The following is a 72089-nucleotide window of genomic DNA, read 5'->3' on the forward strand; positions in this document are numbered from 1 at the left end:
CGTAGTGTTTCGAAACCGAATGTTTCGGAAATGATTTACGAATATTAGCCACATGTTCATTGAGTCTAACATTCATAGGACGCTTGGTTCTGCCTATGTATTGATAGCCACATGGGCATTGGAGCAAATAAACGACTCCTTTGGTGGTACATGAAATGAAAGGCTCAATGTCATGTGACTTCCCAGTACTATGTGAGGTGAAAGATTTAGTGTTCCGTTTCTTTAAAGAGTTTAAAGTACATATCTGGCACCTATTACATTTGTAGTAGCCCGTGAGCTGGTCCAGGAAGGTACTCCTGGGTTTAGGGGGTTCCAGCACATTGGGGGCCAAACTGTGTCTTAAAGATAATGCACCCTTGAAAACAACTCTAGGTTTTTCAGGTAAAGTTGTGCTCAGGACAGGGTCATTATTTAGAATATGCCAGTGACGGCGTATTAGATTTTTAATGACCATGTGCTGACTAGAAAATGAAGTAATAAAGGGTGCATCAGGCACATTGGAAACAGTATTGGTGTTATCTGCCTCCCGTGGTTTCAAGAGTGAAGCTCGATCTTTTTGCTGCATCTCCAAGAGTGTTTTTTGGAGGAATTCATTATCGTATCCCTTCTCAAGAAATCTCTTGGTCAGGACCTCCGACTGAGAGAGAAAATCTTGATGATTAGAGCAATTTCTCCTGATCCGGAGGTACTGTCCCTTTGGTACAGCCTTTAACCAGGGGTCATGGTGGCAGCTATCGACGGGGATGTATGAGTTTCTATCCGTCGATTTAAAATAGGTGGAAGTAATGAAACTATTATCCCTCACAGTTATGGTTATGTCAAGAAAGTTAATAGTAGATTGACTACTCTCATAATTAAGCTGAATACCTCTTGAGTTAGAATTCAACATCTCCATAAAGGCTATTAGGTCACGGTGATGATCATCCCAGAGGAGGAGGACATCATCTATGTACCTAGCCCACAACCTCAACTGAGGCCTGTGGTGGGCATAGATGACGTCCTCCTCCCACTGTGCCATAAAAAGGTTGGCAAGGGAGGGGGCATATTTTGCCCCCATAGCCACACCTGTCGTCTGGCGATAAAACCTCCCATCAAACCAAAAGTAGTTGTGATGGGTGGCAAATTCCAGAAGTCTCATGATGAGTGAAATCTGTTGGTCTGGTATCGTGGAATCCCTGTCGAGAAACATTCCCACCGCATTTAAACTCAAATGGTGTGGTATAACAGTGTACAATGAGGACACATCTGCTGTTACCATACATAGGTTGGCGGTGGGAGTCAGTCCAGACAGTAAATTAAGGACATGTGTCATGTCCTTAATATATGATGGGGTCTTCTGGACCAGGGGCTACAGATAAGAGTCAATGTACTTCCCCACCCGGGACATCACAGAGTCTATGCCACTGACAATGGGGCGACCCGGGGGGGAAGTCAGACTCTTATGCAGTTTGGGGAGGCAGTAAATCACCGGAGTCCGAGGACATCTCGGGATAAGATAAGCCTTCTCCTTTTTGTTAAGTATCCCTTGTTGGTAACCATCCTCTACAATGTTCTCCAACACCCTTTTATACTTGATCTTAGGGTCAGAGGGCAGTGTGACATAAGTCTGGCCATCACTTAGTAATCTGTGCATTTCTGCCATATAGTCGTCCCTATCAAGGACCGCTATCCCACCACCCTTGTCAGCGGGCCTGATCACCAGATTTTTGTTATTACATAGGGAATCTAATCCGGTCTGTAAGTGAGTAGGTAGAGAGGTTTTATGTACTTGGATGCGATCCAGGTCTCTAAGCACCACATCCCTAAATACCTTCAGAGATGGTGCTAGGGATCCTGGCGGGTTGAACAAAGATGCATTTGATAACCCGGAATGTTGATATTGCCGGGGTACATTAGTTTGTTGGCTGATTGGATTGCTCATCATATATCGTTTTACACTCATTTTCCTCACAAACTTATGTACATCCGATGTAAGTTTGGAATTTGTTAAGGCGTTGTGGGGGTGCGAACTTAAGGCCTTTATCCAAAATTTGAATCTCAGCACTATTTAAGGTGACCTTGCTGAGATTAAAAATACCAGCACCCTCTACGTTTTGGATTTTTTTAGATTTGACGCACCTGCCTCCCCGACATCCTCTTGTGGTTCGGCAGGGCGCTTGACGCCTTGATTGGCCTTGGGAAAACCCCAACCAGGATAACTTTGACCGGCTAAGGTCTCAGAGTTAGGGTTCTCCAAGGCCACATCTCTTACTGCATGAGTGCTGCTATGTGGTTGAGATGTTTCCACATCATCAGGGACCTCATTGTCCTTAAGAGGATAAAATCGGTTATTCACCGGTACATTGTACTGTAACCCTCTTGTCTAGGAGGAGGAGGATCTCTTCTAAAGCTCTGAGGCTCCCTTACAGGCCCTGATGGACGATTATAACCTGGATCATACCAGTAAGGTTGAGATCTAGGGGGACTATAATACTGTTGCCAGTGTGGAGATCTATAATGATCTGGTTCTGGACCCGGGGGATTGGAATAATAATATCCTGGATCTACATAGTTGTCTGGTCCTCTCCTCCATTGGGGAGTATGGGGATAATTGGAATAACCATATCCTCCATGTTGATTGCGGTCTCTGCCGTGTTGCCAGTCACCTTGTTGGCCCTGTCCAGAAAAGTTGTTATTAGATTTGGATTGATTCCCATTAGGTTTGTTATTGACCACATTGGGGCCGCTATGGGGTGACTTATAAGAAAGACGTCGACCGTTAGGTCGAGGTCCCTTTTTGTTTGTTTTGGGGCCATTATTGGTTTGAGGTGGGCCATTAAAAGCAACTCTTGGAGGATTGGTGGAGACTTCCATTGCATCCTCGGGTGGTTCTTGATCGCCCAACAATTTCTTTTGCCACTCAAAGACCGCACTTGACTAGTAATCTTGTAAGTCACGATTGAACTTTTTGCGTTTTTTAATTTTTTGCTCTCTCTCCTCCTTTTCGAGATGCTTCAATAGATCCGCCGAGGCAGCCTTGTAGGCCTCACTGGTCATGTGGGGGACTAGTTTTTCTTTTACCGTCTTAATTTCTCCATCCAGCCTAGTTAGTTTGGCATTTTTACGGGATATGAGAAATCTCAAAAAACTGACCCTGCCTCGTTAAAATATCTATGCCATTCTTCCAGCTCACCCTCATCAGATTGGGGACATACCTCCCATCTTAAGCTCCTGGGGACCATGGTTCTCTTGACATAGGTTTCAAGGAAAGCTATGTCCCACTGGGTGTGTATTTCAGATACCATTAAATTTTTTAGCCTCATGAACAGACCACTCGTGTCAGTATCATCAGAGGTAAATGATTCGAATACCCCATCGGTGTTGACCACCTTAGAGGCCCTATAGTCAAATATATCCATGAATAAGCAGCAATTGAAAGTCAACAAAAATAGAATATAAGAAAAAACAACTGCGCTAATTCAAAACAGAAGCAGCAACTTCAAGTGCGACCAACACCCCAAAAGTAAAAATATAAAAAACAAGCTGCGCTAGAAATTGAAACAGTCCATATGAATGTCCATAAATGTAAATGTAAAGTGATGACACTTGTGCAGGTACCGCTTACCAGATTCCTAACAATAAAGAGCCAAATGGGTGAAGGCAGGTATCTTCAAAAGTGAGACGCAGTAAACTTCAAAGGACTCCAATATGGTTCTCCTCAGTGAAACATTGATGAAAAAAAGAAAAAAACACCATAGTGTAAACCGATAATAGAATGAGGAGTAGATGCACCAAATAGGTTATAACCTGTGCAGGTACCGCTTACCAGAAGTGACAGATTTTGTAGCCAAAATGTAGTATGATGACTCCACCAGGTCTCAAAGAATGAACAGCAAGCGTGCACTCTTGTGATGCAAATCTCCAGAAATGGGTATTATATAAAAAAGAAAAAAAGGGCAAACGCTATAGCGTAAAACCAAAAACAATAGGTAATGACACCCGAAATGTGTGAAACTGGAATTCCAGTGCTGAATGTGGTAATTAAATAGTGAAAGCGTGACAACCACCACCAAACTGAGTAGATACCCCTTACCAGATATAGCAAGAGGAAATTCAGATAGTCTCCCCAGTGTGATTGTCCGCTTACCAGATGGACTAATATATAAGCATGTAGAGATAAGGGGTCCCGATCATGCAACCAAGAGGGCACCAATAAGGATGGGTACTCTTACCGACTCCAGGTGGTATATGAGCGGGGGTTCAGAGTAACATCGGGCTAAAACTCCAATAGGACTCCTCCAACCAAGGCTCAGGAAGTAGTGCAGGTTAACCGAGGAATAAGGAGGAGAGAGCCATAGCATAAAATCCAACCAACTGCTTACCAACCAAATTAACCTGTCTCACAGTATACGTTAAAACAGGGGTTTGGTTGCACACATTTGAAAATACATACATAAGCAGCAGAGCCACTTCATGGCACCCCAGTATTATCTGGAATGGCATGTGCCTTTAAGGAGGGATGGGCTACCTCCAGGCTCACCTGCCCTCTATCTATCTATTAGAATGCATTTGCTTCTGCTGTGGAGACTCTCATAAGTTTACAAGAGTTAGGACTGCAGATAATACTGGGGGGCCGTGAAGTGGCTCTACAGCTTACACATGTATTTGCAAATGTGTTCTAACTAAACCCCTGTTTTTATACTGTTAGACAGGTTAATTTAATTGGCAAGTAGACTGATTGGTGAGTTAAACTAGTAATTTGGTTTGCATGTGCTGCCCTTCTATGTGCTCCTTGCTGTGAAGGCCATTAATAGGTGGGGGCAGGGGATTTGTTTGTTTCTGATATAAATTATGAAAAGGCATTTACTTCCACCTCAAAGTGTCATTAAACTCACACATTATTAAAAACTATTAATAAATGTTGTATTACATGCTGTTTATTCTCACATAATCAGTATGAGATTAATTTCTTGGTTAATGCTGCTGTTCTCTATCTCCCCCTTCTCTCCATGTCCCCACTACATTTGGAGAGTTTGCAGGGGAGTGTTGACAGCTAGTGCACATGCTCAGTTTTTTGTGTATTTTCTACCATGAGCATTTCCTCCCTATCACATCAGGGCAGCCCATGTGACCATAGAGTCCCACACGTGGGCATATACACAGGAGTAAATGACAGCCAAGCCTTTGAAATAAAAAGTAGAATTTATATAATAAATACTAGTCATACATGTAATTTCTTTTAAAATCATTCAAAGAGAACATATTACTTAAATGAAAATGAAATAGGTATGAAATGCACCTAAAGCAGCAGCCTCCCAAGCCTCCTGTCATGGTTAAATCTCATGTGGTGCTGACAAACAAAGCTCCAACATGACCTGCACTGGTCATTGGGACCATGGGCTCATTGTAGGGTTGCCACCTCATCCCTTTAAACCAGGACACGCATTAATTACACAGGTTCTGTGGCTGATTAAGAGGGTAATTAAACTCACCTGGTGCCTTATGTGCATTATATTAGCCTCAGAACCTGTGTAATTATTATCTGTCCTGGATTAAAAGCAATGAGGTGGCAACCCTAGGCTCATGATGTTTTGTTGGTAGTATATGGACACACACTATAGGGAACATGCTTTATTTCAGAGATCCAAAAGTCATGATAAACTTTTAAAACTTGTGGCATAGGAAAGACTTACTACCACATAATGTAGAAGACTGTTTGACTTGCAATACTGACATTGTTCTTTCTAGCCTGATATCTGGTAAGCAGAGGATAAGGGTAGATTCATTGACACAGATTGCAGATGATTACACTTGTAGTATTTAAACTACAGCCATGTATTTCTTTTTAGTTTTTGTAAAAGGGTTTTTGTTGAAGGATTTAAATAAATGTACTTTATCAATTAATTATTACTAATTACTAATAAATAAAAATATATCTTGATAAAATAATGCAGTTATCTCTACAGAATTCAAGACAACACTATACCTTAACTTAGTAACTACTAAATTAGCTTCTGTTTAAATGTCATGGTACCTGTTTTTAATTGGCTTAATACATATAAAATACTTGATGGGTTCAATTCTAAAAAAAATTGTTGAATGGATGTGACAAGCATTCATCCAGCTCTGATGTATTTTAACCATATCTTCCTTAAAATGGCCATGTGATCGTAAGTGGTGATCTAGTGGCTATGCTGTATTTTTTTCCAATTTAGATTTTTCAGATAAAATTCCACTTTCTGCCACTAGATGGAGCTGACAATTGACAGTAATGGAAAATAATTATTTTTTTATGAATAGACGCCATAAAGTGTGAGGTGGCGGCGCAGATGTTGTTCCAAACAAAACAAAAAGGGAGGAAAGGGGCGGAGCTTATGCTCCTCCCAGTTCTTCAAACCATGCACTACACCATTTTTTTAAAGCAGTATTAAAGTGGATGAAAACCCCATTCATGAAATCTGACTTGGGCACATATATCTGTAGTGTTTACTAATCTCTCTCCAAAGTCCTAAGTCCCATGTTTTCTGCTGCTCCGCTCCTCTGTTATCAGCATGATAACTTTTGACAAGCTCTCTGACAGAGGAGATAAAAGCAGCTGAAAAATTGTGTCGGGGAAGGGATTTAGAGACAGATAAGCAGAGAGCATGTCTATTCACAACACAGCTCTGCATGTTTTTTTGTTCCTCTGCCTATGTGGAGGAGGGGGGGGATATAAATGTCCTTCAGTCACCTGTTACAAAGTGTATGCCCAGACTCCCCTCCCACTGCTGAAACAGGAAGAAACATTTTTAACACAATTTGCACTTTCTAAAGAATATAGAAAGCTGAAGACAGCAGATATACATGTAAAACTTATGTAGGGAGATTTTTCTCATCTCTTTTTATCATCTGAGGCTGTTCACTACACTGGGTATTGGAGAGGGTTTACATCCACTTTAAAGTCAAATCTACAAAAAAATGCTGACAGGCATAGTTTTTTATAATAGTATATTACAGCATAAACCAGCAGGACTTCCTTTTTAAAAAAAAAAATTTTTTCTGCACTTTAACATTACACTAGTAAAACATAAAAGAGCAGTATAGTGCAAATATTACTATTCAGCATATTAAGGAAAGCAAAAATGCATATTTTAATCTACACTACAATTCTGCCATTTTTACCCTGCTTTAGCTTTATTAATAACAATAACATAACAGCCTGCTTTGAAATCTGGCACAAAGTGCAGGAGATCCACAGGTAAAAATGACAGTATTTTTAAAGGCAGAATAAATTCTTAAAGCGGAGTTCCACGCACATTTTGAACTTTGCGACCAGTTCGTTATCGATTTACCACTCTGCATTGGGCATTTTTTTTCTGTAGTTTATTTATCTTATTTGCACAGGGGAATGCTCCTCTTCCAGTGTACCTCGCAGCGGCGAGGTATGTAATTTCCACCCGCGCATTAGTTTCATCAATCCCAGGAGTCAATGGCCATCCTCTGCTGGTAGCGTCACTGGTAGCATCATGCAAACAGGAAATGATGCAATGCAAGGCAACAATGAGTGCACCATGCTTTGTAGTTTATACGCATGCATGGGATCAGGAGGTGCATGCTGGGTAGCCAGCGGGGCCGTATGCTGGAAGGAGATACCAGTGGGCTTCACATGCCCACATTGAAGATGGAAGCGCACTCGGAGGGGATATCAAGGTCAGTTTCCAAAAAAAAAAAATAAACATTTAGAAAACCTACATTAACCGCTTGCCGCCCGCCCGCCGTCATATGACGGCGGAGCGGTGCGACCATTATCCTGGGCCGCCGTCATATGACGGCGGCACTTTAAGCAGGGCAGGCGCGCGATCGCGGGCGCGCCGCCCTGCACTGCCGGTGTCGGGATGTCCCCGGGACACCCCCCGTCACCGGCAGGGGGGAAACAGCCAATGGGCGCGGCTGTTTCCCACGTGATCGGCTGTGTTCCAATGACACAGCCGATCACAATGAAGGCGCCCACTAGATGACCGCGCATGCGCGATCGGGAGCGCGCAGCGCGGTCATGTCGGTGGCACTGTGTTCCGTAGGAACACAGCTGTCACCGGCGGTAGTAAACAGTCACTGATAGTGACTGTTTACTATGTGATCGGCTGTGAATCCATTCACAGCCGATCAGAAAATGTAAACAAAGAGCAGTAACTCAGTGTTACTAGCTCTTCTCCCCTCATACAGCTTCCAGTATGAGGGGAGAAGAGCTAGAAATAGTGAGTTACTGCTCTGTACACATGTCACAAAGTAAAAATCACACAAATAAAGGTCCCCACACAGTCCTCAGCCCCCCCCAATGTCACTTGTCACCCAACAGTCACCTCATCAGTGCCCAGAAATTGACACCCATAACGTTCACATGTGAGCGCAGCGATCGCAGGCAGAATCACTGCGATTCTGCCCGCGATCCGGAAATCATTGCATATCGCGGGACGCCTGTGCGTTGCCCCTGATTTGCAATAGCACCCCAAACGCTGTGCGATGTTGCCGCCATTTCCGCCTGCCGAATCGCGGTAACATCGCGCAAACATCGCATGACGCCCAAAAAAGGTACAAGAGTTTCTTTGGGGCGTCATGCGTTGTTTGCGCGATGTTACCGCGATTCGGCAGGCGGAAATGGCAGCAACATCGCACAGCGTTTGGGGTGCTATTGCAAATCACGGGCAACGCACAGGCGCCCCGCAATTTGCAATGATTTCTGGATCACGGGCAGAATCGCAGTGATTCTGACCGTGATCGCTACGCTCACATGTGAACATAGCCTAAAGTTCACCGGTCACCAGAGACTGCCATCAGTACCGCCGTGCACCATCGCCCGTCACCTGTCACCCATCAGTGACCATCGCCCGTCACCTGTCACCCCATCAATCACCGTCACCTGTCACCCCATCAGTCATCGTCACTTGACACCCCATCAGTCATCGTCACTTGTCACCCCATCAATCATCATCACATGTCACCCCGTCAGTGACTGTCATCTGTCACCCCATCAATCATCGTCATCTGTCACCCCATCAATCATCATCACCTGTCACCTCATCAATCATCGTCACCTGTCACCTCATCAATCATCATCACCTGTCACCTCATCAATCATCGTCACCTGTCACCCCATCAGTCATCGTCACCTGTCACCCCGTCAGTCATCGTCACCTGTCACCCCGTCAGTCATCGTCACCTGTCACCCCGTCAGTCATCGTCACCTGTTTGCCATATACATGCAATCACTTACTGACCGCCTAACGACTATATGCGTCGGCCATTAAAAGCTAAATACTGGGGTTATGGCAGCAGATAGCCCCCATAACCCCGGTATTTTTTGAAACGGCGGGCGGTCGGCTTTCAGATAAGGGTGGTCCCAGTGGCGGATTCGCCGCGGAATTACCCTTACGGTGCAGGGGAAGAGGTGCCCCCCCCCCTCCTGCCGCGTCCCAGACGTTTTCCCAGCTTACCGGACCCGCCGGCAGCGGGGAAAACTATCCGTTCCCGGATCCTCAGAGACAGGAAGTCGAGTGAGGGCAAGATGGCCCTCACTCAACTCTATGGTCTTGGAGGACCGGAGCTACGTCAAAAGACGTTGCCTAGCAACCGGTTTAAAGGTCCGCTTTTTTTTTTTGCTTTTTTTTTTTCCCTCTTTCAACAATTTTTTTTTTTTTTTTCTTTTTTAGTGTAGTTGTGAGGTGTGAGGTCTTTTTGACCCCAGATCTCACAATAAAGAGGACCTGTCATGCCAATTTCTATTACAAGGGATGTTTACATTCCTTGTAATAGGAATAAAAATGATCAAAACATTTTTTTTTTTTAAACTGTGTAAAAATAAAAAAATAATAAATAAAATAAATAGGAAAAAAAAAAAAAAAAAAAAATTAAAGCGCCCTGTCCCCGTTAGCTCGCGCGCAGAAGCAAACGCATACGCAAGTCCCGCCCACATATGTAAACGGTGTTCAAACCATACATGTGAGGTATCGCCGCGATCGTTAGAGCGAGTGCAATAATTTGAGCCCTAGACCTCCTCTGTAACTCTAAGCTAGTAACCTGCAGAAATTTTTAAAATGTTGCCTATGGGGATTTTTAAGTACCAATGTTTGGCGCCATTCTGTGAGCATGCGCAATTTTGAAGCATGACATGTTGGGTATCTAATTACTCGGCGTAACATTATCTTTTATATTATGGAAAAAAATTGGGCTAAATTTACTGTTTTCTTATTTTTTAGTTCAAAAAAGTGAATTTTTTTCAAAAAAATCGCATTTGGAAGACTGCTGCGCAAATATGGTGTGATAAAAAATATTGCAACGATCTCCATTTTATTCTCTAGGGTCTCTGCTAAAAAAAAATATATAATGTTTGGGGGTTCAAAGTAGTTTTCTAGCAAAAAAAATTATTTTAGCTTGTAAACACCAAGTGTCAAAAATAGGCCCAGTCTTAAAGTGGATAAATGGACAACTTTGTGTAAAGCGCTACTTGGATGTGAGGCCTATGTATGTGGCCAGGCTGTGAAAAAGTGTTACACATGTGGTATCGCCATACTCAGGAGGAATAGCAGAATGTATTTTGGGGTGCAAGTTTTGCTATGTACATGCGATGTGTTAGAAATATTGCATAAATGGACAGCTTTGTGTAAAAAAAATGTGTTTTCATTTTCTTTCCACATTTTCCAAAAACTTGTGGAAAAAAATGACATATTCAAAAGACTCATTATGCCTCAAAAATTATACGTTGGGCTGTTTGCTTTCCAAAATGGGGTCATTTTATGGGGGTTTCCATTGTCCTGGTGCTCCAGGGCCTTCAAAAGTGCGATAGGTTGTCAGGAAATGATATGTGTAATTTGTGCTCCTAGAATGCCGGACGCTGCTACTCGGATGTTAGGCCTCTGTATGTGGCCAGGCTGTGAAAAAGTCTCACACATGTGGTATCGCCATACTCAGGCGGAGTAGTAGAATGTGTTTTGGGGTGTAGTTGCAAGTATACATGTGCTGTGTGAGAGAAATAACCTGTTAATACGGCAATTTGTAAAAAAAAAAAAAATAAAAAAAAAAAAATCTTCATTTTGCAAAGCATTGTGGGAAAAAATTACAACTTCAAAAAACTCATCATGCCCCTTATTAAATACCTTGGAATGTCTACTTTCCAAAAAGGGGTCATTTGGGGGGTATTTGTACTTTCCTGACCTTTTAGTGTCTCAAGAAATGAGATAGGCCTTCAGTACATCAGGTGTGATCAAGTGTGATCAATTTTCAATGAATAGCACCATAACTTGTGGACTCTATAACTTTCACAAAGACCAAATAATATACACTTATTTGGGTTTTTTTTACCAAAGATAAGTAGCAGTATAAATTTTGGCCAAAATTTGTGAAGAAAAATGACTAATTTGCAAAATTTTATGACAGAAACAAAGAAAAATGCGTTTTTTCACGATATTTTCAGTCTTTTTTTATTTATAGCACAAAAAATAAAAAACCCAGTATTGATCAAATACCATCAAAAGAAAGCTCTATTTGTGTGAAAAAAAGGACACAATTTTTGTATGGGTACAGTGTTGCATGACTGAGTAATTCTCAGTCAAAGTGTGAGAGCGCTGAAAGCTGAAAATCGGTCTGGGCAGGAAGGGGGTGAAAGTGCACTGTAGGCAAGTGGTTAAAGACTAATACTGTGTATTGCATTAGGTTCAAACATCACGGGTGTAAAACCCAGCTGGAACTCTAAAGACAGTACAGGGACCTTGAGTGTCCAAATTCTGTGTTTGCAGCTAAGCTGTAGCTAATCTAAGCTCTGTTTTTTATTGTTTTCTGTGTTTGATTGGTTTTCCCCTAAGCACAGCACAGTGGGTAGGGTGAGAAGATTCAATGTCGCAGGTTATGAATATTTATTTTACCTTGGCCCATCACTAGATGATCCATAGAGAAAAATAGCAGTGGCAAATAAATGAAACTTAAAGTAAAGAAAGTACAGGGACCTTGAGTGTTCCTGGTCCAATTTTCTGTTTGCAGCTAAGCTGTAGCCAATCTAAGCTCTGATTGGTATGTTTTTTTTTTTTTTATTTGTGTTTGATGGGTTTTCCCTAAGCACAGCACAGTGGGTAGAGTGAGAAGATACAATGTTGTAGGAGATACAATACCCCTAGACTTGGAAGTTTACCTAGGTTAGAGAACTGCAGTAAGGTGTCAACTAATGGGGAGTATTTTGGGTGGCACAGTGGGTGTAGTGGTTAGCATTTTCACCTAGCAGCAAGAGGGTCACTGGTTCAAATCCCAACCATGACACTACCTGCCTGGAGTTTGCATGTTCTCCCTGTGCTTGCGTGGGTTTCCTCCAGCTACTCCGGTTTCCTTCCACACTCCAAAGACATGCTGGTAGGTTAGTTGGATCCTGTATAAAATTGGCCCTACTATGTATGTATGAATGTGAGTTAGGGACCTTAGATTGTAAGCTCCTTGAGGGCAGGGACTGATGTGAATGTGCAAAGTATATGTAAAGTGCTGTGTAAATTGACAGCGCTATTTAAGAACCTGAAATAAATAAAAAAATATATATATTTTTTCATAAGAGCTCAGCTCATTGCTAGTTTCGGAATAAGGGTTCATTTTGACCAATTGACAATCTTGGCTTAAAGTTCAATTACTAGCCTGTGAGAGGAAATATTCAAGGTAGCTGCTTGCCTGGCCTCTCCTGGCCTACTCAGTTCTGCATTAGCTTGTGGAAGAAGAAAAATTATTACTGTGAGAGATTTTTGCTGCTGCTTCTCTACTCAACTCCCCATCTTCCCTGAATACTGTGCCAATACATTTTTCTAAAGAAGATTGATGGTGTGAATGTTTGTCATTGAGTTGCTGCTGGTGGGTCAGTGAAAGACTAGGAGAACCCATTAAATCCAGAAGCTCATTTAAGGGAGCTGCAGCAGCAATTATTATATTATTGCATGTGTAGCACCCTCCTAGGTAGGTGCTAGGTGGATAAAAGCTTAGCAGCTCCATCTGCTTATCAGGAGAGCCTGATTATTAGTTTTGCCTGTTGTATGTGTCCATGTGTGATTCATCTTGTCCTAGGGAGTGTCCCCACTGTATCCAATAGGGGAGCCTGTTGGAGAGTGGAGGAAACCCAGCCAGTGATACACAGGCTTTTGACTATCCCAGTGGGTTGGCACAACAGTGGTGCATCCTGGGATATGTTATAAAGGCCATGGGCACATGTGACAGGGTGTCTTTGGGCGGAAAGCCTGGTCCCAGGAGGAGGGTGATGGCTGTCTCTCCTCCTGTTGCTGAGGAAGGTGGTCACACAGGCAGTCGGTCTTGTGGACCAGAAGTGTGAAGCTGAGCCAGGAGGTCCAGTGGATGCTGACAAGGGAGTTGGAGGCAGAGCGACCCAGGGAAAAACAGTGTCCGTGAGTACCGAGAAGCTTGCCGGGGATCTGCCCAGGAAGGGGACCACTCCAGTAGAGTGTCAGTGGACAGGAGGTCAGCACACACAGCAAGTGAGAAATGGGGTGCCAAGTTAGACCCTAAAGAGTAATCTAAACAAGAGTTCACATTCTTCATCTTCACTTCAGTGGCAATGTGAAGCAGCAGCCTTGCCGCACACACTGCAGTTATTTGTCCTCAGGATTGTGCATAGTTCAAGTTGGAGTGTCCCACTCATCCCTTCTCCCATCCCAGTTCTAAAATAAAACACAAAAACCAACATCCCTTGGACTGTTTATTGACTGAGCCAAGGACTTAAAATGCTATTTTTCTGCTATCGGTTGTTAGGGGTAACCCAGGGGAATTTAGAAGGTGCAGTTCTCAGCAGCTCCCTAGGGGGTAGTGCTACATTTGGGGGCTCATCCGGGATATCACCTTGGGTTACCGGAATGGTTGCTAATGGCAACAGCCGTGGAAAAAATTCCAAAAATGTAATTTTTTTCTCAAGGACTGTGTTTTAATTCTCAAGAGAAGTGCGAGGCCTGCTCTACAGGAGATAGGGTGAGTGGGATGAAGAATCACATGCACAGCGATGGTTGCCAATGGCAACGGAAGAGCATTTGTTTGAACTGTGAATTGCCTGCTTAAGTAATGTGCTGGAGAGTGGGAGCAATGCATCTTATTGTGAAAATGGACTGCTTAACAGTAAATGGTGCAAGTGTGGACGGAGAAAATGGCGGCCCAGGGCACATGGATTGGTGTGCTGGGGGCCATGTATGTGCTAGAGCTATGTAGGAAAATGTTGACCGTGCATCCAATGACAGTGGGACATTTTTCCAACATAGTGGCAAAGTGGATGCTGTAAAGAAAACTGTTGACCATGCATTCAATGACAGTGGGACATTTTTCAAATACAGTATGGCGAGTCTTGCTTGTACAAGTGCTAAGAAGAGAAATGTTGGCTGTGCATTTGACAGCGGAACAATTCTACTGAATAGCAAAGAGGGTAAACTGGCTCAGAGTGATGGAGGCACAGTTGGAGCTCTGGTACAAGCAAGGATGACGGATGCGTGCAAGCTGAGAGGCACTGTCCCCTTTACAGTAACTTCCATGCAGGCTGAGCTGAGATGAAGCAGCATCGGAAGGGTTACTGTACCACGCAGAAAATCGCACGCTGGAAAGTTCTGCCTAGTAGGAGGAGCCACCGCCAATCTGGAGATGTAGGCGAAGAAAGCCGCTCAGCCAATCTGGAACAGGAAATCACTTCCACCTCCAGGTGGGACTGAGAGAGAGACATGTGTGTGAAGGAGCAAGATGGAGAGTGAGCCAGAGCGCAGAGGCTATCCCACGTGTAGGCGGAGAACCTGCGGAGCAGACCGGAGAGCGAACACATCCACCCTGTGGGATACAGGGGTGAAAATGGCGCCCAACAGGAGACTGGCATTGTGCACCAGAGGAGATGTGGAGCATTTGGGCCTGCTATGTCCTCAGTGTCTGAATGTGACCATGCGTATGCAGGTGTAGGGCCAGTGCGGGCATTGTGGTAATCTACTGCTGCGGGCGGAAGAGAGTGCAGGTCGGCCCAGAAGATTGAATGTGTCTTGGGAGACTGGGGTCACTCACGCTCTGTCGGCTGTGGAGTCAGGGCCTTTCTTGAGTGCTGTGTTTCATGATGCAGTTTGAGTCCATGCAGTCTGTCAGTGGTCCAGAGTGGAAATGGAGAGAGACCCGAATGTCCGAGCCGGGGTGCATGCAGGTAGTGCGGGCCGGGGAGCTGCCACCTGGTGCATCAAATGCTGCAGTGGCAGAGAAAAAATCTGCTCCCATACAGGCAGGGGGGCTACTAGTACGAGTTTTAGCAGCGAGGAAGAGGCCGGGGTCACTGATGTGACGTCTCCCAGCTTCCAGAATCGGTTCAGATCCTTGGTGGAGGGATTGGATGTTTGGAAGTCAGAGGAAGAGACTGAATGGTACTGGGGGTCCGAGGATCGGAGCAGTCCAGCCAGTCTTGGCCCACCTGAACCTAATGAGGAGGTTAGGGATTCCATGGTGCGAGGACAGTGTGCCAGGAATTTGGGGTTCTGCGAGGCCTAAGCTAATTGGGTCCCAGACTTATCCCCACCTAGAAACTATGTCTGGGCTCGGGATCAAAATGAGGCCTACGCCTCCCTCATCAAAAGAGGAGACCCCATATTCCCCAGCTGGGAGAGGTAATTGGAAGACCCTGCCCAGATTTTCCAGGATGCAGAGGTGGATACAGAGGAAGGTAGCCTTAGAGCATGGATATGACTATCCCTATGCTTCACGGGAGGTCATGCTGGAGATAGAGGTCAAAAGAGAGTCCTGGTGTGATGAAGCTATATGGGACTTCCTCTTTGTCCCCAAGTCATATCGCAACCAGTCCAGGATGGACTTTTGGAAGACTTTTCTATCAGTAAAAGCACAGTGGAACCATGGGCTGGCGATCTACTTGGACCGGGTAGAGGTCCACCACCCAGATAGATCTGGTCAGGCCTGGTCGATGCAAATCCAGGAAAAGGAGGGGAAGATTGTGCAGATCCCCCATCCTGATTTCTATTGTTAAGGAGAACATACAGAGTTCAATTGAGGATGGCTAGCCTATGTCTGCTGACTGAAAAATAAAAACAGAGACACAGTGGATGAAAATTCAAGTCCAGTGTTGTTGGGGCTTATGCCCTCTTTCCATTACCCTCTCCCCTTCCTATCCTTGCAGAAGGAGTTGAGGAAACCACCAGATGCCACTGACTAAGTGGACTTATACCAGAGGGCCGACCCTCTCAGGAGAAATTAACCACTTGCCGACCGCCGCCCGACTATTTACTGCGGCGGTGAGCCCCTCCCAGGCAAAGTGACGTACTGGTACGTCACTAGCCTGTGAGCCAACAGGGGGCGAGCGCGTGCCGCCAGAGGCGCACTCCCGCCCCCGCTTATTCCCTAAGCAGCCCGCCGGTCACTCGCGATCGTCGGATACAGCGGGAGAAAGGCAGGCGGCTAATGTAAACACAGCCGCCTGTCATTCTCCCCTGTGTAACAGCAGAGATCTAACAGTCCTGCTATGTAGGACCGTTGATCTCTGCTGTTACACATACAGCCACATTCAATCACAGTTAGAAGCACGCCCCTAGGGACACACTTAACCCCTCCCTCTCCAATAAAGTTAACCCCTTCCCTCCCAGTGTAATTTTTACAGTAACAGTGCATATGTATAGCACTGATTACTGTAGTAATGTCACTGGTACCCCCAAAAGTGTCAAAAATGTCAGTCAAGGGTCTGATCTGTCCTCCGCAATGTCGCAGTCCCGCAAATAAAATCGCAGATCGCCGCCATTACTCGTTTAAAAAAAAAACAATAAAAATGACAAAAATCTTTCCCTTAGTTAGTAAACGCAACAACTTTTGCGCAAACCAATCAAAATACGCTTTTTGCGATTTTTTTTTTTTTTTTTTTTTTTACCAAACATATGTAGCAGAAAACAAATTGGCCTAAAATGTTAAAAAATTTTGATTTTTACATTTTTGGGGGGGGGGGGGATTTCATATAAAAAAATTTGAAAAATATTGTTATTTTTGCAAAATTGTCGCTCTTTTTTTGTTTATAGCGCATGATCAAAAAATCGCACAGGAGATCAAATACCACCAAAAGAAACTCTGTTTGTGGGAAAAAAAAGGACGTCAATTTCATTTGGGTGCAGGACCGCACAATTGTCCGTTAAAGTCGCGCAGTGCCGAATCGCAAAATAGGCCCTGGTCAGGAAGGGGGTAAAAATCTTCCTGGGCTTAAGTGGTTAAGCACTGTTATCGGCTATTCTGGAGATCCTTTGGGCCATCGGGCCAGGATCACGGATTACAATCTGTTCAGAGTTCTAAGGAAACTATCTTTGGGCCATCGGGCCAATAGTGGAACTTCAAAAGTGAACGCCTGACAGAAGTAGGTGGCATTTCTTTTCGTGGGGGGTGCTCTGGTGCCAGGGGCCCCTGAAAAAGTTACTGCCAGCCCTTACAAGATTGGTGGTTGTCCAGGCTCCGGAAACAAAGTCTTTGTAGGAGAAAAAATTGGGTGGCGAATACTGTGATGGAGAGGACATTACAGACACCCTTTTTGTGGAATGATAACTAGATAGTCAGTGACAGGGTTTAGCATCGCCTTTGAGGAGTGGTACTGAGCAGCGTGTCAAGACTGATGATCCAATGCCTGGCTGCTCAGTGAGGGATGCTGGATAAGAAGGCTGTCCTCGCAGGGAGGGTCTTCTTACCAGACAAATGAGCTAGACATATATTGTTTGAATGTGTGTGATGGACTCCGGACACCCCGACTGGGTATCTCCGCCAAGAAGCTGCTTCCTAAGCTCTGGAACACGAGACCTGTGAATCTGGCTATAGTTACCCAAGAACTCAACAGTCCAATTTTGGAGTCAACCAGAATGAACAGTTTTTTGAAACAGAGGCATAAAGAGATATACACTGTGGGATAATCCCCCTCCCCCTTAGCAGCCAATCCACATACACATATACATCCCATAATAAGTTGATCTTAAGGCAGACAGAAACAACAGAACAATGGGATACAGGTACTTAACAATAACAAACCCCACCACACCTCACTATCTAGCAAGGGTCTATGAGACACTCCTGCAATATTCTAGCAATCTGAAAAGTCAAACCATTCATCTTCATATATTTCCTGAGGGACACTGTTCAGAAATAATATTGTCCCAAGTAAAGAGCCCTTCACTCTTTCAAAACAAACCACACATCTAGAACCCAGGATAACTGGGGTAACACGAAAGGCTGATTCCAGTGTGGTTGTACAGCGCATCTGATTAGTGCAGACCCAACTGGGGTTCTTGGTCACCCTGTGCCCCTAATAGACACAGGGTGACTTACACATAAGAGGGGCCAGGGAAGCTGTACAAGGAGTTTCCCAACCTCTCTAAAGTAATCTGGGTTCCACAAGCCCCCCAACCAAAGTGACTCACGTCACAATGTGTATATGCAAAAGTGCCCAACCTTTTCTCTTTTTCCTTTTTCAGGATGTCTAAAGTACTGTAGATAGTTAATTAGGATGCTGTGGTTAACTACCAGAGCGATGTTTGCTTGGTGGGGGGGGGTGCATTGATCCAAATGCACCCCAAAATTGTATCATATTTTTATAAACAACGTGTCTATATTTTTATATGTAAATTATTCTTGTACATTCGTTTTTCCCTTTTTCCCCTTTTCCAGGTTTGTAGGATACTCCCTGAAAATTTTGTAGAATTTTTATAGGGGGCAGCTGCCCCAGAGCCGATGGGGACACGGCTCATTTTTGGTGGGGGGTGGATGTAGCACCCTCCTAGGTAGGTGCTAGGTGGATAAAAGCTTAGCAGCTCTATCTGCTTATCAGGGGAGCTTGATTGTTAGTTTTGCCTGTTACATGTGTCCATGTGTGATTCATCTGGTCTGAGGGAGTGTCCCCACTGTATCCAATAGGGGAGCCTGTTGGACTGTGGAGGAAACCCAGCCAGTGACACACAGGCTTTTATTTTTTCCAAGAAAATAAAATTTTATTGAGCTTAAGAATCTGGCAGTACAAACAGTATAAAAGATAAAAAATATGGCAGTAACATGGTGTGCAACACAGTGCATTACAAGTCAAGATATAAAAATTCACATACAATTATAACATATTCAGAGGAAAGTGCAACTGTATGGGTTTATAAGTTGTTCAGATACCAGAGCTCAAACACAGTGTAATGATTCAGGAAGTCAAAGCTATCCTAACAAAGGGAAGAAGAACCAAAAATAAATAAAGAAGGGGGAGTGGGAAAGGGGAAACAATTCCACTGGAATACACATATAGAAACACGATTTAGTATTGTAAGACCAAGTAGCGTCTAGCCCATCAAGAGCCTATCCATCACCAGCTGAGGTGGTGCCAGGGACGGGTCATCCAACCATGGTTGCCAAAGGGAATAAAACTTTGTGTGTGCCTTACGATGTTGATAAGTCACTTTTTCTATAATTAGTGAGTTATTAACTTGTCCAATCCATTGTGCAACCGTTGGTACACGGGAGGTTATCCAGTATCTAGCTATCAATTTGCGGGCCAAATACAGCAGTCGAAGGACCGCTGTATGGGCATGTGGTGTCAAACTCTCTTCCTCCAATGCACCAAACAGACACACAACCGGATCCCTCGGTAATCTAAAATTATAAACCCTGGATACAGAGTCAATGACCTCGTTCCAGTAACGGAACAACTTGGGGCATCTCCAAATCATATGAACAAGGGTGCCCTGATCCCTGTTACATTTAGGACACACATCGGTCTCCCTACGCCCCCATTTAAACAACTGAACCGGAGTTCGGTAAGCTCTATGGAAGAGAAATAGGTGGGAGATTTTCTGCAATGCTGACACCGAGACCAATGGTATGGAGGAAAGACATTATTCCCAGGTTTCTCCATCAATAGGACCCAAGTCCCTCTCCCAGCCAACCCGGGCCAGAAGAGAGGCCGGGTCCTGCAAAGCAGCCAACAGAGTAACACACACAGGCTTTTGTGACAATCGCAGTGGGTTGGCACAACAGTGGTGCATCCTGGGATATGCTATAAAGGCCACGGGCACATGTGACAGGGTGTCTTTGAGGGTGATGGCTGTTTCTCCTCCTGTTGCTGAGGAGGGTGGTGTTGAGCTAGGGGGTCCAGTGGATGCTGACAAGGGAGTTGGAGGCAGAGGGACCCAGGGAAAAACAGTGTCCATGAGTACCGGGAAGCTTGCCAGGGGTCTGCCCAGGAAGGGGACCACTCTAATAGAATGTCAGTGGACAGGAGGTCAGCACACACAGCAAGTGAGAAAGGGGGTGCCAAGTTAGACCCTGAAGAGTAATCTAAATATCTAAATAACATTTAATATACTTTGTCTTCACTTCAGTGGCAAGGTGAAGCAACGGCCTTGCTGCACACACTGCAGTTAGTTGTCCTCAGGATTGTGCATAGTTCAAGTTGGAGTGTCCCACTCATCCCTTCTCCCATCCCAGTTCTAAAATAAAACACAAAAACCAACATCCCCTGGACTGTTTATTGACTGAGCCAAGGACTTAAAATGCTATTTGTCTGCTATCGGTTGCTAGGGGTTATCCAGGGGAATCCAGAAGGTGCAGTTCTCAGCAGCTCCCTAGGGGGCAGTGCTACACATGTTAGTAATGGGCCAAACACCTCCCCGTTCGTTTTTCACCAGAACATCTTGAACAGGGAAAAAATTCTAACAAGCATTCTAACTCTATTAAAGTCCATGGAACACGAACATGAAAAATCAAAGTTCACATTTTAAAGGCTAATATGGAAGTTTTTGCCAAAAAAAAAAAAAAAAGTGTATGGGGACCTGGGTACTGCCCTGGGGGATATGTATCAATGCAACTCTTTTTTTTTTTTTTTTTTTTTAAATAATCCTTTTTTACAGGACCAATGATTTTAATAATGCTTAAAGTGAAACAATAAAAAAGAAAAATTATTTTAAATATAGTGTATGGGGGGGTCCCCTTAATGTGCCTGTAAAGTGGTGCATCTGTACCATGTTTGTAGCCTGTTGCAGCGATACTGACATTTCTAAAGGAAAAAGTGTAATTTAAACTTGCTTGCGGCTGTAATGTTTTGTCGGCTCCCGGCAATACAGATAAAAAAATGAGAAAACAGCACCAAAATGTTAAAAAAAATGACTAGACCCTTATCCGAGCGTGCATCCTGGCAGGCCCTCCTGAACCGTACCGCATGGAGATGGTGCTTTGGGGTGCCCCCCTAAGCACCTTGTCCCCATGTTGATGGGGACAAGGGCCTCTTCCCGACAACCTTGGGCTGTGGTTGTTGGGGGCTGCGGGTGGGGGGCTTATGGGAATCTGGAAACCCCCTTTAACAAATTTTGGTGCGGAGTTCCCCTTAAACTCTGTACCAGACCCGAAGGGCCTGGTATATATTTAGGGGGGGGGGGGGGCACGCCATTTTTTTTTAAATTCTGTCATAGAGTTCCCCTTAACCACTTAAATACAGGGCACTTTCACCCTGGCAGTAACCACCAGCAGAAATCGCCACTGCCAGCATTACCCACCAGCAGTAACCACCAGCAGTACCCACCAGCACTACCTGCTAGCAGTAACAGCCAGCACTACCCACCAGCATTACCCACCAGCAGTAACCGCCATCAGTACCCACCAGCAGTAACCGCCATCAGTACCCGCCAGCAGTAACCGCATGAAAGTCTGCAAAATAAGTAGAAAAGGTACAGTATGTGCATTAGCGTGTGTAAATTGTTGCAATATGTTTTTTAATAACTAGCTGTGTTTTGTCATAATATGTCATGTCCTTGTTCAGACATGTATGAATAAGGACATTACATTTTCTGGCTGCCTGAGTCATATGTGCTGGTGGTGCAACTAGCCCCCAGCACATAATTGTAAATATCCAGGCAAGCGCAGTGTTTCTGACTCCTACCACCATGACCACTTCAAATCACTGAAGTGGTCATGGTGGTTAGAGTGTTCCTTTAATATCTCTCAGAAGAAGTAAACCTCTGTATACTGATTCCATTTCATTTGATCATCCTCTAGTTGTGTTAAAGTAGTGCGGGGGGGGGGGCGCGGCGACGCAGGGGTGTATAATCTGAACACTACACTGACTGCACTAAACTAATTCAACACACTATCCACTAACTACCTGCCTAGCTTCTATTATCACACACTATATACAGCTGCCGTGTCAGCAGCAGCCTTATATAGTGTGGGGCGTGGACTTAGCCCCTGAGCCATGATTGGCTAAAGGCACCCTGCCTTTGGCCAATCATGGCTTTGACAGGAAAGTGTGCTGTTATTGGCCAAAGCATACAGGTCCGGTGCATGCTTTGGCCAATCACAAGCACTTAATGCACTGCAATCGTGCAGTGCATTATGGCACGCTCATCGGTGGGCAATTTTGCCGTTGAGCACCCCGGGTGTTCGGCAAACACACGAACATCCGATGTTCAAGTCGAACATAACATCTAGCCCATGCCTATTGCATATAGGGCCATGAACAGATGCAGACATTCAGATTACCATTCAAGTCATAAATAGAGACTTGCAAAATGTTTTGCAATGTATCTAAAAATACTGAAAGCAACCTTTTTAACCCCGTACAGTCTGGTTTTTGCTCACAGAACTCCACAAAAAAGCCCTTAATGATTTACTAACTAATAAAATCAACGGCTACTACTCCATACTCTTACTACTAGATGTTTCTGTGGCCTTAGATACTGTTGATTGCTCTTCAATAAACTCCTCTGTCTTCTCCTCTCCACTTCCACTTCTGTAGAGGTCCCCCAAGGCTCTGTTCTTGGACACCTTCTTTTCTACACTTCCTCCCACTTCATAACCTCCAAGGGCTTCCAATAACATCTCTACACCGATGACACCCAAATCTATCTTTCTAGTCTTCGTCTTATTTCTTCAGTCTCCTCTCGCATCACCATCTCACTAACTGACATATTTACATGGATGTCACAACTCTTCCTCAAGCTAAATCTTTCTAAAACTGAGCTTGTAATATCCCCCCAGCAGTGCCCACCTCCCTAACTTTTCCATAAAGATCAATGATACAACTAATAGTCCCTCCCCTCCCGCCAGGGTACTAGGTATAATCCTAGACTCTGACCTTTCCTTTCAGCCCCCAAGCCAATCATTGTAAAAAGCTTGTAGACTTCAGCTCCATAACATCCAAAAATGTGCCCCTTTTTTTAAGGAAACCACTAAGCTACTTATTCAATCCCTTTTTATCTCTTGCGTTGACTACTGCAACTCCCTTTTGTTAGCCCTACGCAGACTACCCCCCTTCAGTCATAAATGCTGCTTCCAGACTTGTCTACCTTGCCAATCACTTAGTGCCTGCCACCCCTCTCTCCCAATCCCTCCACTGGTTTCCGATTGCCCAGTTAATTAAATGTAAACTACTAACAACAACATACAAAGCCATTCACAACTCTGCCCCCATCTACATCACCAATGTGATCATGTCCCAAAATATCACCCAAACCATCCTCTCTGCTCCTCCCAAGACCTCCTACTCTCTAACTCTCTTGTACCAGTTGTCACACCCTTCTAGATTATAAGCTCCTATGAGCAAGCCCCTCTTAACCCTTTTACATTTTATTGTATTGTATAACTGTATTTTCTCCCTATATATTCTGCGCTATAAAAATCCTGTATAATAATAATAATAATATTACAACGTAACATGGAAATGTGGGCTACTGCATGGATTTCAATTCACATCTTTGTGCATGAGCCCTAAAACATTCCTGCAAATTCAGTCTGAGGCATGTATCTTATAAGGAGATAAATGACAGTACTTACATTAACTGTGTTTACAGCCGTGTTTATTTGTATGATGCTTGGACATTGATACTGCAAGTATTCTGTAATAGATATATCTAGCTATTTGGAGAGCTATTATTCTGCCTTAACATTGCTATAAAAGACATCGTAAGAAGCGGATTATCCATTTGCTTATCTCACACTCTTCACAGCGAGCTTCTTGACACGAAGAGTTTGTGAGAAGGTCACATTATTATCACTGGACACATGCAGAAAAACGTCTGCCACTGCTTCAATTGATAATTAAATCTAATAAATAACAATTGCTAATTAGTTAAATTATTTAAGAATTGGTAATTCTGTCTCTGTTTATAGTATATGTACAGTAAACCCTAAAAAGGAACAGCTTCTTTGGATATCGCAAATAAACCACTAAAAGTATTTTTTATATCTGTTTTATAAGTGCAAAAGTGACTGTTGATCCTGCCCGAAATACAGTAAACTTTCCGCGATTTTTGCCTATGTTGACTGTTATTAGTTAGCAAAGTTGCCATTTTTCTCTGCAGACTAGAAGAGAAGAGGGGGGAAGTGTAGAGATAATGTTAAGGGCATGGATGTGCCCTGTGTAGTTTTCCCTTGTGGGCACAAGATGGCACAAGAGAACCACTTAGATTTATAAGCAGTGCAGGTGCCATAGGTTCCCCTAGAAGTCCCATATGCAAGATATCAGGGGATGAAAGAGTCATTTATAGTTAATACCAGCAGTGGGACATCTTAAGTAGACAGCTAGAGTATAAATAGTTTTGGGTGGGAGCCACCATGGGTTAGTCATGGTAAGTGTTTCAGGACAAGGCTACAACAAAGTTTTAGGCTGTACAGTTCCATCTCTGAGAGCTTACCCTTAGGGGAAAACAAAGGTACAGGCTACTCTTTAAATTTCCCTCTCCTCAATTATCCTTAGCAAATGTTCTGCTTGCAACTAAAGGATTGTGCCATCACCAGGGACCAGAATGACTGAAGCTTGACTAGTTCTCTTCTGATATTACTAGTAAGTGAGACAAAAATGGATGGCTATAGCAGGTGGCTCGAAATAGGAATGCAATGGGAAACAAGAGTTACAGCATCACCTTTAGGGTCCCTGATTAAATTCAACCTGTTTGCATCCATGAATTTGACTCTTTGAAAGATATTGAATCAAATAGCTTGTGATTGAAATGTTTTATTGGCCTTTATCATAATCATGCATCATGGAAGCACATTCATTTCAGCACCCATAAAAAAATCAAAAAATGAAAGTGTGAAAAACACAATGAATGGGATGGGTATTGGGCAGATTAGGACATATCTAAATAATTTTCCTACATATCAGAAAAAATGTATTTGTATGAAGACAACATTTGTTTATGTGGTCAAATGTCTCTTTATTATACTTTCTCCCAGGCAATTTAAAATTATGTGATGGACACCAGATCTGTCAGACTTGACCATTTCCATAGTCACTGGTTTATTTCTATGCTCTACCCTATGCCCAGACCTCTGTTGCATCAGATCAGGTTAAATGAGTATGGTATTACTTTAGACAGTATTCTTAATTTTAACCTAGCACTTAATCTCTCTGTCCCTTATCATTATGACATTCTGTTGCTATACACACTAAAAACTTGGTAACACTTTCTCCCGTGCTGGTTCATTGAGGGTTGAAAATGGCCCTGCAAATAATGTGTTTTTGCACCAGCACCATTTTGTACCAGATTATTTTACTTTTATGCATACCATGGAATATTGCATTGCATCATGGCTACAATACCTAAAGCAAACTCCAGACATACACCATAATATCATTATGTATTATTTAATTAAAATATTTTTTTTTTCCCTAAGAAATTTTTATTGGAAGTATAAGGAGGTAAGTACATTATATTGGTTATACAGAAACATGTAACATTGAGTAAAAGATCAAGAATTAACACAAAGAGTAAAGAAGAACCCACAGAACCGATAACATTGAGTTGTGAAATAACATTTTATGTAATAGTACATCATGTAGCCATATTGCAGTGTGGAGGTTTTGGTATTGTTTTTCACGTTGTTTATTTCACATTTCAAGATGTTGTAATTCTTTGATAAGTAACGAATGAGTTTCTATGCTGAAAACCATTTGCTGGTGCGTAGGATCAAGCTTTGTTTTCTTTAAGTTTTTATAAGTTTAGTTATCTGTTTATCTCTGTTTATGGAGATGTATTGCTTGATCTTAATGCTTCTTGCGTGGATTGTTTAATAGTGGTTTGTGTTTGGGTGTTTGTATGTTTGTGAATTATGGTTCTGTAGACCCTGTTATGTGGTATAGGTTTGGATAAAGCTGTGTGTGTTTTGGTGAGTGATAGGTTGAGGGTTAGGTGTCAGAAATAGGAGGGGGTAAAGGGGAAAAGGGAAGAGGGAAGAGGAAGGTACCGTATCGCAAAATGTTGGTTGTGAATGGGCATAAGGCTAGAAGGGCGGAGGGGGTGGGTGTCCATCTCTCTCTCCCTCCACTGGCCCCCAGACATTAAATTGCAATGGATTGATTCAGGTTATGAATTGACAAGGTAGATGAAGGCATCATGACATGAAAAACAGGTGTGGAAAGATTATGTTTTGTAATGTGACATATTATCTTGGAATTCTGCTGACATTTGAAAAGAGGTCCAACATGCCCAGGTGAGGTAGAATTTTGTTTGGGGTGTCGTGTGCTATGCTGATAAGGCATTCCATTTCTGCTATTTTGGTGATTCTAGTGAACCATTCATTAATCGATGGTGTGTGTGGGGAGCCCAAATATATTGGGACACATTGCTTTTCTGCATTAATCATGTCTAATTAAAATAATTGTATGCATTATGATATAAAACCAGCATCAAAACCTGAAGGCGACCTGATCAACAGCCTGAAGTTATCCACCTCAGGACAGCAGATACAATCTGAAGGTTAGGGCAGTATTCTGAGCCAGGACATAACTTCAAAATTTTAATGAAATAATATATGTGCAATAATATCACATAAAGTGCAACAATAGTATTAACAGCACTTAAAATTGTTACAACATATAATCTTAAACACAAAAAGTCCTTATAGATAAACTCAAAAATCCCAAAATCCACTGTGAGTGCTTTAAGCATAATTTAGCACAATTAGTGACCAGTGTCAGCAGGATACAAATTCTTCCCACCATGTGACTTGCAATGCTAAGGCAATTTTCCCCACCACAACAAAAAACTTTGCTCTCTACCGGATGGTGAGATCCCTTATTATATGGAGGTCAGATGCGCTCATACAACTTTCATGGGTATTGGAATTGCTGAAATCAGACTGACTGTACGCAAGCTACTCCTCTTATATCATCCAATACATGCAATAGACAATGGATTAAAAAAAGAAACAAACCACACGTTGTGTAATATCGCACAATTAGCTTGAGTTTATTCACTCCTAGATATACTCGAAAGCAGTAGAAATTTTAAGCATGCATACCAGAAACTCGCTGTACAGCACACATGCACGGTGCATGATTGTAAGTTTATATATATATATATATTTTATATAACTATTTGTGTATATATTTTGTTAGCAGCCGTTTCTTCTTTCAGGGCACATTAATGCTCTGACATCAGCGGGGAGTTCACTTAGGATATAGTTGTAGCACTGTACCCATAGGGCTTGCTGTGTGATGACTTCTTTGATCTCCCTCTGATTACCTGCAGACAGTGCTGGAGGTTGTTTACATATCCCTCCTTACTCCCGTTTGCTCATTGCTCAATAAACAGTCCAGGGTATTTGGTTTTCGTATTTACAGTATTGTGGAAATTGGATGGAAGAAGGGAATAGTGAGATACTCTAACTGAACTATTCACAGTAGATGATGACAACTCTCAATTGGCCTCACAAGTTTACTTGTTGAAGCAGACACACTGCTTTTACCTTACTGCCACTTGTATGGAAGAATTAAGTCTTCTTGCTCTCTAGCAGCAGACTTGATGCAACAACTTTATCTTCTATCTTCAGGACATTCTCTAGCATCCCCTTAACTGACACCCATCCACTGACCCTTCTGGCTGAGGGGATGGCCCTCACAGGACAGACCTCATGACACAGATCTGTACTCACAATAGGCAGAATCAGTTCCTTTCTGGTGTCTCCCTTCCAGTCAGCTCTGCAGGACCTCTGGGTTCAGCTTCTCTCTGACTTTAAGGCCCTTAGAGGAGGGGCAGCCACCCCCTCCCTCCGGGACTCAGCTCTGCAGCCAAAGACCTCGAGCACATGTTCCCTTGGCATTTAAGCAGTCACCCAACATGCATTGAGGCACTTTCCTCTGCCAATGGCCAGGGCTGTAACAATGCCTGTGCCCTCACTTGTCAGGTTTCCTCCCACTGTCTAATATGCCTCCCTATTAAACCAGTGTGAAAAATTCAGACAAGCTTAGCTGCACCTGAGCACCATGAGCAGACCCCATCAATAGATCCTGCTCCCTGGTAGGCAAAGAGCACTATAAATTTACCTGGCAATTTTCCTGGTAAGCAGAAAGACCAAAAAACTATACTTAGGAGGGTGTTACATAGTAGTCTGAGCCAGTTAAGAGCTCTATTGTTTTATGCAGTGCCATCAGTTAATAAACTGGCAATGCTTTCATTTGAGAGCAGGCTGGTGAATACACCAGCATTCTGCTTCACTGTTTAATCACAGACTGGCAGTAAGATGATGACTGAGCTTTATAGATTAAAACTGAACTCTAGGTATGATCTTATTTGCATTGTTACAGTGGTCCAACTTGGACCAATGTAAGTATACAATAGCCGCACTATCTCCCAAGTCCTGTTTGACTGGCTGCTCCATTGCATACAGATTACAGGGGGTCTCTGATTGGATGAGGTGGAGAGACAAGGTGCTGACTTCACAATCTCCACCTCGTTCACTCAGAAAAAAAATACATGCCGTCTTGTAAATAGTGGCAGGTGGCGAGCAAGTGAACTTCTGTTTTCAGTATGCAATGGGTCAGCATAGGACCAGGAAAATAGCAGCAATCATTGTAATAGCACCAACTACTACAGTGATTGTTAGCTTCTATAGCGGTTCATCAAGTATGAAATATGCATACTAATGTTGGTCCAAGCTGGACCAATGTAAGTATGCAATTAAGATTATACTTGGAGTTCAGCATTAACTGCAGAACAGTAAGATGAGGTCACTGACAATATTAATTGTATTTTTATATAAAAACTAACATAAATGTCTCAATCTGTTTTAATAGTCAAGTATTCACCTACACAGCAGCAAACACTGGATGGATCAAAAAATTGGCTAAACACTCACAAATCTCAAAAAAGGGTATATGTATTTAAACATGTGCTTAGCTCTTTGTCAAAAATACAGCTTTGAGGAATATGGTACTCCAACATTTCGTATTCCTGATATGTGTCTGTTGTACCATGTACAGTACTTGTGTTAAAAAAGTATTCAGTTCTATATTGTCATGTTCTTACTGCAGCTAGAACATCCATTGCAAGACACTGGAAACAACCGTTGGCACCATCTCATCTGGAGGTGGTAAAGCTGGTCAACCTCCAGTATTCTCTAGAAAAAGCCTACGCCTATTCAGTTTCACGGGGAGCCAAGTTCCATAAGGACTGGCACATATGGACCCATAGCCGGCATTTTACTCCTACCACATGAGGTTGACTAATTGTTTGTTTGCTGTTTGTTCGTATTTGTTTCACTGAGGCAGTATTATGATTGACTGTTATGCAATATTGTTGATGTTACAACGTATGCTTTTGACCGCACTTATGCGATACCTGTTCATGTTCCATATCGCGTTTTTGTTTCTTTTTGCTTTTTGTTTAATGACTGTACCTACATTCACTTCATGACTGCATTGTTCAATTGTATGCTTTAAACTCAATAAAAAAACTATTGAAAGTAAAAAAGTATTCAGTTCTTTTCCCATTGCTCCCTTTGTGTGAAATTCCTGATTATCCTGCTTTCCTATTTCAAACTAACCACACCAGGCATCAGATCACATCTATCTCAGTGTGGTTGGTTTTCTGGCTGTGCTGGGAACACAGCCTGCTTGTCCTCCTGTGTCTATCTCCAAACTGTTCTCACAAAGCTAGGAGCATGAAATTGTCCAAAGTGTCTTGGTATGCTAACACCCAAAGATTTTCCTTTACCTTTGGGATGAATTAGAGTGGAGACTGCGAGCCAGACCTTTCCATCCACATCAGTGCCTGACCTCACAAATGTGCTATCTATCTATCTATCTATCTATCTATCTATCTATCTATCTATCTATCTATCTATCTATCTATCTATCTATCTATCTATCTATCTATCTATCTATCTATCTATCTATCTATCTATCTATCTATCTATCTATCTATCTATCTATCTATCTATCTATCTATCTATCTATCTATCTATCTATCTATCTATCTATCTATCTATCTATCTATCTATCTATCTATCTATCCACAGTATCTCACAAACGTGAGTACACCCCTCACATTGCCCAAGAGTTTTAAAACAGTGCTGGAAAATAATTGTGGCCCCACAAAATATTGACACTTTGGGCCCAATTCAGACATTTTCACTTAGGTGTACTCATATTTGTAGCCAGTGTTTTAGACGTTAATGGCTGTGTGTTGTGTTATTTTGGGGGGACAGCAAGTTTACACTATTAAACAAGCTGTACACTCACTACTTTACATTGTAGCAAAGTGTCATTTCTTCAGTGTTGTCACATGAAAAGATATAATAAAATATTTACAAAAATGGGAGGGGTGTACTCACTTTTTTAAGATACTGTATATAAATGTAGTGATATTTCCAGGCATTGGGCCTGATGTGGGTCTGCCATTGTTACCGGTAACACTTCCAACACATTGAAGTTGAAAACCCTAGTGTGAGAGCTGAGACAATGACCATTCCAGCATCTTTGGTTTGTTTTGTTTATTTTGTAATGGGGATGGGAGAAGGGAATGAGTGGGATACTCCTCTGGCTCAACTAGGTTTAACTGGGACACTTTATATAAAAGATGGCTGTTAGCGCTGTCCTGACGCCAGCTAAATGCCGACCAACGCTTCCTGGCGCTTGAGATACTTTTCTGCTGAAAGTGCTTCGACTTTAACTCCTTGGTTAACTCAGAAGATCCGGGACTGTACCAATCCTTGACTCTTGACACTCTGTCTAGCTCAAAAGTCCTGCGTATGACTCCCTCCAGCCCTTCACTGACTGAGGTAGCTCCTTGTAACTGCTTGTGTTGCTGCAACTCCTAACACTGCACACTTGACTCTTCAGGGGCCAACCGCTGGTGCCCCCTCTACACTTCCAGGGTCCTCTCACTAGGCAACCCCCTTGACACTTCAGGGTCCTTTCAGTAGGCAACCCCCTTGACACTTCAGGGTCCTTTCACTAGGCAATCCCCTTGACGCTTGCAGGCTCTAGGATCCCTGGGACCTTCCCCGGAATGGTCCCCTCTACACTAGGCAGACCCCCAGGGGCAGTTCACAGTACTCACAACCTTGGAAGGCTTTCCTGGAACTGAACCTCTCTTCCTCCGCTGGTCCTTGGCACACCGGATCCTCTCTGCAGCTCAGCTCTCCCTTCTGGATTCTCAGGCAGCCACTCGAGACACCCGATCCTTCTGACAGGAGGGGAGACAGCTGTACTCCCCCTGCTGGGACTCTGCTTCCCGCCAAAGACGCTGCATCATGCGTTCCCCTCAAACCTATACCCACTCCCAGAATCCTCTGCGGCAGAATCTGCCTTCTGGGGTAGATACAGGCCTGAATGGGCCACTGATTGGGTTTCCTCCACTGTCCAATGAGAATCCTCTCATAGAGCCAGTGGGGAGACTCCCCTCTCAGCAGCCACACCTGGGAGACATGACAGTCCAGCTGAAAATCATGGCCCTGCTGTTAGGCAGCCAAAGCCCATTATGCTTTTACCTAGCACCTACCTTGTAACGTGCTACATCTATATATCACAGTATGAATATTTACCTCATTATCATGTCGAGAAGATGAAATTTTTTTTAAATAGAGAGATCATTATGACATGCCTTGCTTATAGGTTTGCTGGATGTCTTTCTGGTACAAAAATAATGCATTTTACCAAGGTATGTGCATGTTCAGAGGTTGAACAAACAGCTAAAGAGCTCCATAGTTTAAATATATAATTATACTAAGGACCGTATCTATCTCTATTTCATATCTAATATGAAAATGGAGGTACCATGTATGATGGAGGTGACTGTATGCCACACATAATGAACTGTCTGTTGTTTTATTTATTCAATTAAATAAGTCACCAGAGGAGTCTTAGTATAAAGACTCAGTGTGCAAACATTGATTTTTTTAGTGACTGACAGCACAGAGGTCACATACATAGCACAAAGGTGTTCAAAAGTGCTCCCGGAATATAGATTAATGTCCAACTATTCTTATCCCAATATTTTCCATTTACATCATTGATTCTCAAGACATATGTCAGGAAACATAATAACTTGTGTCTCACAGGAGTTATTTAAAGTGTACTCATGTCACATGTTCACTATGGAGACAGCCATTTCCAGGAAGTACTAATGATAGGTAATACATGATAGATGGATAAAATGAAGGATTACCTTCTGTCATGAATGAAGACAAGAATGTGTGTTCTGTAATGATGGGAAATGCGTGATAACAGAACAATGAAGTCCACTTTTATACAGTGCCTTATTCCAGAAGTGCCACTCATTCTTATTTAGAATTCTGCTTTGCACGGATTTTAATATGAAGTTTGAAACAAAAATAAACTAATATTACTTTGTAATATAGATGCTGTGGGGTCATAAAATATATAAGGAGAAATATAATCCATTAAAGAACAAGGATCTCTTCTGTAAAGAGAAATATTGAACCCTACGGACTAAAAATGGGATGCCAATAAAGTTCGTATGTGTGTAAAGGCAGGTGTCCCAACACTTTTGGTAATATAGTGTGTGTGTATGTATATATAAATATATATATAAAAAATCACAGTATGAATATAAATCTCATTATCATGTCGAGAAGATAACATTTTTTTAAATAGAGAGATCATTATGACATGCCTTGCTTACGGAAGTGGTACAAAGTGGTACAAAAATAATGCATTTTACCAATTTTACCAAGGTATGTGCATGTTCAGAGGTTGAACAAACAGCTAAAGAGCTCTATAGTTTAAAAACATAATTATACTAAGGACCGTATTTATACGAAGGACTGGATTGCTGCAGACTGCAGATATGCCAACTTTGGTGCTTAACTCAACACCCTTCTGTTAAGATGCCCATCCTTACACAGAGTATTGTATTTTACTGGTTCTAACCTTGTACAAGATGAATGTATTTCTATTGATTATGGGGAAAATGTATAGCTGATAACTATGCAAGAAACTAATTGGACTAGCGACCCATAGGTGCATGCCTGCTGTGCCTTATCATAAAACTTACTCTGATTGTAATGATTTTTATAATTATAATTAGGATGTAACACTGGACTCCTAACTGCGTAATCAGGAGTACCAGTAGCTCTCTGAAGGACAGTTTGTGCTGTTCCTCGACGTGACTAAGTTTAGCATTGTTGTTCCTGTGCTCTGCTGAACACTTGTATGCACCCAATAAAGATGAAAATAACTTTATTAACTGCATATAAACTGTTGTGTGATATTTACTATCCCAAATTCTAATGAAGACAAAGTTTCCTTTAGGAACTCATTAAATTTGTTATTTTTTTCAGACATAGATATAAAACACAATGGAAATGATTTCCCTAATTTAAATGAATAGTCTATCAAACTTAGATTTCTGAGTTGACAGGCCTTAACAGCATATCATAGGAAAATACTAAATTACAGATTTTTTAGTTTTTGACATGTTTCTAAAGTTCTGTTATATTTAAATGATGATTATCAGTTGGTTTCATAGTTAAAGAAAACATACGCTGAGAAAATATAGAGGATGTCATTTGTAACTTCTCATAAACAAAAGTTGCCTGGATGTCAAGCTCATCCAATGACTTCAATACTTTAAACACAAGCTTGGATCAAAGAAGATCATGGGTTCTGACCTTTCTGACTTTCAAATACTGTATCTGTATGCTTTAATCCCCCAAACCTACCCAGCATGTACTTACTCATCTCTCTTTTTAGTCTCCACCAGCCTTCCAGCATTTTTTAATGTTGACTGAGCTGAGCATTCTTGTTACGTAATCCTAGGCTGGCTAATCAAGATACGCAATCACTTCCAGCGCTCAGAGCTCCGCCACAGGCAAAGCGCACAGCAGACCATGGGTGGCAAAGATGACATTTATCAATAATGCTCAACCGATGCAGCCCTCCTTAGATCTGGGAATCCAATCTTGATTAGCTACAAAAAGAACACACAGGAGGGCACAAATACCTAGTGCATTGCCAGAGATTTATTAGAAAACAGAACCAAATGGCTATTCACAAAAGTAAGAGATACAACATCGTAAAATATCACGAGACACAATCCAATCCAATCCAGGATTTGTATAGCCCGACATGCAATACTGTTATGCTGGCGAGCTTACACATTTCTGGGATGCCCCCCTTCCTTAGAGCCAAACGCGCCAGCTCATTATCATAGCAGTATCGCTTGTCAGGTTACGCGATTCCTGGATTGCATTGTGTTTCATGATGTTTTACACTTTTATATCTCCTACTTTTGTGAGTATTAACTTGTACACACTTCTGTTTTCTAATAAATCTCTGGTAATGCACTAGGCATTTGCGCCCTACTGTGTGTTCTTTTTGTAGCTAATCAAGATGATCAAAGATGCTGCATGCAAAAGCAAACCTAATGTAGATAGAAGTACCAGCAAGAGAACTTGCAATGCTGAGGGGAGAGACTTACAGCAAACTTTAGTTACACTTTAGGTAGGTATTGAAAGTACACTACTCAAAAGAATTTAAGGAACACTTTTTAATCAGAGTATAGCATCAAGTCAATTAAACTCCTGGGATATTGATCTGGTCAGTTAAGTAGCAGAGGGGTTTATTAATAATTTTCAGCTGCTTTGGTGTTAATTAAATTAACAACAGGCGCACTAAATGGGCAACAATGATACAACCTTCAATACAGGAATGGTTTTACAGATGGAGACCACTGACTTTTTTTCCCAACTTATTTTTTCTGACTGTTTTTCACTAGTTTGGCATTTGGCTACGGTCAGTGTCACTACTGGTAGCATTAGGCAATACCTGGACCCTATAGAGATTGCACAGGCAATCCAAATCCTTCATGGTGGTACATCAATACGTGGCATTGCTAGAGGGTTTGCTGTGTCTCCCAGCACAGTCTCAAGAGCAGGACACAGGCATTTACACTAGGAGAGCTGGACAGAGCCATAGAAAGTCCTTAACCCATCAGCAGGACCGGTATCTGCTCCTCTGTGCAAGGAGGAACAGGATAAGCACTGCCAGAGCCCTACACAATTACCTCCAGAAAGCCACTGGTGTGAATGTCTCTGACCAAACAATTAGAAACAGACTTCATAAGGGTGGCCAGAGGGCGAGATGTCCTCTAGTGGGCCTTCTGCTCACTGCCTGGCACCCTGGAGCTCAAATGGCATTTGCCATCCAGAATTGGCAGGTCTGCCACTGGCGCCCTGTGCTTTTCACAGATGGGAGCAGTTTCACCCTGAGCACATGTGACAGACGTGAAATGGTCTGGAGAAACCGCGGAGAACATTATGCTGCCTGGAACATCGTTCAGCATTTACAGTTTGATGGTGGGTCAGTGATGGTTTGGAGAGGCATATCCATGGAGGGATGCACAGTCCTCTACAGGCTAGACAAAGGCACCCTGACTGTCATTAGGTATCGAGATGAAATCCTTGGACCCATTGTCAGACCCTACACTGGTGCAGTGGGTCCTGGGTTCTTCCTGGTGCACGACAATGCCCGCCGTCATGTGGCAAGAGTATGCAGCCAGTTCCTGGAGGATGAAGGAAATGATACCATTGAATGGCCCCCACACTTGTCTGACCTAAATCCAATAGAACACCTCTGGGACATTATGTCTTGGTCCATCCAACACTGCCAGATTGCACCTCAGTCTGTTCAGAAGCTCGGTGATGCCCTGGTCCAGATCTGGGAGTAAATACCCCAGAACACTATCCGTCATCTCATTAGGAGCATGCCCTGACATTGTCAGGCATGCATACAAGCTTGTGGGGGCCATACACACTACTCAGTACCATTTTGAGTTGCTGCAATGAAATTTCAGCAAATGGACTAGCCTGCTGCATTTTTTCACTTTGATTTTTAGGGTGTCTTTGAATTCAACCGTTTGTAGGTTGACAATTTTAATTTCCATTAAACGATGTGGCATTCTTTTGTTCCTAACACATTACCCAGTCCATATTGTTATAGATATACAGCATGATATTTTTCCCTACTGAGATCTGATGTGTTTTCAAAGTGTTCCTTTATTTTTTTGAGCAGTTTATATTGTGGCATTGTGATTTATATGAAAGTGCAACGTTAATAAGTGCTACAACTTACATTAGTTGTAGATTTATTTGTTAATTCATATAGCACTGTTTCCAGAAGGTGGGCAATAACTATGCTTTATCAAACTCTTGGTTCTGAGAGATAAAAACAATTGTGTTAAAGCATAAACACAGCATTGAAAACTCGAAGAGAAAATCGACTTCAATACAAAGAGAAAAAAACAAATAACCGTGTCCCTCTAGTAACCACATACATGGGACAGCTCCTGGTGCCCGGGGACAGGATTGAAACTGGTGGGGGGGCATCTGTGGGTCTCATCCAATCTACTCCTCCTGCCGCTCCCCCGATGCCGGATCACCTTCACATCACAAGAGGTAGAGCTGCAGACATTAGGGAGATCGGGCACAAGGAAGCAGCAGGGAGAGAAGTGAGGGAGACAGGGATCAGTTTCCCAGATGCCACGGGGCTCATCCCAGCAGCCCTCGGAGGAGATGGGGAACAAAGTGCTGGGGAGGGATCAGAGGTGATTGGCAGGAAGAGCTCTCCTCTGTTCCTGACATGCCCCTCCAGTCTCCAGCATGCAATGACAGGGCGCCCATCTACCCCTTTTCTGCATTGATGTTCTGACTTCTCCTTCCTGCAGATGCTGGTGAGTGGCTGTGTTTAGGCACATCTACTAAGTGAAACTTTATGTTACAGGTAGCTGCTAGATTACAGTACTTTGATATCTCACATCTAATGTATTTCCCCCAAGTCACTTTTGATATGTGTCTGCTAATTGTAGAATCTGTTATTGCTTTGTGTCTAAGGCAGTGGTTCTCAACTCCTGTCCTCAGGACCAACTAACAGGCCAGGGTTGCAAGACAACTGAAATACATTGCATTTGCTGCTCAGTGATTGCTGTATTCTAGTCGGCATCTCTCCAAGGTAATACCTAAAATATGGCCTGTTAGTGGGTCCTGAGGACCGGAGTTGAGAACCACTGGTCTAAGGTCTTCATGTTCCCTTCTAATCTCCCTTCACTGTGCTTGCTTCTATCCCTCTAATGTATGTGAGCCCGATCCAGTCTTTCTATCACTACAGATATTCCAGCAAGAATTCCTAATATCAGGTCTGGATAACATCACTGTGATTGCCTCATGCCTTGTGGAGGGACTGTGGCTCTTTTAGATTGCTGGATATCAGCTTTTGCTACTATCACTTTATATACCGTATAACCCAATCTACTGTTAGATCATGTAATATTATATTTATATTTACTAATCTCTTATCCTCGGTTCACACATATGCTATGCGGGAACCAGCATGATTCTAGTGTAGGTTCCTGCATTGCTTCTCCCCTGCAGGCAGTTCACACTGCCCTCTGTGAACTGCTGCGGGTGTCAATACAAAGTTAATGACGCCCCCAGATCGGTTCGCAGATCGCAGTGCGAACCGTGAATTCGGACAGAAATCAATTGCATGGGTGTAAACACCCATGCGATCCGATTCCAGTGAGGGGGAAAAAAAAGGTTCCTGCACCTTTTTCATGTGAATCCCATGCAAGTTCAGCCATACAACCGCATTTGGGCAGACATCGCATGTGATTTGCAATGCACAGTAATGTGTTGCGAACCACATGCGATGTCTGACATTGCATATGTGTGAACCCAGGCTTAGTGGAGATTTGCACTGTGTAGACAAACACTTACAGAATTTTCTTCAGTCCAAAAATGGTGTTTACAGTAAACCCCCCTCCATTGCGGGGGGGTTCATTCCGGACAAAGCCGCGAAAAGTGAAATTCCGCGAAATAGAAAAACCCTATTAAAATGCATTGTAGGCATGTTTATTTTACTGTCACTGTACGTGTAGAAGCATTTTAAGGTCTTTAAACACACTTTTAAAACAATAGAAACTCATTTAAACACATAAAATATACTAAGAGACATAGCAAGAGCTATGGAAAACACAAAAATATTTAATTTTTAATGATTTATATAGTAAAATAACATTACAAAAAAAAACGTGAATTACCGGGACCGCAAAAACTGAACTGCGATGGAGCGGGGGATTACTGTATTTTAAAAAACAAATACAATTATTGCAAACATTAATTTTCTAATGCTTTTCTGAGGCTATCCTTTTTAAGAATCTGGATTGCAGTGTAGGCATTTATAAAAAAAATATGTATTTTTACTGCATATGAATAGAAACATAAAGGAAACATTGATTCTAAAGGAATAATTAAATATGCTTTTCTTTATTGTCGACTTGAAACATTGCAGCAGGCAGCTCAGGCATGGACTATTATTCCTCCTCAGCGGATGCCTAAATTCGTGAACATTATAATCAAAGAAAATACAAATGAAGATGGATAGAATGGAGAATGAGCTGTATAGGTTGCTTTTTGACTTTTGAATATTGCTAATGTTTGTTTCATGCTCTCTTTGTCTGTGTTTAAATAGCCAGCTCAAGGGATGTGGTTAGACTTTGGTGCTCAGTACTGAACTAGAAGTGCATCCTATGGGTAATTATTTTACAGCTGTCGTAAAAGTTAGTGACTGTAAACATTGGAGAGCTTGTGGCACTAAAACACTCTTAATAAATTCAGTAAAACTTATTTTACATGTACATTTTATATTAACTTTTCAATATTTCTTTTTTTTTTCCCCTTAAATTCAATGTTCTTTTTTTATGTGTTGTAATCTGAAGGATGGGTGAAAAGTTTAAAAAGTTTAGTACCATATATACAACTTTGTTTATACAGATCTCTATAGTCTCTACAAATGAAAGTTGGGAGGTACAGGCCCTTTCCCAGTAGCTGGTATTGACTACTCGGGTTTAATTTTTTTAATGCAGTACAGGACATTTTCAAGATAATTCCAAATAGTGGTAACAACACTTTTATGGTGGCAATTTCCTTTGAGACAAAAGGGAATACAAGGGAATAGCCCTATTAGACCCCGTTCACACTGGGGCGACCTGGTCGCCTGACAGGTCGCCGTAAGTTGCCTGGCATAGAGAAGCTGTGGACCCGTTCTAATAGGAGCGACACAAGTCGCTCCGACTTAGAAAAAGGGTCCGGAGCTTCTTTGGGGCGACCTGGAGCGACCTGCATTGACTTCAATGTTATGAAGTCCGTGACGGCCGCTCCGAGGTCACGGTGCGAGCAGCGCGCCGCGACCTGTGAGGTCGCCCCGGGAAGTCGGATCGCCCCAGTGTAAACGGGGCCTAAGATTAATGAAAACATTTACCTAAAGTGATTGTTAAGTCTTGTTTTTTTTTGTTTTTTTTTTTATACAAAACATGTTATACTTACCTAATCTGTGCAGTTGGTAGTGCTCAGGGCAGCCTGGATTCTTCTCTTTTCTGGTCCCTTTTCTGTGCTCCTAGCCCCTTCCTGCCGTTTGAATGCCCCCACAGTGCTCCTGGCCCATTCCTCCTGTTGAGTGTCCCCACAGCATGCAGTTTGCTATGGGGGCACCCGGGCTGAGTCACAGCTCCCTGGGTCCATTCAGACAGGGAGCCATGACCATGACCCAGCCCGCCCCCTTTCTCTCCTGATTGGTTGACTGACTTTGATTGACAACAGAGGGGCCCAATTGCATGGTGATGCTGTCTCAGCCAATGAGGAGGGGAGTCCCAGGCAGCTGAGAAACTCCTGCAATATCGCTGGATAGAGATGGGCTCAGGTAAGTATTAGGAGGGCTGTTGCACATAGAAGGCACATAGAATACATTTGGATATTTGGACAGCCCTTTAACAAATACTATTAAAAAAAATTGCACTGTTATGATCCCAACTGGGGTGTGCACCTTTCACAGCCTGTCACAGATATATGGCTATAGTCTTGGCCAGAGACATAAAAGCCAGTAGAATCCTTCCTCTGCACTGTTAAGAGCAGGCTTGCACAATAAAGCACTTTGGCTTCCTGCATCTGTCAATCCTTTCCGGGACTCTGAGAAAAGATGTGCTTATGTCCCTCTAACAGAGTGAATCATGGACACTTCCACACCTCACATACTGGGTTGCTGTGACAACATGTGTTTTGGGGGCATTTCCCCCCTTTCTTAAGTCTGCTGGCAACACTGGCTCTGGGTGTATTATTACAGAAGTTAACATCACTGCTAGGTTAATCACTTCAGCAGTCTCTTCCAGTAATCATTGGGAAATACAGTACACAGTAGAAAAGTACCAAGCCTAGTACCTTTTGAACAGCCACCTATGTGGTAATTCTATTCTGAAAGAAAAAATAAATAGGTAGAGACCCAAGGGAGAAATGACAGATAGAAGCTGACCTGCTCCCTCAAGTTTCTCCTATTTCCTTTTTTTTGCTACTTTCCAAAAAATGATTTAAAAGCTGATATCAAAGTGATTTGAGTCTATTTTGTTAACAATACCAACACATGAGCCGAATTCAGGTCATTCTAACTACCTCCACTTTAAGAATCTATCACTGGGGTATATACGGTATATATATATGTGCCCATATCATTATTCATAAGGAGAAACAGCTGGTTACAGATAATTGCTATTGATATACTTAAAGCAGGGATGGAAGCTCTGTACCATGAATGAGATAGCCTGCCAGCTTATCTTTGTGGTCTGAAATTGAAAATATTATGGTGTATCTTTGGTTACATAGTTAATGTGGTTAAAAAAAGTAAAAAAGTCCATTTAGTTCAACCAATAAAAAAAAAAATTATATATATATATATATATATATATATATATATATACAGTCCTATATACACAGATGATCAAGAGGAAGGCAAAAAACCCCAGAAAGGCTTGATCAAATTTGCTCCAGCAGGAGAAAAAATTCCTTCCTGATCCCCCAAGAGGCAATCAGATATTCCCTGGATCAACTTTACCTATAAATGTTATTAACCAGTTATATTATGTATATTTTGGAAATAATTCAGGCCTTTTTTAAAGCTTTCTACTGAGCTAACCAGAACCATCTCTGGAGGGAGTCTATTCCACATTTCCAAGCTCTTATTGTGAAGAAACCTTTTGGTATTTGAAGATTAAATATGTTTTCCTCCACATGTAAAAAGTGCCCCCTTGTCATCTTTGATGACCTTAAAGTAAATAACTTAACACCAAGTCCACTATATGGACCACTTATGTATTTATACATGTTGATCACATCCCCACTTAATCTCCTCTTCTCAAGAGAGAATAAATTCAGTTCCTCTAATCTATCCTCATAGCTGAACTCCTCCATGCCTCTTATCAGTTTGGTTGATCTTCTCTGCACTTTCTCCAGTTCCCCGATATCCTTTTTGTGAACTGGTGCCCAAAACTGAACTGCATATTCCGGATGAGGTCTTACTAATGATTTGTACAGGGGTTAAATGATATCTCTCTCTCTGGAGTCCATATTTCTCTTAATACAAGAAAGGATTTTGCTTGCTTTGGAAACTGCAGCTTAGCATTGCATGTTAAGCTTATGATCTACTAAAACACCCAGATCCTTCTCCACCACTTATTCCCCCAGTTGTACTCTCATAGTATGTCTGATGCATGCAGATTCTTAGCCCCCAAGTGCATAACTTTACATTTATCAACATTAAACCTCATTAGCCACATAGTTGCCTAATGAAACAGTGCATTGAGATCAGCTTGTAAGTTGGAGACATCCTGTGCGCAAACACTGAAATGGTACTTTTAATCCCAGACCCTATATCATTCATAAATGTATTAAAAAGTAAGGGACCCAACACTGAACCTTGGGATACACCACTAACAGCCCTAGACCATTCAGAGTATGACTCATTAATCACTACTCTCTGAATATAGTCTTTTAGCCAGTTTTCTATCTATTTACAAACTGATTTTTCCAAGCCTGTAGACTTTTGCAAAATCCAAGTATACTACGTCCACAGCCACCCCTCTCTCCAAAGTTTTACTTACCTCCTCATAAAAAGAAATCAGGTTTGTCTGACAACTTCTGTCTTTCATGAATCCATGCTGTCTGTTGCTTAAAATATTTTTTTCAGCAAGAACTCATCTATGTGGTCTTTTATTAAACTCTCAAGTATCTTCACAACCATAGAAGTTAAACAAATAGGTCTACAGTTACTTGGTAAAGACTTTGATCACTTTTTAAATGTATCCTTTCTCACAATATAGCCACATTGGCCTTACGCCAATCTAGTGGTACTATTCAAGCCATTAAAGAGTCCCTAAAAATTAGAAACAATGGCTTTGAAGCTCAATTCTTTTAGGATCCATGTGTGTATGCCATCTGGTCCAGGTGCTTTATTCACCTTTATTCTGTCTAACATTTTCCTGGACCATATCAATTTTGAGCATTTGAGCCTTTTTGAGCCCTTGGTGGCCCTGTATTAAGAAGTAGGAGTCTCTTCAACCTTTTAGAACCAGCTCTAAAATGGCCAAACACAGGAAATGTGCTATATAGTCAGGGAGTGATATTTTGATCATCCTCGGACTGGTATTTCCTGTGTTTGTCCCAAAAGGATCACTAATAACAGGACAGGCTAATACGGACATCACAATATGGAAAAAAGACACTAGATGGTGCAGGTCCATATAGCAAAAAAACAGAAAAAAAATTAAAAAAAGACAAAAAGCATAAAAAGAAGAAAACAAATGTAAAAGGACAAAGTGCACTCCAAACTGGGAATTTATGCTATCCATGTATGAATTATGCAAACATAAACACAATTTATATATATGTCCATTTTTTTTTTAAACTCTAGCTATGTCTGTCACATTAAGATAGAGGGCCACTGTGCTCTCAAAAACATTTTTGCTTATATGGGACTTCTGTAAATCCTGCTCTAGAATCTATTTGCTGTGCTGGTTTTCTTTTGTTTGCTGGATTCTGTATGGTACCACTGATAGTGGTGATGTAATTACTAAATATAGCAAAGCCTATATTTTGGAAATTACTTGAGTCACTGGATGGGCAGAGCTTGATAGGGAACTGAGAGACTAGTTCCTTATCAGGTTGGCCTTAGTTTTGATTGAAAGCAGGTGATAGGGGGCGCATTGAAAAGCTTCTAGTGGACTGAATGGCAGCTATGGATCCACACACTGCTGTGCATTGTCAATCAACAGCAAGGCGGACCTGATGATGCAGCGCCAACTGCACTACAAAACACCCCAGTTGTGCATCCATCAGTGTGATGGGCTAAATGGCGGGGTAAGAAAAAGTGCACTGTAGAAGGAATGTAAATATGGACACTCTGACCGCGATGTCATACTTCTACAGATTTTGGTGTGGTGCCACAACACAATTCTAAAGGGTGTCTATGAATTTTCCTGACTATATGTATGAGTAATTCAGGATCTCCAGTACTCTTAGGTGTGCTGTATTTTAAAAAAGAAAGTTGTGAAAACAAATTGCCAGTAGTTCCCGCAGCCAGTAGTCAGAGTACAAGTATCCTTTTTGATAACTTGGATGGGGTAGGGAATTATGGAATGCCCAACTTGAAAAAATGTCCAAAACTAGTCACAAGGGGACACTTCCTCCCTATTTACAAAAAGTCCACTTTTTCTTCCTCCTGCACAAACTTGGTTTTCCAGTACAGCACCTGCTGCTCACTCTTGAGGGAGCTAATATTTTCTATTGTTAGTTCAGCAAAAGGCCCATTACAGGAAGGGACTCTCAGTCCCTTTACAAAGTAGTGCAGTGAGCAAACAGCATGTCATTCCTCCTTCTGCTTCCCTGTGGCCACTGATCCCTGATCCACTTGCTTACAGAAAGATGCTAGCCCACTTGGCTGCCACCAGCCACGCCTGGATGATGTTCCTCCCATTCCTCCTGACTGACTTTCTGCCCCAGTCCTGTCGGACTAGCACACCCACATGGAGACTTTTCAGGGCAAGTTTAGATAAAGGCTTGGCACTATGCGGTGTTTAATTTATCCCACTTTCTGTCCCTGCTCTGTGCTGAGCTATTCACTGTCTCCTTGCTCCTTCCCACTGCCTCTTTGGCATGGATCCTTCCACTGCCTCCTGTGTCAGGATCCTTCCAGGCCATCTGAAAGCCTCTACTCAGCACTCCATCTCCATCTTCCACCCGACTCACCTTGCTGGCATGGTCCATGTCTACTTTTGGGGTTGTCCCATTGCCCTGCCAGCCCACCACTGGGGATTGGCTAGGGCCCCATAAATATTAATGGAAGCTCCTTCTAACCCCCCTAGTTCTAGAACATTATCCATTCTTCCAGACACGAGGGGGGGGGGGCACAGGAGAGCTGCCAGGATGTCATCCAGCCCTGGGCTCTAGTAACCCTAACCCAAGTAAATGACTCCTACTAACTGATTTCCTACTCTCACACTAGTAGCACAAACTAGAGGGGGCTACACCTATGTTTGATTGCTATCACATAGGGGACCAACAGCTCCCTATGTGATAGCATATAGATGACATGTTCTCTTTTTGAGGCATCTGGGGTCTATTAGACCATGGATGTCTCCTCTGTACTCCACTGCAGTTGATGGAGAGCAAATCTTGTGCCATTAGATCTTGTTTCATCAGATACTGTGTATCAATTAGTACATCAGATCTATCAATAGTCCCCTATGTGATAGCATATAGGTGACAGGTTCTCTTTATGAAACATCCGGGGTCACTTAGACTCTGGATGTCACCTCTGTAATCCACTACAGCTAACGTTGTTCCATCAGCTGCTTCACTGGGCGCTGATCCCAGTAATTGCCAACGTAGAATCAGGAAGTGACATCATACACAATGCTTCCTGATCTATTCATTGGGAGCGGATCTACCAACTGGTATTCATAGAGCTGCCACTGCCCTTCCCAGTGACACCTGCCATGACCAAACCAGGCTCGCAGATGGGACAGTGGAGCTCAGTAAACTTAGGGGGGTGACACATTGCGCTGGTTGTGGAAGTGATCGGCAGCTTCAGAGCCACTCCTGGCCAATATATAACCCGGGATTGGGTTTAAAAGCATGTGTTCCTAGTGCAGTCCCAGCACAATTTTAAAATGGTGCTGGGAATAAAGTGGTTATCAATCTGAGTGTCTTCAGAGGTTGTGGTACAAGTTTTGCAGGGGAATGCATCATATTTTAAACCAGGAGCCTGTAGCTTTTAATTTTAGATTTGGATATCATTAGATATGTGTTAAATATACTACATGTTAAAAGTATATGTGAAACCATTCACTAAAGTCCCAAGTAAGCTTTAATGTGCTAATGTAATTTTTGCAAAAATAAATTCAACATTTTTGAATATGCAGTTTTCAGCAACCACTTGTTTACCAAGGTATGTTTAAAAATGTCATGGTTGACAAGTGGTTAAATCAAGCTCACAGCTGCTCCTGCAGCTGTCCTCTGGATACCAGCTTTCAGAGCCAGTCAATCACTTTTACTGGCTCTTAAACGGGCAGCACCTCCCATGGTTACCATGGACTGGTAAATGATTACTCACTGTATTTATGTATTATTTATGTGCAGATGTTAATGCTATTGTGTGACCGTATACCACTATATGTAACCCCCTACCTCCCCCACTCCCTCACCCGTTAATACTTTCCTGTTAATAATCTTGTTGTTAACCTTGTTGAAAACCCAATACAAATTGATTTTGAAAAAAAAAAAAGGGGCAGCATCTCCTTTCTTCCCCCTCCCATTACCTGTGACACCAGTTCCTGGGTTCTCCTGTTCCTCCAGGGAGCCCAGGATTTTGGGAAACTTATTTCTCAGTCAAAGCAAGAGGAACTGGCTGAACTTATGACCCCTGAAGCAACATATATTACATCACTTGTGACACGGCTCTCAACTCCTCAGCTAGTGTAGCCAAGGATGCAGCTATTCAAACACATTTTGGGTTTGAATAGTTCCATCCGTGGGAAGGGGAGACATTGGGGGTGTAATGGACCCCTAAAGTCTCCATAAAGAGGACCTGTCACCTGCTAATGCCATCACATAGGGGGCTAACAAGCCCCCTATGTGATGGCAATAAAGCAAAAAATAATAATAATTGTATAAATTGAATAAAAATAATAAAAATAAATAAAGAATCCCCTGTCACCCCCTCACACACCCCATTAAAAAAGTGCAGTGCAGGGGAGCACATGTATGTGACATCAATTTTGCCACACATTTAAGTCATTGTCGTGAACATCGGAGTGAAAGCAATAATTCTAGGGTTTAGTTCAAGGTTAAACTGAAAACTTGCAACGGCTTTTACAACTTCAATACAGGGCACTTTCATCCTCTTCCTGCCCACGCCAATTTTCAGCTTTCAGCACTGTTGCACTTTGAACGACAATTGCACGGTCATACAATACTGTAACCATATAAAATTGTTATCATTTTTTTTTCACACAAATGAAGCTTTCTTTTGGTGATATTTAATCACCACTGTGGTTTCTTTTTTTTTTTGTTAACTAAATAAAAACAAACCGAAAAGTTTGAAAAAAAAATTAGAAAAGGGCATATGGATGTGGTGCCAATGAAGAGCTAAGGCCTGGCCATTGGAAGGTGGGTGACACTTTGGCTATATTGCCCTGCTCTTAGTGGGTGACCATGAAATGGCCAGATTGGATGCAGCTGTCTCCCTACAACTGGCGAAAGTCGTGTGCGTGCCGTCATTTAGTAATTTACATTTTCCCTTCTGCTCCACGGCAGCTGTTTTTTTGATTAAATGTGTCTTTTCTCCTTTGTTGTTTCTCCCTGGCTCTCATGGCAGGTACTCAAGACATGCATGCTGTGGGTGGTGGTTGCATCAATAAGGCAGGTAAATTCAATCAGTTATCAGTGCTGATGATAATAGGATTTCCCCATGGGCAGATTACAGTAGTTTCCCTAAATGCTATGTGCAATCATCACAGGCATATGATCTGCAAATACATCCTTGTACGCTGCCTGTCTGTGATCCTGGTGCATCCTAAGTTTGCTCTATGGCTCTATCATCTGTGTAGGTTGTCTGACAGTGCAGTTCCACAGTATAGTATGAGAGGGTGTGTTTAACCCTTTTCTTTCCTGGCTTACCGGGGCACTCCTAATTTTTTTAACTCTTTCCTTTCTACCCTATTTTGTTTTTTTCAGTCCTTCCAGGTCGGATTGACCATACACAGCACAAGATGATAGAGACCCCATTAGGTCACAGCATTGTCATTCTTCATCCAGATCTAGACGCCACTGGCCACTGTCAAAGTCCAGGCATCCCAGGAGAAGAACCATTATGGCATGCTCTCCTGCTAAGGATGGCCAGGAAGTGCTGGAACTGTCCCAATCAAGCCATTCATCTATGAAGACCTCAGACAGTGAGGCAGTGGGAGAAGAGATTTAATTTGCTCTAGTGACGCCTTTGGCCAAGGAAATTAAGGGGCATTAAAATGATTAGAGCCTGTAGAGTTTCCTGCAAACCAAAGGGAAGTTCTTTAAGCACCTCAAGAGAGAGTGTTCTAATTTCCCATTCCTAATGGAAATAAGGGACATTATTATGGATGAGTGGAGCAAAGTCACAAGAAAGACCTCCTTTCTGAGCAAGATGGCCAAGCTCTATTCATCCAGGAATAAGAATGTGAAGCATCTAGAGGCTGCTTCTCGAGCCATTGAGGCCTTGATGAGGCTAGCAAAGTATGTCACTCTTCCTTTAGAAGATGCAGTGAATGGTCTGTAAGCTTTCCTTGACTCTCATAGCCATGTTTAAAGCAGTGGAATGTGGACGCGATATTTTAGGAGCGTTTTCAGATAAAGCGGCCAGAAACTCGGTAATTCAGTTGCTGAAGCTGGTGTTGGTTTTCCATGGTGAGGCTTCAATTGACATAATCTATATAGACCTAAGTATGTTTACTTTCATTGCAAAAAAAGACACAAGTTCCTTCAGTTCAATGTAGGTCAAGACCATCTCCAGCTCACTTGTCTACCATTTGGGCTTTCAACATTGCCTTGCGTGTTTTTCAATGTCTTATTGACTGTTATAGACTTAATCAGAACAAGGGGCATATGCCTGAATTTTTATTTGGACGGCCTTCTCCTACTGTCCTAAGACAAAGTTAAGGCTCAGTTTGATACAATTAGGAGCACCATTACTTTGCCTCTAGAAAAGATCCCAGTGATCCAGAGCAGAGTACTCCTGGTCCTGTCTTCTTCCCATCTGCGAGCATCCTAGTGTCTAAAAGTATTGGCACTATGGTGTCTACCGCTCCGATGGTTAAGTGGATGTTCTGGAGGATGCGCCCCTTCCAGAAGGGTTTTCTCCAGCAGTGGGAGCAAGGAAGCAGAATTAAGGTCATCTACATATCCTCAGTCATGAGAGAGAGTCTTTCCTTCCAAATCAGTGTTTATTATTTAGTCTGTAGGAAAGATATAAAGTCCACAAACTATGGTATAAATATCTGAAAATTGATCAGTTCTGATGTACTGATAGCCTCACTTCTTGAGTAGGGATGATCGAACGGTTCGGGTCGCCCATCGGTTCGACACGAACATTGACTGTTCGAGGTTCGGCCGAATTCTGAACTTTTTGCTGAAAAAGTTCAGAATTCGGCAACCATAACCGACCAAATTGCAATGGGACAGGAACTGGGCTTTAAAAGCCTGTGATAAGACCAGAACCATCAGTAAAAGCCAATTGAGGGGGCAGGAGAATGCTAGGAATGTGATTGGAGTGACTAGGGGGTCCAGAGGCCAATCATTAATGAATACTCCCCCCAGTATATAAGATAGCCCCGCCAAATCTCTACCATTTTAATACAGGGCTGTGGAAGAGAGTGGAAGCAGTTCTGTTACTTCTGCTTCAAAGTGTCATTTAGCAATTATTAGTGTGAGGAAAGGGATATCTAGTGTAGTTAGGGTACTATTTTCCACTATAGTTAGATTTAATAATCTAGTTTCTGTAGGGAAAGTGTTAAGTGAAAGGGGACCGTAGTGTAGTGTAGGGTTAACTGACTCTGACTGCTATGACAGGGTGACAAAACCCTTCCATGTCAGGGTGACCGCTATAGAGAAAAGATTGTTTCTCTTAGAACACTTATAGAACCGGATAGTGGCTTCGCCCCTGTCACCCGGCTTTTTGTTGCAGGCGTTTATAGGGCTTTTTTGAGGACATGTTTGGAGTCAGGCATGACATCTGAACTTCTGTGTAGGGGTATATATACACACACACATGTATGTATATATACACATACACATATATAGGTGTGAAAGTAGCAGAAACCTATGCTTGCGCTAATGAAATAATTAACACCCATATGGCTTCTCTGCTATAACACCTATATGTGTGTATGTGTATAAATACATATAAGTGTGTGTGTGTATATACCCCTATACAGAATTTCAGATGTTTTGCCTGCCTCCAAAGACCCCCAAAAAATGCCCAAGAAAATCGCCTGCTGCAAAAACACACCTGAGTGCTTTTGTAGCTGGTGTTTTTTCGGGCATTTTTTGGGCGTCTTTGGAGGCAGGCATAACATCTGTACTTCTGTGTAGGGGTATATATACACACACACACATGTATGAATATATACATACACATATATGGGTGTGAAAGTAGCAGAAACCTATGCTTGCGCTAATGAAATAATTAACACCCATATGGCTTCCCTGCTATAACACCTATATATGTGTATGTGTATAAATACATAAAAGTGTGTGTGTATATATACCCCTATACAGAAGTTCAGATGTTATGCCTGCCTCCAAAGACCCCCAAAAATGCCCAAAAAAAAAACGCCTGCAACAACACACCTGGGCGTTTTTTTTTTTGGCGCAGGCGTTTTTTTGGGCATTTTTTGGGGGCCTTTGGAGGCAGGCAAAACATCTGAAATTCTGTATAGGGGTATATATACACACACACTTATATGTATTTATACACATACACACATATAGGTGTTATAGCAGAGAAGCCATATGGGTGTTAATTATTTCATTAGCGCAAGCATAGGATTCTGCTACTTTCACACCTATATATGTGTATGTGTATATATACATACATGTGTGTGTGTGTATTTATACCCCTACACAGAAGTACAGATGTTATGCCTGCCTCCAAAGACGCCCAAAAAATGTCCAAAAAAAAACCCGCCAGCTACAAAAACGCCCAGGTGTGTTTTTGCAGCAGGCGTTTTTTTTGGCATTTTTTGGGGGTCTTTGGAGGCAGGCAAAACATCTGAAATTCTGTATAGGGGTATATATACACACACACTTATATGTATTTATACACATACACACATATAGGTGTTATAGCAGGGAAGCCATATGGGTGTTAATTATTTCATTAGCGCAAGCATAGGTTTCTGCTACTTCCACAACTATATATGTGTATGTGTATATATACCCCTACACAGAAGTTATGATGTTATGCCTGCCTCCAAAGATGCCCAAAAAATGCCCAAAAAAACGCCAGCTACAAAAACGGGCAGGTGTGTTTTTGCAGCAGGCGTTTTTTTGGGCATTTTTGGGGGGGTCTTTGGAGGCAGGCAAAACATCTGAAATTCTGTAAAGGGGTATATATACACACACACTTATATGTATTTATACACATACACACATATAGGTGTGAAAGGAGAGAAGCCATATGAGTGTTAATTATTTCATTAGCGCAAGCATAGGTTTCTGCTACTTTCACACTTATATATGTGTATGTGTATATATACATACATGTGTGTGTGTATTTATACCCCTACACAGAAGTACAGATGTTATGCCTGCCTCCAAAGACGCCCATAAAATGCCCAAAAAAACGCCAGCTACAAAAACGCCCAGGTGTGTTTTTGCAGCAGGCGTTTTTTTTTTTGGGCATTTTTTGGAGGCAGGCAAAACATCTGAAATTCTGTATAGGGGTATATATACACATACACTTATATGTATTTATACACATAAACACATATAGGTGTTATAGCAGAGAAGCCATATGGGTGTTAATTATTTCATTAGCGCAAGCATAGGTTTCTGCTACTTTCACACCTATATATGTGTATGTGTATATATACCCCTACACAGAAGTTATGATGTTATGCCTGCCTCCAAAGATGCCCAAAAAATGCCCAAAAAAACGCCAGCTACAAAAACGGCCAGGTGTGTTTTTGCAGCAGGCGTTTTTTTGGGGTCTTTGGAGGCAGGCAAAACATCTGAAATTCTGTAAAGGGGTATATATACACACACACTTATATGTATTTATACACATACACACATATAGGTGTGAAAGGAGAGAAGCCATATGAGTGTTAATTATTTCATTAGCGCAAGCATAGGTTTCTGCTACTTTCACACTTATATATGTGTATGTGTATATATATATACATGTGTGTGTGTATTTATACCCCTACACAGAAGTACAGATGTTATGCCTGCCTCCAAAGACGCCCATAAAATGCCCAAAAAAACGCCAGCTACAAAAACGCCCAGGTGTGTTTTTGCAGCAGGCGTTTTTTTTTTTGGGCATTTTTTGGAGGCAGGCAAAACATCTGAAATTCTGTATAGGGGTATATATACACATACACTTATATGTATTTATACACATAAACACATATAGGTGTTATAGCAGAGAAGCCATATGGGTGTTAATTATTTCATTAGCGCAAGCATAGGTTTCTGCTACTTTCACACCTATATATGTGTATGTGTATATATACCCCTACACAGAAGTTATGATGTTATGCCTGCCTCCAAAGATGCCCAAAAAATGCCCAAAAAAACGCCAGCTACAAAAACGGGCAGGTGTGTTTTTGCAGCAGGCGTTTTTTTTGGGCATTTTTTGGGGGTCTTTGGAGGCAGGCAAAACATCTGAAATTCTGTATAGGGGTATATATACACACACACTTATATGTATTTATACACATACACACATATAGGTGTGAAAGGAGAGAAGCCATATGGGTGTTAATTATTTCATTAGCGCAAGCATAGTGTTCTGCTACTTTCACACCTATACATGTGTATGTGTATATATACATACATGCGTGTGTGTATATATACCCCTACACAGAAGTTCTGATGTTATGCCTGCCTCCAAAGACCCCCCAAAAATGCCCAAAAAACGCCTGCTACAAAACCGGCAAGGTGTGAAAATAGCGGAGCCACTATCCTGTTCTGTTGCAATTCTAATACAAACAAACTTTTTTTTTCTGGTTATGGACATGCTACAGAGCTGAAACTTCACAGGTACACTTTTTAGACCCCCCAGACACTAAATCCAAAGAAATCTCTTTTTCTTTTTTTTTTTCAATAATATTTTCAATAATTGGCTCTCTATCAAAAATGACAATTTTTAAGAACTTTCTTTTGTGTAATTAATAGTCCCTGGGGCATGGCCCAGAACCCTAGGCACTTTTTAGGGGCATTTATTGGGCTTTAGGGCTTCAAAATGGTGTTTTTTGATTACCGAAGTTCGGGTCCCATTGATTTCAATGGGGTTCTGAAATCCGGGCCGAACTTTCGGGAAGTTCAGGTGTTCTGGTCGAACTGAACTTTTGAAAAGTTCGATCATCCCTATTCTTGAGGCCCAAAAATGCCGGGACAGTACAAATATCCCCCAACTGACCCATTTTTGGAAAGTAGACAGTCCAAGGTATTTAGTAAGAGACATGGCAAGATTTTTAAAGTTGTCATTTTTTTGTCACCAGTGCAGTACAGCGTCATCATATAACTGGTGTGGCAGTGATCAGTGATGAATGCAGCCGCCACATCTAAGAATTGGTAAGCTGTAATACGATACATGTTTTCTTTTCAAAATGAACTTTTGTACCAAGCACTCCTCCATACACGTTCAAAAATGTACAGAAAAAATACATTCTTACACTTAAGATTATACTGTGAGCATCACATTTACCTTCAGAAAAATATGTGATGAGTTTTTGATATTGTGCCATGAGAATAAAACGGCCTCTTACTGCCCACTAAATGATCACATTTATTGATATAGCTCATGACAATTTTTCTCACATAATTGGAAATTAGGAGAAAATCCTACAACTGATATGTGTCAAGGTAAATTCTGTTGATCAGTGTTACCTATCACTCTTCCAAGCAAAGCAAAGCAAAGCAAACAGAGCATCTGTTATTTGGCACCTCCAGCATCCCTTTAGATGCTATTTTTTATTGTTGAACAGTTAGTATTCCTTACTAATGCATGTGAATGAGAAAGCATACTGTAACAGAAAAATAGCCTGCTCTTGTAGGTCAGCCTTTTAGAATGATAACCAATGTATTTGCATGTCTAATGAGTTTTTTATTGTAATCCATTTTTTGTTCTGCCATTTGAGTCTACCTTAGTGTGCATTTCACCTACTCTGACTAGTTAACCTCTTTCCGCCCACCCTGGCATCATCTTTAAAAGTTCTTAACGCCCAGGGAGAAGGAAGGATCAGCGATCATGTGACCACTGTAATTTGCTGTCACAGTGGTCACATGATTGAAAGCTGGTCCTGCCGGCTATTGATGTTTTCTCATATGCAATGCATATATGCAACCTGTAGGCATTAAAGCCCAGCTTTTTTCCATTGTACATATGGGTTACTGGGGCATAAAGGGAATAAAGACCTGATGAACAGATGTCTAGAGCCCGCTTAAACACATTGGATAATAAATGGATATTTTTAACAAGAATTATTATCTGGGCTTTGCAACTGGTTTGGCATTTCCCCTTCTTCTACACCTTATACAGTACCTTGTTTTAAAAACCAATCAATGGTTTTTGAACGCCAGAGTGCTGCCTTATTAGAGTCTTTGCATCAAACAATGCCTGAGGATCCAGTGTTCAAGAAACCATCACTGCCATGTACCTGTTATGGGTCAATGAAAAACTGTAGCCATTGGATTAGACATCTAGCTTTTCTACAAAGAGGTCAGCAATGACAGTCCGCATATTTTTCTTATGTCAGTTTTCCTTTAAAACAAAAAACAAAAAAAAAAATCACACAATACTGAAAATGGCCCATTTAGGCCTCATTCACATGATGGTTCTGAAAAGGATTCACTTAAACATGTGAATCAATCACCTGTTTTCACCACTACTTTGCCACTGGTGTGAATGAGTTCTTGCAGGAATCAAGCATACTGTGCTTCAAAGAATAACATCTGAGTCCCAGAATACAATCATAGACTCCTGATTGACTATGGGCTGGAAGATTTTAACCACTTTAGCCCCGGAGGATTTTCCTGCCTAACGTCCAGGGCACTTTTTGCAACTTGGCACTGCGCAACTTTAACTGACAATTTTGCGGTCATGCAATGCTGTACCCAAACAAAATTTACGTCCTTTTTTCCCACAAACAGAGCTTTCTTTGGTTGGTATTTGATCACCTGTGCGCTTTTCATTTTTTGCGATATTAATAAAAAAAAAAAAGCGAAAATTTTGCGAAAAAAATTGACATTTTCTACTTTGACAGTTAAAAAATATCCAATATATTCAATTTTTGTCATATATTTAGGCCAAAATGTATTTAGCTACATGTCTTTGTCAAAAAAATTCTCAATGAGCGTATTTTTAACCGCTTTAAGACCGGAAGATTTTACCCCATTCCTGACCAGGCTATATTTTGCGATTCAGCACTGCGTTACTTTAACAGGCAATTGCGCGGTCATGCAATGCTGTACCAAAATTACATTTATGTTCTTTTTTTTCCCACAAATAGAGCTTTATTTTGGTGGTATTTGATCTCCTGTGCGATTTTTATTTTTTGAAAAAAAGAGCGACAATTTAAAAATATATATATATATATTTTTTACATTCTGATATATAACATTCCCAAAAAAAAAATATAAATCAACATTTTTTAACATTTTAGGCCAATTTGTATTCTGCTACATATTTTTGGTAAAAAATATCACAATAAGCGTATTTTGATTGGTTTGCGCAAAAGTTTTTGCGTTTACTAACTACGGGAAAGATTTGTCATTTTTATTGTTTATTTTTTTTAACTAGTAATGGTGGCGATCTGCGTTTTTTTTTTGCGGGACTGCGACATTGCGGCGGACAGATCGGACCCCTAACTGACATTTTTTACACTTTTGGGGGTACCAGTGACATTAATACAGTAATCAGTGCTATAAATATGCACTGTTACTGTAATAATGACAGTGGCAGGGAAGGGGTTAACACTGTTGGTGATCAAGGGGTTAAATGTATGCCTCATGCTTACTGATGTGTGTGGGGGGAGGGGGTTGTGTGACAGAGACACAGATCGCAGGTTCAGCTATGGTGAATCCTGTAATCTATCACTGTTTGTCACAGAGGAGATCCGCCCGCTTTGTTTACACAAGCGGGTGGATTTCCTCAGTCTATCCCCGACGATTGGTGATCACCGCCTCTCCTCCCCTGGCCCGACTCCCGCTGTGTCTGAATACAGCGGGAGCGAGCCTCCGATGGCACGCACGCGCCTCAGAGAGAGGGGAGAATCTGGTGACGTAGGTCTACGTCACCAGACATTAATGAGCCACTTTGCCGCAGTAGGCTCAATGTGAGCAGTCAGCAAGTGGTTAAATTATCATTCAGTTTAATTAATTACTTATATTTTATGCTACTTCATTTTGTTTTATACTTATTTTTCTTCTTTTTAATATTATTATTATATTCCCACACTTGTAGCAAATCCTTTCCTGTGTTGAACATTTTTTCTCTCAATTCCCTACAAACTTGATTCTTCACAATGTAACCCTTTGAAGACGTAGCAGCTATCCTGAGCCCGCTTTCATTTCCTGTCTAAATAACTTCTCCGGTGGGCCCCCTCCCATCACTGTTAGCTTCTATTGCCATCAATCATTTTGTTTCTGAGCATTACATGAAAGTACCCATCCCCAGTATCCCTTTAGATGTGCCTGTCAACCAATCAGAAGACTGGTTTGGGGTGGAGAAACTTGACAGTCCTGACTTCAACCCAATAGAACACATTTGGGATGAATTAGAGCAGAGACTGAGAGCCAGGCCTTCTCATCCAACATCAGTGCCTGACCTCACAAATGCGCTTCTGGAACAATAGCCAAACATTCCCATAGATATACTCCTAAACTTTGTGGACAGCCTTCCCAGCTGCAAAGAGTGAACCAACTCAATATTGAACCCTACGGACTAAGACTGGGATGCCATTAAAGTTCATGTATGTGTAAAGGCAGGCATCCCAATACTTTTGACATTATAGTGTATCTACTTATAGCCATTGTCAAAATCTCAACTACTGTTTTTTTTTTTTTTTTCTGTGTGTCAGTAATTCATCTAAACAGTGAATTTAAAGGATGAAAATGTCAGCCAGGAAAAAGTCGGCAACTGCAATTTTCTTATTATTATTATGTATGTATCTTAACTACTTGCCGACCAGTCACGTTGACTGTACTGCAGCAAAGTGGCTCATTCCCGTCCAGCGATGTAGACCTACGTCGCTGGAGACCTCCCCTTGTGGGCGGCGCGCGCGCACCGCCGGAGGCTCGCTCCCGCTGTAATCAGTCACAGTGGGAGTCGGGCCAGGGGAGGTGCGGCGGTGATCACTAGTGATGTCGCGAACCTAAAATTCGCCGTTCGCGAACGGCGAACGCGAACATCGGCAAATGTTCGCGAACCGGGCGAACCACCAAAGACTTCAATAGGCAGGCGAATTTTAAAACACACAGGGACTCTTTCTGGCCACAATAGTGATGGAAAAGTTGTTTCAAGGGGACTAACACCTGGACTGTGGCATGCCGGAGAGGGATCACGCAAAAAAAAGTTCTTAAAAATTATAATTTTTTGATAGAGAGCCAATTATTGGAAAAATTAAAAAAAATAAAAATAAAAAATTTCTTTGGATTTAGCATCTGGGGGGTCTAAAAAGTGTACCTGTCAAGTTTCAGCTCTGTAGCATGTCCAGAACCCCTAAAAAACAGCATGTTTCTTATATTTTCAGGAATACGGCTTCTCTGCGGCTGACTTTTTCTCTTGCAGGCATTTAGCGGGCATTTTTTTAGTCAGGCATGTCATTTTTTGTATTTAGTGTCTGGAGGGTCTAAAAAGTGTACCTGTCAAGTTTCAGCTCTGTAGCATGTCCAGAACCCCTAAAAAACAGCATTTTTCTTATATTTTCAGGAATATGGCTTCTCTGCGGCTGGCTTTTTTTCTTGCAGGCATTTAGCGGGCATTTTTTTAGGCAGGCATGTCATTTTTTGTATTCAGTGTCTGGGGGGTCTAAAAAGTGTACCTGTCAAGTTTCAGCTCTGTAGCATGTCCAGAACCCCTAAAAATCAGCATTTTTCTTATATTTTCAGGAATACGGCTTCTCTGCGGCTGGCTTTTTCTCTTGCAGGCATTTAGCGGGCATTTTTTTAGGCAGGCATGTCATTTTTTGTATTTAGTGTCTGGGGGGTCTAAAAAGTGTACCTGTCAAGTTTCAGCTCTGTAGCATGTCCAGAACCCCTAAAAAACAGCATTTTTCTTATATTTTCAGGAATATGGCTTCTCTGCGGCTGGCTTTTTCTCTTGCAGGCATTTAGCGGGAATTTTTTTAGGCAGGCATGTCATTTTTTGTATTTAGTGTCTGGGGGGTCTAAAAAGTGTACCTGTCAAGTTTCAGCTCTGTAGCATGTCCAGAACCCCTAAAAAACAGCATTTTTCTTATATTTTCAGGAATACGGCTTCTCTGCGGCTGGCTTTTTCTCTTGCAGGCATTTAGCGGGCATTTTTTTAGGCAGGCATGTCATTTTTTGTATTTAGTGTCTGGGGGGTCTAAAAAGTGTACCTGTCAAGTTTCAGCTCTGTAGCATGTCCAGAACCCCTAAAAAACAGCATTTTTCTTATATTTTCAGGAATACGGCTTCTCTGCGGCTGGCTTTTTCTCTTGCAGGCATTTAGCGGGCATTTTTTTAGGCAGGCATGTCATTTTTTGTATTTAGTGTCTGGGGGGTCTAAAAAGTGTACCTGTCAAGTTTCAGCTCTGTAGCATGTCCAGACCCCTAAAAAACAGCATTTTTCTTATATTTTCAGGAATATGGCTTCTCTGCGCTGGCTTTTTTTCTTGCAGGCATTTATCGGGCATTTTTTTAGGCAGGCATGTCATTTTTTGTATTTAGTGTCTGGGGGGTCTAAAAAGTGTACCTGTCAAGTTTCAGCTCTGTAGTATGTCCAGAACCCCAAAAAAACTGCATTTTTCTTATAATTTTTAGTAGAAAACTAATGCAGTGTCTTTCCAGCTGTCTTTTTTTCTTTCTGGCAAGCTGAAATATGATATGCCAAGGCAAACATGCCTATCAGTTGAGCTATGACACAGACAACACTGCACACATGGGGAAATATGTAAAACAAAAAACAGGAAAAGGAAATTAGGTGACGGTCACAAAACATGATATTGTGATTGGCCAAATAAAAAGTCGCCTCGCGATGAGGTCGCGCCAAAGTCGCGCTAAGTCGCGCCAAAGTCGCACTGGAAGCGACGCTACTTTAGTGGTAGCGGCAGTGTAAACCAGCACTAAAACATCCAGTGTGTGAATACGATCAGGTATGATGTTTTATCGGTCAAGTAGTGTAAGGGTTATGCCCGTCGCCCGCTTCACAGTGACAGACCAAACTCTGACAGACCAAACTCCCCGTTTAACAGTCAGTCAGTCCATTTGCACAACCGCAAACTCCCCATTTGCACAAGGTTGGATACCAGCTAGCCATGTCCCGTTCCTTGTCCTCACTGACATCATTGAAGGTCTCTTCCTCCACCCAGCCACGTACAACACCAAGGGTCCCCGAAAGGTGACAACAAGCCCCCTGGGACGCCTGCTGTGGCTGGTATTCCACCTCCTCAAAGCCAACATCCTCCTCTGGCTTCTCTTCTTCAGACTCCTCTCTCTGCGTTGCCACAGGTCCAGCAATTGACAACGACAAGGCTGCTTCTGGTGGTGATGGGGACCACAACTCTTCCTCTTCATGCTCATCTACAGCCTGATCCAGTACTCTTCGCAGGGCACGCTCCAGAAAAAACGCATATGGGATGAGGTCGATGATGTTGCCTTGGGTTCGACTGACCACCAGGGTTGTCACCTTCGCAAAAGGACGCATGAGCCTACAGCCATTGTTCATGAGCATTCAGTAACGCGGCCAAAAAATACCCAGCTCCGCAGAAAGAATGAAAGAAAATGAATGTTTTTTCTATGAAAAATTATCCTGCGGATCGCTTTTGGTCTGTACACAATGAAGCAACGACCTTATCATCTGGGGTGTGCCAACACAATCCTAGAGGTGATCGCTTCATTGTGATACGCAAGCCCCTTCACCACGACAAGGTAACGATCACGAAGGGGAATTGACACATGTATGTGCCTTTTTTTTTTGTTTTTTGTTTTTTTGCAGCCACAGTGTAGCACCAGAGGCCAGAAAAATTAGGCATGTACACATGCATGAAAAAGCAGGTATTGTTGCTGTAGCAGCGGCCTGAAAAATTGAGGTTTTAAGGCAGAAAGTGCACTAAAAAATTGCGGCTTGAACCGTAGTTGGTGGCGGAGACGTCACGTAAGTCATCCGGCATGCAGAGAATGATTATATACAGCAGCGTGTGGACCATTTTTAGGCCAAGGCATCTCAGTCATCACCAGGCCTTTTTTAGTCAAATGCATCCCCCACTGTCAGTCCCTTCGGGATCCATGCCTCATTCATCTTAATAAACGTTAGGTAATCAAGACTTTTTTGACCTAGGCGACTTCTCTTCTCAGTGACAATACCTCCTGCTGCGCTGAAGGTCCTTTCTGACAGCACACTTGAAGCGGGGCAGGCCAGAAGTTCAATGGCAAATTGGGATAGCTCAGGCCACAGGTCAAGCCTGCACACCCAGTAGTCAAGGGGTTCATCGCTCCTCAGAGTGTCGATATCTGCAGTTAAGGCAAGGTAGTCTGCTACCTGTCGGTCGAGTCGTTCTCTGAGGGTGGACCCCGAAGGGCTGTGGCGATGCATAGGACTAAAAAAGATCCGCATGTCCTCCATCAACAAGACGTCTGTAAAGCGTCCTGTCCTTGCCGGCGTGGTTGTGGTGGTAGGAGGAGGATTACTTTCACCTCTTCCCCTGTTGGATTCCCGTTGTGCTGTGACATCACCCTTATATGCTGTGTAAAGCATACTTTTTAACTTATTTTGTAGCTGCTGCATCCTTTGCGACTGCTGGTAATTGGGTAACATATCACAGACTTTCTGCTTATACCGGGGGTCTAGTAGCGTGGCCACCCAGTACAGGTCGTTCTCCTTCAGCCTTTTTATACGAGGGTCCCTCAACAGGCATGACAGCATGAAAGACCCCATTTGCACAAGGTTGGATGCCGAGCTACTCATGTCCAATTCCTCGTCCTCACTGATGTCATTGAAGGTGTGTTCTTCCCCCCAGCCACGTACAACACCACGGGTACCAGATAGGTGACAACGAGCACCCTGGGATGCCTGCTGTGGTTGGTGTTCCTCCTCCTCAAAGCCACATTCCTCCTCTGACTCCTCTTCCTCACACTCCTCTTCCAGTGTTGCCGCAGGTCCAGCAATCGATGGTAAGGCTGTTTCTGGTGGTGGTGATGGTGACCACAACTCTTCCTCTTCCTCTTCCTCTTCACGCTCATCTACGGCCTGATCCAGCACTCTTCGCAGGGCACGCTCCAGGAAAAAAACATATGGGATGATGTCGCTGATGGTGCCTTCGGTGCGACTCACTAGGTTTGTCACCTCCTCAAAAGGACGCATGAGCCTACAGGCATTGCGCATGAGCGTCCAGTAACGTGGCAAAAAAATACCCAGCTCCGCAGAGGCTGTCCTAGCACCCCGGTCATACAAATACTCGTTGACCTCTTTTTCTTGTTGGAGCAGGCGGTCGAACATTAGCAGAGTGAATTCCAACGTGTCGGGCTGTCGCAAATCAAGCGCCTCACTGGCATGTTGTTTCGCCGCTGAATATCTGCAAAGTGCGCCATGGCGGTGTAGGAACGCCTGAAATGGCCACACACCTTCCTGGCCTGCTTGAGGACGTCCTGTAAGCCTGGGTACTTCTGCACAAAACGTTGCACAATCAGATTCAACACATGTGCCATGCACGGCACATGTGTCAACTTGCCCAAATTCAATGCCGCCAACAAATTGCTGCCGTTGTCACACACCACTTTGCCGATCTCCAGTTGGTGCGGGGTCAGCCACTGATCCACCTGTGCGTTCAGGGCGGACAGTAGTGCTGGTCCGGTGTGACTCTCTGCTTTCAGGCAAGTCAACCCCAAGACAGCGTGACACTGTCGTATCCGGCATGTGGAATAGCCCCTGGGGAGCTGGGGGGTGCAGTTGGTGTGGAGCAAGACGCAACAGCAGAAGAGGACTCAGCCGAGGAGGTTAGCAAAGAGGATGGAGTAGGAGGAGTAGAGGAGGTGGCAGCAGGCCTGCCTGCAAGTCGTGGCGGTGTCACCAACTCCTCTGCAGCAGAGCCACGCATTCCATGCTTGGCAGCCGCCAGCAGGTTTACCCAATGCGCAGTGTAAGTTATATACCTGCCCTGACCGTGCTTTGCAGACCAGCTATCAGTGGTCAGATGGACCCTTGCCCCAACACTGTGTGCCAGACGGGACATGATTTCCTTTTCCACAATAGAGTACAGGTTGGGGATTGCCTTTTGTGAAAAATAATTTCGGCCGGGTACCTTCCACTGCGGTGTCCCAATAGCGACAAATTTTTTGAAGGCCTCAGACTCCACCAGCTTGTATGGTAAAAGCTGGCGGGCTAAGAGTTCCGACAAGCCAGCTGTCAGACGCCGGGCAAGGGGGTGACTCTGTGAGATTGGCTTCTTACGCTCAAACATTTCCTTGACAGACACCTGACTGTGGGCAGGTGACGAGCAGGAACTGCTGAAGGTGAGAGGCGGAGGGGCGGGTTGTTGATAGGGGGCATGGAGGACAGCAGTGGTTGACGTGGCTGAAGATGCTGGACCAGGAGGAGGATGGTGGCTTTCAGTTTGTGTGCTGCTTTTACTCATGTGTTGATCCCATAGGCGTTTGTGATGTGAGATCATGTGCCTTCGCAAAGCAGTTGTACCTAGGTGGGTGTTGGACTTCCCACGACTCAGTTTCTTTTGGCACAGGTTACAAATGGCATCGCTGATATCAGAGGCAGACACACAAAAAAAATGCCACACTGCTGAGCTTTGCAAGGACGGCATTCTGGTGGTGGCAACAGCTTGCGTTGATTGGCGTGCTGTCTGGCTGACCCCGGGTGCCGAATCTACATGCTGTCTGACTGCGCCACTAGCTCCTTGCGATGACCTCCTCCCCCTGCTTCCAACTCGTCTCCTCCTCCTCTCTGTCTCCCCATCTGAACTTTCCCCCTCTTCTTCTGCTCTTCGAGCAGGCACCCAGGTGACATCCACAGACACATCGTCATCATCAGCCGCTTCACTTGACAACTCAGCAAAGGCAGCAGCAGCAGGTACAACATCATCATCATCATCATCACAATGTACGTCCATGTGTATAATGCTGCCTGACTGAGACATATCCCCGTTATCTACATCCTCTGGCACTAATAGTTGCGCATCACTTATTTCTTCCAACTGATGTGAAAATAACTCCTCTGATGGATCAAGTGAAGCGGCTGTGGTGCTAGTGTTGGTGGTGGTGCCGGCGGGCTGGCGAGTGGTAAATTGAGAGGTGCCCGAAGCTGAGCTGGAGGAGGATGGTACATTAAGGTTCCGAGCGGAAGCTGTAGATGATTGGGTGTCCTGTGTAAGCCAGTCAACTATGGCCTCAGAATTTTTTGAGTTCAGGGTCTGTGGTGGCCTCTGAACACTGGGCATTATTCTAGGGCCTAAGGAAATCACAGCACCACGACCACGACGGCCCTTGCGGGGTGGCCTGCCTCTGCCTGTCATTTTTTTTAATGTGTTGTTACTGTTGTACTATGAGTGCAAGCTGCTGTGCCACCTTATATATCAGTGGTGGGTGGGCAGTGGCACAGTACACTCTCTGTGGACCTGACAGCAGTCACTGGCACCCAGGCAACTGCAATTTAAAAAATATATATATTTTTTTTTACTTTGCAAGCTGCTGTGCCACCTTATATATCAGTGGTGGGTGGGCAGTGTCACAGTACACTCTCTGTGGACCTGACAGCAGTCACTGGCACCCAGGCAACTGCAATTTAAAAAAATATATATTTTTTTTTACTTTGCAAGCTGCTGTGCCACCTTATATATCAGTGGTGGGTGGGCAGTGGCACAGTACACTCTCTGTGGACCTGACAGCAGTCACTGGCACCCAGGCAACTGCAATTTAAAAAAAATATATATTTTTTTTTACTTTGCAAGCTGCTGTGCCACCTTATATATCAGTGGTGGGTGGGCACACAGTGGCACTGCAGTGGGCACAGTACACTCTGTGGACCTGACAGTCACTGGCAGCCCAGGCAAATGCAATAATAAAAAATATTTTTTTTTTCAATTTATTGCAACACGATGCTGTGCCACCGTATATATATCAGTGGTGGGCAGTGCACCGCAGTGGGTACAGTGCACTCTGTGGACCTGACACAGCACTCACTGCAATTATGACAGAGGAAAAAAAAAATATTTTTTAAAATGCCAGGTACTGTGCCTGTGCCACCCGAAATGAGTGTGGTGTGCACACAGTACAGTCTGTGGTAGGTCTGTGGCCTCTCACACACAGCGGGCAGGCAACTGCAGTGTACAATAGATATATATATATATATATATATATATATATATATATATATATATAGGAAAAACTCTATTACCAGTTACCAGCCCTTAAAAGGGCTTTTGGGGACGCTAAATATATATATATGTATATATATAAATAAAAAAAAAAAACCTCAATTACCAGCCCTTAAAAGGGCTTTTGGGGACACTAGATAGATAGATAGATATATATATAAGAAGAAACAACTCAATTACCAGCCCTTAAAAGGGCTTTTGGGGACGCTAGATATATATATATATATATATATATATATATATATATATATATATATATATATATATATATATATAAAAAAATTACACAAATACCAGCCCTTAGAAGGGCTTTTTGGGGTGCTGTCCTTACAGCAGTAGTGGACCAAGAACACTGCAAGACCAGGAACACTGACTAACTGTCCCTAGCTTAACAGCAGCAGCAGCAGCAGCAGCAGCTCTCTCCCTACTCTCACTACACACACTGCTTCAGAATGATCTAAGATGGATGCTGCCCTTGCTTATTTATAGGAGGTGGGAGGGTGTGGGAGGGAGGTATGCTGATTGGCTGGAAATGTGTCTGCTGACTGTGAGGTTCAGGGTCAAAGTTTGCCTCAATGATGTATTATGGGGGGCGGACCGAACATCGCATATGTTCGCCCGCAGCGGCGAACGCGAACATGCGAAGTTCGCCGGGAACTGTTCGCCGGCGAACAGTTCTATACATCTCTAGTGATCACCGCCGCTCTTCCCTGATCGTCGTGGAATCGAGTCTGGAGATCTGCCCGCTTGTGAAAACAAACGGGCGGATCTCCTAAGTGACAAAACAGGGTCAGATTGCAGGGTTCAGCACAGCTGAACCTGCGATCTGTCCCTGTGTCACTCAGTCACCTCCTCCCACACACGTTAGTAAGCACCAGGCATACATTAACCCCTTGATCACCAATAAAAATTAACCCCTTCCCTGTCAGTGTAATTTTTACAGTAACAGTGCATATGTATAGCACTGATTACTGTAGTAATGTCACTGGTACCCCCAAAAGTGTCAAAAATGTCAGTCAAGGGTCCAATCTGTCCGCCACAATGTCACAGTACCGCAAAAAAAATCGCAGATCGCCGCCATTACTTGTTAAAAAGAAAAAACACCAAAAATGACAGAAATCTTTGATTGAAAAATTTAGATTTTTACATTTTTTTTGGGGGGGGGGGAATTTCATATAAAAAAATGTGAAAAATATTGTTATTTTTTCAAAATTGTCGCTCTTTTTTTGTTTATAGCGCAAAAAGTAAAAATCGCACAGGTGATCAAATACCACCAAGAGAAAGGTCTGTTTGTGGGGAAAAAAGGACGTAAATTTTGTTTGGGTACGGCGTTGCATGACCACGCAATTGTCAGGTAAAGTTGCACAGTGCCAAATCGCAAAAAATGGCCTGGGCGTAAGACAGCAAAATCCTCCGGTGGTAAAGTGGTTAAAGCCCAACTCAAGTCATAACTTTTCATTTCATTTTAGATTTAGAGTACATTAGAAGATTCACCCTCACTTCTTAGCAGAACAGGAAACAATGACAAAAAGGAACACATTTTATTTTAGATGGAGGAAGAGTTAGAACTTTTCACAATTTTTTTTATAGCCGTCTCTGCCATCCTGTGGTAACTACACCCCTTTTCTGTGCAAATTGGGTGTGGGGAAGAATGTGGGTTTCCCCACACCCAATTCTCATGTCAGGAGACTGTGACTGGCCCTCAATCGCTTGCAGTGGTTTGCAGAAGAGTCCTGTGCGTCTTCTGGTCCATTTCAGGTCCGAATGCAGCCAAAAATGTTTTGATTCATCCCTGAAATGGAGAACGGGGATGCACTGGAGCCCTGCTATGAGCCGCTCTGCACGGCAGTGTGAACCCAGCCTCATAGATGTCACAATGACAGAAAGTGAGGGAAAACCTCCCCAATAAAGTCACAGACAAAAAAAAAAAAAAACATTAGAAATGTAAACCCTTTCTCCACAAAATAAGAAAATGCTGGCTGGAGATAGGCTTTAAATTGAGCACTGCACCATCACTACTACTACTCTTTTAGCAGCTAATATTTATATTACTGATAGCACTATTAATATGTTTCTAAAAGGTTAAAACTCTGTTCCTGATTAATATGGCACGATATTGCAGGCTGTAGTGAAGCTATATTAAATGACTTCACTTGGAAGTGCACAGACACTATTCTAATCTATTTTTATCAAGAATCTCCTCTTTCTCCCATCATCTATTTTCTTGTGAAATTACTCTTTGAACAGATATGGTCAATCTCTACCCACTGCCCTCACGCTGGTTCCATTCTCCAGTCTTTCAGTCAGTCCTTTACTAATCAATATCTTCTTGAAGTCATCACTTTGTCCCAGACAGTCTAGGAGTTGCGTAAGTTGTGTTATCTCAATAAAGAACTATTCTCTATTCAGCTCAGAGCGTGGCTGAGCCGTATCCAGCTAAGAATAGAATAACATACTTTCCCGCTTTCAAGCAAGGCGCTTCACCGAATGCATCAATACATTTCTATACGAGGGGCTTCAAATATGCTGACTGTACAGACAGACATTTTTGACATCTTCAATCAGAGCGATACATCTTCACCTACCTGGCTTGTGTTGTTGTGTTTATTCCTTCAGTTAGAGGTAGCGCTGCTGTTTCATACGTCCTTGTAGATTGGTACATGCATATTTTCTGGGAAAGGTTCATTTAATTTTTCGAGATCCAGCAGAGAATACTATGCTTCAGAACAACCTAGTAAATAAAACTGACTAGCCACCACATGCTATCTATATCTGTTTGATCAAATGTGCACCAAGTGGTGTTGAGATTTTTTTTTTTTTTCCTTACCGATCAAATAGCTATGTTACTAGACTACTCATTTGTGCATAACAAGATCCACTAAACCTCAATGCATTCAATATAATTTAATATACAACTCAAACAAAGCCGTGCTAGGAGTAACCAAATAGATAATCACCACTGCGGCTGTTCAAAAATCCTCAATACTCAATCATAAAACACAGCGCAAACTAGTTAATCATAATAAAAAAGTGGCAAACATTAGCATAAGTCCAAAGAGTTAATCCAAATAAAGTGCTGAAGTGCTTCACAACTTAAAACTCATGCAGTGAAATGTGCTCTTGTGCTTGCATTTACCAAAGGATGTGGACCCCTTAGCAATACTGCATGTGGGTCTATAAAGCTGTATGGTAAGAGGAAAGATATCAGCTCAAAAGTGTCTTGTAGCATGGCGCTCATAAATGGAGAAGAGAGAATTCCAATAGTTTAAAAAAATCCTTTTTTATTATTGGAAAACATAAAAAAATTGCACTTCCAATATTGTAGGCAACATAGTGCATTCAGGTAAAACGGAGGTAGACAAGTGGTTCAATTACTCAATCCAGATTTGTGATGCGAGGCGAGCATGGAATGCAACCTCCGCGTGCGTTCCACCGATGAGCTGGACGTGACGTCAATGAGGAATCAAAAGCTGCTTCTACGCATTTCGCCCCTTCCATAGAGCCTTTTCAAAGTCTTTGTTGTGTTTTATGATTGAGTAATATATTTTAAATACCAATATAATTTTATTTTACATAACACATAATGATATGTGTGGGGAGAAAACAAGATAGTAACTATTAGATGATTGCGGCATCAAAGTAAGAAATACATTTGAACAATACATATTCCGTCCTACTGATGGTAATTATAGCACTTCCATTTTTTTCATTTATATATATATATATATATATATATATAAATACTTCCACACACATTACAATCTAATAGTATAATTTCTATACAGTCTCCTTTAGAGTTGCCCATAATTGGAGGGACTACCTTAAACTATTTAATGTGTTATATCTAATAAGGTACACTTTAAACATATGTGCTAAATTATGAATGCCAATCATGCTAGTGAAGCCACACTCTCACAGTCACAAGGGAGAAAGGTCCAGGCTACCAAAGATGCTCCTCTGGATGTATAAAATAAAAGAAGCACCGCACTCCCGTCCAGCCAACCTAGTGTAGACTTGAAAATGGCCTCAGCCCATGAGTCTCCGCCAAAGCCAGAGCTTATTCATAGGGTAGTGAGCCTAGAGACAAATAAGGGCTATATATACAGTACATCATAAGCCATTGAAGAAAACAAGCAGAGAATGTGAACTGTGTGTCAGCGTGGATAAAAAAAAAAAACACTGGTCGGAAGGACATGAAGGGATAGAGGAAAAAAAGTTAACTAAATAAAAGTGGGAGTGGAAAGGGGGCAGAAAAGGAAAAAAAATCCATTTGCTCATAAAAATGATTTATGTCCCATTCATAGTTAAGTCCTTTTGGGATATGAGTTTCTAGTTGGAAGATCCACTATACCTCCCTTTTGAACAGGAGGGGAAAATCGGTCTCCGCCTCTTATTGGAGAATCATCTCTTTCTATAATTTGGATACTGAGAGATTGTAGATTGGACTAATGTTGAAATCTGAAGTGTCTTACAACATTAGTATCTTTATTGATGTTAGTATTTGAAATGTGGTCTTGTACTCTGTCACAAAGGTGTCTGGTTGTGCAGACAACATATTGTATATTACAGGTTAAAAATGATTCACATTTTGTTTGGCAAGTCGGTAAAGGTTTAACCAGTTGCCGACCGCCTGCTGCAGATTTACTGTGGCAAGGTGGCTTGGCTCCATGAACCGACGTAACTGTACGCCGGTCGTTCGCATGGCTAGGGGGCGCGCATGTGTTAACATCAGTTAGCGTCAATACAGGATAAGCGTTAGATTGCCCGCAGCATATTTACTAATACATTTTAACCCTTTGATTACCAGTGACACACACACACTAAACACCTCTATTACTAGTATGTCAAAGGAGAAAAATATTTTTGGGCGTATGGTGGGACTTTTAATATAGGGGTGCTTAGTATATATATAATCCAAGATAAGAGAGAAAGTATATAAGAAAAAAAAATTTATTTATTGAGTACACTTGGGAAAACATAAAATTGTATACTGTACCAACAGGATACAAAGGACAATATTTGAAATATTGCAGTTTAAAAACATTTGCAGTAAACAGATGTATTTGGCATATATAGCAGATTACAAATGATTTACAATTCCTACATTAGGGTAGATGGCATATACCCTAGACTCATCCAAAAGGAGGTGTCTATGCAGGATAGCGATGAAACCCACAGTGTCAACCCAACATGTTTCTCGGCCTTATAGCCGCTTCCTCAGGGGTAATTTTTATGGGGTATCACTTTGTAAATATTTCAACACTAAAGGTAAGGAGAAAAACAAATAGTGAATGTCTATATCAAGAAAGCATCATATATAACACATCATATAGAACTTCTCACAAATCCATACGTACTGTGCAATATGCTAAACTTGTAATGATGACAAATACATTAGAGTGTCTATAAACTCGCACCTGTCTGGTAAACCAACAAGCCAACAATGGTAAAGGTCCTGGACCACAAGGTAGGGGGAAAGGTCCCCCCGGGGGCGAACACGGGAGCTCAGACCAAAGAACCACAAGGTAGTACTGCAATAAGAGGGATATCTCTGTCTGAAAATTGGAAAGACAAATACACCATATATAAGTGTAAACATGAATATATGCATGAAAGGTGCATCCACCCTCTATTGGTGGTGCATCCAAGATGCAATCAAAGAATATATATGTAAAAGCCTAGTTACTATTACTAGTATAGTGTGTGAACAGATCAATATCTTTGATATGATCAGAACTACGCTAACGACCCCAATAGTTTAGTATAGTGTTCCCAAAATGAAGCGTTAGCAGGATCAGCCCTGACACCTGCCAGCACTTGCATTTAGCCCCCCTCCCCCCCAAGAAGTGCAGAATCAGCAGATTAATGTCACTTCCAATACACAGCACACTAAACCGCAGTGAGTCAGGCCTGATCTCTGCTAGCACTAGCAGTTACATTTTTTGGTAGTGGTTCAAACAGTCCTTGGCAACCAGGTTCTTTTTTACCTGTGAGTCACACGAGGTACACTAGTGAAGAGGCCTACACGATGCTGAGCATGACAGATGAGAGCAATGGGGAAGCCTCACTGTCATAATAAGGCTAAGTATTCAAACCTGTAGAGAGCAGTGGCACCCTGACAGGTAGCTCTGACAACAAAATAGTTGTCCCTTCTAAGGTCAGGCGCACTCGACCCTGTTCCTCTGTTGCTGAAGTGCAACAATCGCAGGGTTCTCATATGCAGAGTGTCAGTACTAGTGCCACTCAACCTTCTGGTGAACTGGCAAGCACCAGCGGCCTAGTACACCCTGGTCATAGTCAAACCAGCACTACAGTAACACTTGGTGATGCGGCGAGTCCCATAAGTGCAGTTCAAACTGGTGCGGCACAAGTAGTGTCCCGCAGCCACCAATAATTCGAAGAGCCCATAGCGTCACTTCTGCAGCGACACTTCTGCACCACTTCCCCCATTCACTGGCCAACAAGGAATTCAGGTGGAAACAGCCGATTTTACTACCCTTGGTGTTTATGAGCTGTTTTTCAAGGAAGATCTTTACAGATCTATTGTGGACCAAAGCAATTTATATGCCAATCAATTAATCGCCGGGAATCCAAATTTGACCCTTGCCAGAGAGTTTGCATGGAATACGTATGACTGTTAACAAATTTAAAACCGTTCTGGGCCTATCCCTCCTCATGGGCATTACTGAAAAGAGTGAGTTGCGGTCATATTGGTACACTGACCCAATTCACCATATGTGATGAAAAATGAGGTGCACTAAATAATAACCAAAGTGACAAATTGCACACTGTAAATACATAAACTTATACAATAAAGGTATATAAATCAAAATAATGGTGATCCGGTGAAGCTCAAATAAGTGCAATAGCAAATTAAGTCCACAAAGTCCAAAAAAACATCACCAAGTGTCACATAACGTGATGAAAAAACGTAAAGTGATACTGCCAAGGCTCAATTGCGTGCAATAACTGATGTAAGACCACAAAGTCCAAAAATCTTCACCAAGTGCTACATGAAGTAGTGGAAAAACTGAAAGTAATATTTCCAGTGCTGTGTGAATGAAGATCCCGCCATCAACAAGCTTTCCTCCTTACCAGATAGGATAGGATGGAACGCAGAGTAAAACTCTGATCACTAGGTTGGAAAAGAGGAGACTTCACTAAAATACCACCCTGTGGTATGATGCAAAATAGCCTCTTACCGAATGGTAGGTAAACCAAACGCAGAAAATATTCAGTTGTAGATGCTCTTTCAGTTAATCAAATACCAGTGGCTGTATTCCGCTCCCACTGTCAGTCCGTACTCCTATTGGCTCCCCCAAGGTGAGCATGTGTGGGACAAAAAATAAACGGACCATAGTGTATTATCCCCGAGATAGATTTATTAAGTAAGGTATTGCACTTACATGAATTGGTGGGAATGTCAGCGACAGTAACGATAAATCCGCCTAGCTCGGCTGCAGACTGAGCTGTGCGTGACGTCTGTGGCGGCGCGACATGCCTCCTCTCTGATGCGTTTCCTCTGACAAGGCTTCTGCTGAGATAGGAGGCCCTCCTTATCGTTACTGTCGCTGACATTCCCACCAATTCATGTAAGTGCAATACCTTACTTAATAAATCTATCTCGGGGATAATACACTATGGTCCATTTATTCTTTGTCCCACACATGCTCACCTTGGGGAGCCAATAGGAGTACGGACTGACAGTGGGAGTGGAATACAGCCACTGGTATTCGATTAACTGAAAGAGCATCTACAACTGAATATTTTCTGTGTTTGGTTTACCTACCATTCGGTAAGAGGAGCAATTTGTCACTTTGGTTATTATTTAGCGCACCTCATTTTTCATCATTTATTTCACTAGGTATAGTTCAGGTAGCAGCTTCAATTTATCAGCGCACCCTTAATTTTACACCAATTCACCATATGCCTGTGTTCTCTGCTGCCATGGCCAGGACTAGATATGAGCAAATCTTGCGATTCATGCACTTCAGTGGCAATGAACTCTGTCGTTCTCATGGTGACCCTGGATATGATCGGCTCCACAAAATTCAGCCCCTCATAAATCACTTCAAATTGAAGTTTGCTGCCTTGTATGCTCCCCAACAAGCTGTCTGTATTGATGAGTCCCTGATTAAATTTCCTGGCCGGCTTGCTTTCAAACTGTTTCTCCCCAGCAAGCGTGCCAGATATGGTGTCAAGATGTATAAG

Source organism: Pelophylax lessonae (genome assembly GCF_965119305.1).
Source record: "Pelophylax lessonae genome assembly, chromosome: 4".
Classification (NCBI taxonomy): domain Eukaryota; kingdom Metazoa; phylum Chordata; class Amphibia; order Anura; family Ranidae; genus Pelophylax; species Pelophylax lessonae.